At 33.7% G+C, this 50,957-nt stretch overlaps 8 protein-coding genes across 9 annotated transcripts; 5 read left to right on the top strand and 3 right to left on the bottom strand.

Annotated features, from left to right (window-relative positions):
- The first annotated feature begins 1,011 nt into the window (after positions 1–1,011).
- LOC114915208 (uncharacterized) lies at positions 1,012–3,368 on the top strand. Its single transcript, XM_029269574.2, has 6 exons — positions 1,012–1,898; positions 1,998–2,118; positions 2,232–2,407; positions 2,513–2,619; positions 2,719–2,868; positions 2,975–3,368. Exons 1-6 carry the CDS (start codon positions 1,211–1,213, stop codon positions 3,137–3,139), a joined length of 1,407 nt encoding a protein of 468 aa, XP_029125407.1. The 5' UTR covers positions 1,012–1,210; the 3' UTR covers positions 3,140–3,368.
- Positions 3,369–3,683: 315 nt separating this feature from the next.
- Positions 3,684–5,698, top strand: LOC109790024 (uncharacterized). Its single transcript, XM_020349109.3, has one exon. It carries the CDS (start codon positions 3,763–3,765, stop codon positions 5,410–5,412), a length of 1,650 nt encoding a protein of 549 aa, XP_020204698.1. The 5' UTR covers positions 3,684–3,762; the 3' UTR covers positions 5,413–5,698.
- A 4,035-nt stretch (positions 5,699–9,733) lies between these two features.
- On the top strand, positions 9,734–18,927 carry LOC109790025 (PHD finger protein ALFIN-LIKE 4). Its single transcript, XM_020349110.3, has 5 exons — positions 9,734–9,913; positions 9,998–10,030; positions 16,116–16,344; positions 17,844–17,976; positions 18,422–18,927. Exons 1-5 carry the CDS (start codon positions 9,817–9,819, stop codon positions 18,713–18,715), a joined length of 786 nt encoding a protein of 261 aa, XP_020204699.1. The 5' UTR covers positions 9,734–9,816; the 3' UTR covers positions 18,716–18,927.
- Positions 18,928–26,291: 7,364 nt separating this feature from the next.
- LOC109790020 (Mitochondrial substrate carrier family protein) lies at positions 26,292–29,176 on the bottom strand. The gene is made up of 2 exons (XM_020349105.3): positions 27,644–29,176; positions 26,292–27,530 (listed from the first exon to the last, which is right to left on the bottom strand). The coding sequence occupies exon 2, from the start codon at positions 27,520–27,522 to the stop codon at positions 26,473–26,475; it is 1,050 nt and encodes a 349-aa protein (XP_020204694.2). The 5' UTR covers positions 27,523–27,530; positions 27,644–29,176; the 3' UTR covers positions 26,292–26,472.
- Positions 29,177–29,325: 149 nt separating this feature from the next.
- LOC109790030 (17.1 kDa class II heat shock protein) lies at positions 29,326–30,066 on the top strand. Its single transcript, XM_020349119.3, has one exon. The coding sequence runs from the start codon at positions 29,414–29,416 to the stop codon at positions 29,882–29,884; it is 471 nt and encodes a 156-aa protein (XP_020204708.1). The 5' UTR covers positions 29,326–29,413; the 3' UTR covers positions 29,885–30,066.
- A 1,092-nt stretch (positions 30,067–31,158) lies between these two features.
- Positions 31,159–36,090, bottom strand: LOC109790033 (S-adenosyl-L-methionine-dependent methyltransferases superfamily protein). Of its 2 annotated transcripts, XM_020349121.3 has the most exons (12): positions 35,730–36,088; positions 35,608–35,658; positions 35,334–35,469; positions 34,778–34,863; positions 34,518–34,616; positions 34,226–34,279; positions 33,431–33,575; positions 33,105–33,166; positions 32,367–32,454; positions 32,068–32,142; positions 31,584–31,745; positions 31,159–31,489 (listed from the first exon to the last, which is right to left on the bottom strand). In XM_020349121.3, the coding sequence occupies exons 1-12, from the start codon at positions 36,006–36,008 to the stop codon at positions 31,251–31,253; spliced, it is 1,476 nt and encodes a 491-aa protein (XP_020204710.1). In that variant the 5' UTR covers positions 36,009–36,088; the 3' UTR covers positions 31,159–31,250. The 2 variants fall into 2 exon arrangements, with proteins under 2 accessions (XP_020204710.1, XP_020204711.1); XM_020349122.3 differs by lacking the exon at positions 35,608–35,658 and having other exon boundaries at positions 35,730–36,090.
- A 2,705-nt stretch (positions 36,091–38,795) lies between these two features.
- On the top strand, positions 38,796–40,177 carry LOC109790034 (WRKY transcription factor 68). The gene is made up of 3 exons (XM_020349123.3): positions 38,796–39,045; positions 39,229–39,370; positions 39,638–40,177. Exons 1-3 carry the CDS (start codon positions 38,796–38,798, stop codon positions 39,759–39,761), a joined length of 516 nt encoding a protein of 171 aa, XP_020204712.1. The 3' UTR covers positions 39,762–40,177.
- A 5,824-nt stretch (positions 40,178–46,001) lies between these two features.
- On the bottom strand, positions 46,002–48,831 carry LOC109790031 ((S)-coclaurine N-methyltransferase). Its single transcript, XM_020349120.3, has 8 exons — positions 48,459–48,831; positions 48,018–48,126; positions 47,441–47,665; positions 47,231–47,330; positions 47,042–47,152; positions 46,800–46,883; positions 46,480–46,538; positions 46,002–46,347 (listed from the first exon to the last, which is right to left on the bottom strand). Exons 1-8 carry the CDS (start codon positions 48,643–48,645, stop codon positions 46,155–46,157), a joined length of 1,068 nt encoding a protein of 355 aa, XP_020204709.1. The 5' UTR covers positions 48,646–48,831; the 3' UTR covers positions 46,002–46,154.
- Between the last annotated feature and the right edge of the window lie 2,126 nt (positions 48,832–50,957).

Below are 50,957 nucleotides of genomic sequence, written 5' to 3'. Positions count from 1 at the left end.
ATGCCCTCTTCCCTTTAGAAATAAAATCCCAAATTTATAATTGGTTTGCACGCAGTGTCATATATGAGAATGAGAATGAGAATGAGAGAAGGATTTTACTTGGTCAAATAATCAACTCTCACTCTTACTAAAAATATAAGATATTTTGCTTATATCTCAATAATTGAGTTAAAATTCATTATTACTATTTGGTTATCAATAAGTTCCTAGAACTACTTCATCTATTCAAGTATCAATAAATTCAAAGTTGAAAAAAATTCAAGGGGCAGGAGAATCATTTAGTTTATGCATTATTGAGCAGCTTAAAAATGTATCAATTTTTTTTAAAGCTTACTAAAGATGTTTGAAATGTAGCAGAATTTTAAAATTGTCTAATTACTTCCTATTATAAATCTACTAAATTCTCAGTAACTTCGTCTCCATACTGTTTCAATTCAATTGCAAAGCACAAGAAGTCGGTGTTTGTATGCAGAGGATGACAAATTACCTCAGACATATCATCATCAGCTACCCCATCAGAATATGAGGGAGATGGAAGAGAGTAAGAACTCCCTTTCATAAGGGATTACATTAACCAAAAATAAATGAGTTTTCCCACGAAATGAGATCAACTACAGGATCAAATAATGTCATAATATTCTATCATAAACATGTCTATAAATTATTGACCTATAAATCTTTTTCTATGGACTACCCTTTTCTTGACCCACTCTCCTTACTAAAGCTTCTATAGGTGCAACCTAAGTAAAACAGATTGCTGGCCTGCAAGACATCGTAGCATTTTCCAAAACATAAGTAGTACTAGACCAAAAATCATACAGTAAAAAATAGTTGATCGGAAAAATTAGAATTATTCATCAGCATAAAGCATAATTATGTATTCATCCCCCAAAAAGTGAAAGTCAACGTAGCAAAATGCCAAATGACGACGGAAGCGGTTAACGTAACTCCGTTAATTTTTTATTCTAACTTAAATTAATTCGTTCCTTGTTTTGAAGTGTCTCTTCTCTTCAATTTACATTAATTTTCCAAAAGCCCGACTGAAGTGACTTAATTTTTGCAACTGTCATTAACCGTTTCTCGCGCCTCTTACTCCCCTATATAGTTCCTATTCGGACATGTCTTTCACTATTTAGTAACAACTCAGTCATGTAGCGGCGCTGTTTCTTTGGCGCCGCTACTATCAAACACATTTTCATTAAACGCAACCATGGATAATAATAACTTTGGCTTTGTTTCCTACGATGATGAAGATCCATTCCTTTGTCCACTTATTCCAAACTTACTTGTCGAGGTGGACCCCTCACTAGTCTTACCCAAGGCACAGCCCCACCAACAAAATGATCATCCTTTTGGCCTTCAACACGGTAATAATGTTCCCTTCACCATCCAAGATCAATTCATGCAGGACAACAATAATAATGGAGAAGTTGCAAACTTTGACGTTGAGAGTAGGGGCCAACAAACCATGCATGTTGATGGCAGTAATAATATTTCCAATGAAGGAGGAGTTGGTAATTTTGAAATTGAGGGTAGGGGCCAAACCATGCATGGTGATGGCAGTAATAATATTTTCAATGAAGGAAGAGTTGGTAACTTTGAAGTTGAGGGTTATAATAATATCTTCAATGAAGGAGGAGTTGGTAACATTGAAGTGAGGGATACATCAACGATGAGGCACCAACCCATGCACCATCATTTTTCCAATGGAGGTGTTGGTAACTTAGAAATGAGGGGTGGGTTTCCATCGAGGCAACGGAATCAAACTCAGCCACCAAATGAGAATATGGCTCCACCGTTCCACCAAGGAGTGACCTCAGTTTCGTATTGGCCCCTAATACCAAGGCCATTCTTTTGCACTTGCTGTCAAGTTCTTAGACAAATAATTCACACAAATGGTAATTAAATTTTCAACCATGTCACCAAAGATAAATAAATAAAATGCATAATTTTTTCTTCCCTTTTTCACTTTCTTAAATTTTATATATGTATCGCAGGCGTTCAGTTTGAGAAGCTTGAGATTCATGGAACGATTGGGGTGATGGGGCATGCTATAATCCAGAACCGGAACATAACACAGGGTGATCATCCTTCAAGTGACCCTCATCAAATTATTGAGTACGTGTTATCTACAGCAAAGTTTCACTGTTATTTTTTAGTACTTAATTTTTGTCTGCATTTATCAACCTTCACTTCGTTTTGGGTGTGGTGTGGGGATTATATATTTTCAGTTTCCACTACAGAAGCACAGAACAAATAAAGAGTTTCATGGTAGAGTACTGTACACAGATGAGTAAATTAGGGTATATTATTGTGGAAGATGTGTTGTCTACTTATTATGAGATCCTCTGCACTGGAGTGGATTGGGCTAAAGATACTAGTGACGAAGACATTGATTTGATTCCATGTTGGTCTTCTCTTCATCTCTTTGTTACATTTTCTCTTCAACTTGAACCATTACAATTTCATTCTTCAATCGTTAATGATGAGTTTTGAATGGTTATGTTTGTAGCAAATGACATGGGGCAAGATTTTGAGCCCGAGCCTCAACCTCAGCACGAGCCCGAGCCTGAGGCCGTGAACTTGAAAAGGAAAAGGAGACGACCTGATGCAGAGCAGGTTAAATATACTTTTTTCTGTTTTGTTTTGGAAGTGTTGCATGCGTTTGCATGAATGTTTTGTTTTGAGTTTTGACTGAGTAGTTGTGTTGGGGCGCAGAGGAAAAGAATAAAAGCTATGAAATTGGAAGATTGCAGCGATTATTTCCATTTAACCATTGGAGCCGCAGCGCAAAAACTGGACGTATGCATCTCTGCCTTAAAGAGTCTATGCCGCAGGAATAATTTAGAAAATTGGCCCCATAGAAAGGTTCCAATGCTTTAATTAATTTTTTTTCTTTTGGTATTTGATTTGCTATGAATATCTCTCTCTATATATATCCTTAATTTGCTGAACATGATCATATATGGGTCAGTTGACAAGCAATATGAAGAAGGTGGCAGTATTAAGAAGAGCATTGGATTCACCGGATTCAAGGACAAGGACAATAGCTAGAGAGCAAATTAAAATACTTCAAGACGAAGTACTTGAGTTGTGTGTTGGAATTACACCAACTGGAATAGAAATGGTACAACTCTGATGGATATATAAGTGGACCTAAGATTGTTATGGAGAGGACAAGTGGTGCCTGCGGGTTATTACATTTTGATTTTGTTTAGATTTTGTTGCTTTAGTGGTGAGTTGTGAGTGTGAATGTTGTTTGTGTGATATTGATTGGAATTTCCTTTTTACTACAGTGTGTTATGTAAGGTCATATATGAGTTGAAATGAAAGAAAGTGTTTTTAATAAGAGCAACTTCACGGTACCAACACAAATATTACCCAATCTATTAATTTGGTCATCAATTAATGTTTTTTTTCCTTTCCATTAATAGAAAACACACATACGATTAAAATCTCAACAAACTTAAATTATGTCTAAACCTTATCTCTTAAAATTTCAAAACTTTAATTCTCTTAAAATCAAGTGAATAATATGTAGATTGATAATGTATTAAAACTGCTACATAAATTCAAGTTACCTTTTTAATTTATTTTTTTCACCACTCTACCAGGGGAAAAAAATGATAGTCTTGTATTAAGAAATAGAAAAAGTCAACATCAAATTTCGAACGGTCGGCGGGTTCAATCAAATATCCAAACCCAAAGGTGTTATTTTGGAGCGAAAAAGAAGAATGGCAAATTGAGGAGTGTTGGGACTTAATGGGTGAGCTATCCCGGAACGGCGCCATAGCGAAAGCTTGTTCAGGCACAGGACCTCCATTAATCCGAAACCTGTCCCTGGTAACCTCCATTACCACAATCCTCCAAAACCTAAACCCCCAAAACCCAGACTTGTCACCCCTTAAAAAGTTCTCCCCTCACCTCACCCCAAACGTGGTCATCCACGTCATCAAGAACCTAAACAGGCACCCCCACCACGCCCTTCACTTCTTCAACTGGGCCTCCGATCACTACTCCCACCCCCCCTCCTGCTACGCCGCCATCACCCACCTACTCCTCTCCCACTCCCTCTTCTCCACCGCCTACTCCCTCCTCCGCCGCTCCAACAACCTCTCCGACTCCCTCATCTGCACATTCATCAACGCCCTCGGCCACCGCGGCGACATCAGAGGCGCCATCCACTGGTTCCACAAAGCCAACACCTTTCTCAAAGGACGCTGCTTGTTCTCCTGCAACGCCGTCTTGGCTGTTCTCGTGAGGGCCAACCGTGTAAACATCGCCAAGGCCATCTACGATCAGGTCCTCGCACAAGGTTTGCTCCGACCCGATGTCTACACTCACACCACCGTCATTCGCGGCTTGTGCAAAGTGGGCTTGGTCGAGAGTGCGCGCAAGGTGTTCGACGAAATGCGCTGCCAACCCAACATGGTTACTTACAACACCTTGATCCACGGCTTTTGCAGGAAGGGTGACATGGAGGCTGCAAAGAGCGTTTTTGACAGGTTGGTGGGGAGTGAGAGTTGCAAGCCCGATGTGGTGAGTTTCACCACTTTGATTGATGGGTATTCCAAGAAAGGGGAGCTCCGTCAGGCGCTGAGGTGGTTGGAGGAGATGGTGCAACGAGGGTGTTCCCCCAACGTTGTGACCTACAATGCGTTGATTGAAGGTCTTTGCTTGAGCGGGGAAGTGGATGGGGCCAAGAAGATGATGACCAGGATGCGGTTGAATGGTGTAAGAGACAATGTGGCCACGGACACGAGCATGTTGAAGGGGTTTTGCATTGTGGGGAAGTCTGATGATGCTTTTAAGCATCTGAGGGGAATGATTAGTCGCGGGAGGAAGCCGGATGTGAAAGCGTATAGTGTTGTTGTCAATGAGTATTGCAAGATTGGAAAACCAAGTGAGGCAGTGTCCCTTCTGAGGGAAATGGTGGCGACGGGTGTTAAGCCAAGTGTGTCGAGTTTTAATGCGGTGTTTAGAGTTTTTGTGGATGAGGGGAAGGTTGATGAGGGATTTTTTCTTTTGAAGCAGATGCCTCGGATGGGATGCTCACCCAACTTCTTGTCTTATAGCATAGTTGTATGTGGTCTTTGTAAAGTGAAGGGTAGGATGCAACAAGTTGAAGAGCTTGTTTCGGACATGGTTCGGAATGGACATAACCTGGATGCCACTGTGTATAACTGCTTGCTCGAGGGATATTGTGAGGAAGGGGATGAAGAAATGGCACTAAAGACGGTTTATGACATAATGGACAAGAACTTTGTGATCAACCAAGACACTTTCTGCAGTTTTTTGAAGGGGTTGTGTGCGAAGGGAAAATTGAAAGAGGCGGAGACACTGTTTGGGGAGATGCAGAGGAGATCCCAGTTGAGTGGAAAACTTGAGTCAACCGGAGGAATATTAACGTGATATGATAATGTTCGGTCAATGGAATTCTTGCAGAGGTATTTAGCCCCTAAAAACTATGGCGCATTGTGGGAGGGGTCTGCTTAATCCAGCACTGCAGGTTTAAAGTTCATTATATAGAGTGCTTGGGTTGAAACTCTCGTTTACCATCAAGTCCGGGATGGTTGGTGTGGTCTGTTTACTGATTGGGTTTGGATAGAAGTGGAGAACAATTGATCCAACTCAATAGATCAGTAATGGAAATAGTTATGATATAACTAGCGCTATAGTATATTTTTTTTATTATTCATTTCAGCTTGTTTCTTCTTCTTTTTTACTAGTTCTTAATTTATTTATTTTTTGCAAGTTGGTTTTTTTTTATTACTGTTTTTTGATAAATAAGCATATTAAAACTTATAAATAACCGATTGAATTATAAGCTAATAAACTAATTGATAAATGGCATAAAACAATTTTTATAATGAGAAAGGGGGACTGACATGATAAGTAGAATAATTTTTAAATAAAAAAGAGGATAAAACATTATTTGAACCAAATTAACAAAGATAAGAGAGAGAGAGAAATTATGAATTTATAAGTTATAAGTTATTTCAATTAGTTTATGAAAATAAGATATGAATTTTTAAAATAAATTTTCATACTAGATAAACTTATTTTGTTCAAGCTAAGTTATATATTAATCAAAGGAGCTTATAAATTTTACAAATGTAGATAAGAGAGAGAGAGAAAAATTATGAATTTATAAATTATAAGTTACTTCAATTAGTTAATGAAAATAAGATATGAATTTTTAAAATAAATTTTCATACTAGATAAACTTATTTTGTTCAAGCTAAGTTATATATTAATCAAAGGAGCTTATAAATTTTACAAATGTTTTACCAAACACACTATGACTTTTTCACTTAGAGTTTAAAATTTTTAAAATTGCAATGCTAATTATTACAGAACATTTGATAAGAAAACTTTTTATTTTTATTTTTATAAATTATACTTTTAATCCTCCTATAATATTCAATTTGTAAATGTGGTCTTCCAATTTTTAAATCCACAATTTTGATTTTCTAATTTTTAAATCTACAATTTTAGTCTTCCAACTTCATAACACTCAGAATTTTGGAAGGAATATTTATCTATTATTGTTAAATTTGTAAATTACATAATAATTGATATTTAGTAATATTTAAGTTAAATTATATTTTTGGTCCTTTGTCTTATTTATTAAGTTTATTCTAGTCTTTTATGTTTTAAAATATTTATTTTTATCATTTATCTCTTAAATTTAGATCAATTTGATCCTTTTAAAATAATGATTATTTTTAATTTTGTAATGTGGTTTTGGGTCATTTTTTTAATTGATTCAAAACTTAAAAATTATCTTATTAGATTCATTGAAGTTTGAATAAAAAAGTGTTACAAATATAGTAAAAATTGCATAAAAATAAGTTCAAAAGGAAATTAAAAAGTTTGAAAATATATTTTCATACATTTTTCACACAATTTTTACTGTGTTTACAACTTTTTTGAACTTTAATGTCAATTGATTTTTATAATTTTTATATAATTGAATTTAATGTTATAAATTTTACGTCTTGCATCTGTAAAAAATTAACTTAAAATTGTGTTACAAAATTAAATTTATTATTATTTTAAAAATATCAAATTGATCCAAATATAAAAGATAAATAAATAGAATTAACATTTTAACATACAAAGGACTAAAAAAAATTAAAAAATAAAATATAGGACAAAAAGTATAATTTAACATAATATTAAGCTAAATTTTACTTTTAGTTCATTTTTTTTTCATGAAAGTGGTAAAGTAAGATGCAAATGAGATAAAAATAGAAATTAAAATTATAATTTAGTTTAAATATTATTAAATATTAATTATCACATTATTTACTTAATGTTAGGTTATGTCTGACATTACAATTTAAGCGATAATATGAATATTTGACAAGTGGACCAAAATTGTAAATTTTATAAAATTGAATGACCAAAATTACATAATTAATAATTAGAGAACTAAAATTGTGAGTATATATAAATCAAAAGTGCAATTTAACTAAACTTTGAACAAATGTTTTTACTGTCATGGCATTGGTATATTCGACCCATTAGATCAAAGATTAATCTCGCTTATGATATTGTGACTATTATTGACTCATAAAGTTTTTGCACTTGAAAATGATCAAACAAAGAACTTTTGACTAAATACATCCTCTCTACAATTTGTGACTATAGAGTGCACCAACCAACCATGTCAAACAAGTGTTTTAATATATTTTGTTCACACACACACACACACACACACACATATATATATATATATATATATATATATATATATATATATATATATATATGAGTTAATTACCTATATACTGTTAGTGTAAAATTATTTTACACTGACAACCAATCATATCTTTTAATAGTGTCATATCATTTGCTTATTTAATCAACTAAAAATAAAATAAAAATAATTTAAAAGATATGATTGATTGCCAGTGTAAAAAACTTTACATTGGCAGTGTATGGATGATTAACTATATATATATATATGTATTATTTTTTTATAATCGCTTTTCATGAGTAAGTTGGTATACTTACATTCTGATAGAGAGATTCACTTAATCCAAAAGTAAGTTAATACACTTATTTTTTTTTCAATAATTAAAGTTTTCGTTAACTATTTTTAAACGAGACAAATTATAGACAATTTCAGTTTGACTCATTTATTTATCAAATTCAATTTTTAACTCAAGTTCAACTAGTTAATTATTGAATCAAGTTTCAAATTATTTTCAAGTTAGCTAGATTCATCATCACACTTAAAATACAAATATTCTCATTTTTTTATATATATTTAGAATGCACAATCTATGGAAACATATATTAAGTGTCTAGTAATTTATGATAATTTTAGAAAGAAATTGAAATTTAAGATAAATTTAGATCTTAACAAAAACAAAAAAAACTATTCCCTCAATTTTTTATTACGAGCAACAAAATTATGCACATTTTTATTCTTAAATACAACACCTTTCCTTTTTTTATCTCTTTGATTTTTAGTAAATTTTAATTACTCTCGTTTCATTTAATAATACTCTTTTTAAAATATTATTTTTCAATGTATAATATTTTAATTCTACTAAATTTTTTTAAACATTTACAACAATGATAATTTTTAAAAATATTATGAAATCAATAATTTTTTTTATGGAATTAACTAATTTCCATGATATATCAAAACAAAGAGAGTAATTTTTTTAATCTTCATAAATTAATTATTCGAGTCCTAAGGATCGAAGATAGTAAAAAATTTCAAGTTATATATATATATATATATATATATATATATATATATAATTTTATTTTTCCGAGAAATATCCTTTGTCCGTATATATGAATCATTTTTTAATCTAATAATCTAAAACCCTGATATATATATGGGTAAAAAGTAGTGATAAGAAATATATGTTATAAAGTACAAAATGAACAATAAATGTAGATTTAGCCTATAAGAATTAAATTCATATTTTACAACGAGTAGAACTTGATTCGTGATATTAATGCAAGGATTTTGTTAATAAATTCTGCCTCCAATAAATAACATAAGATAAACTATAAGATTAATAAAAATAATTAATATAATTATTTTAAAAATAATTAATTAATTTTAACATAAATTTAAATTTTATTTCAAATATATTTATTTTTAAGTAATAATTATATTTAGTACTATTCATAAATAAATATATAAAAAATAAATTTACAATAAATAAAGAGTATAAAATAAATTTAATTTTAAGTAAATTTAAAAATTAATGATTACTATTTATAATTAGAAAAAAATTTATTACTTATAATTAGAATTAGATTTAATAATTTGTAAATATTTTTATAAGTATTATTTGAATATCGAGACTTATCCAAATAACTCTTATAGTTTAACTAATTTATTTATTTATTTTTGTAAAATTAGAGTTATTTGAACATTAAGACATATTATAGTGACTTTAATAATCCAACTGAGTCGAATCCTTTTTTTCCTCTCTTTATTTCCATTATTAAGATAAGATTTTAATAAAATGAAATACAAATAATAAATATTTAATTAAAATATTATTTACTCTTCCAAATTCATAATGATAACAATAATGGAAGAAATATACAAGCCAACTCAGCTAATTATTATTATTTTTTTAAGTATAAAGTGTAGCAGCTAATTTTTACTTAAAAAAAAAAAAGAAGAAAAAAGAAGAAGTAACGGACACATAGGGTTTTATAAAATGGGATTAAGATATTCAATTTGGTGGGATTGAAATCCGGTGTGTTGCGTATATACCGTAGAAAGAGAGAGAGAGTTTGCAATCTGAGTTTCCCTCCACTCCGTGTTTTAACATGGACGCAGCAGCTCCTTACAATCCCCGCACCGTCGAAGAGGTTTTCAGAGATTTCAAGGGCCGCAGAGCTGGCATGATTAAAGCCCTCACAACCGGTAAATTCAATTATCCATTTCTCTTTCTCTTTCTCTTTCTCTTTCTCTCTCTCTTTCTCTAACGTTTTTTCTTCTCTTTCGCAGATGTCCAACACTTCTATCACCAGTGTGATCCAGGTATTTCCCTTTACTTCTACTCAACACATTCTGCTTCTTCTCAATGCCTACTTCCCTATCCAATATTTTTAAATTACTTCGCCTCACTATGCCTTCTTCTATCTTTTCGCAACAGAAAATTAATGGAGTAAATTATTTACGAAAATTGAGTTTAAATAATGAGAATAAGCATTTGAACCTAAATTCAGTGCCTCGTTAATGTTGAAAAAAATAAATAATCAGTGGAAGCTTTTATGTATGGATGGAACCTTAACATTGTAGATTTCAGTTAAATTTTTTACCTTTGTTTTGGTGCTTGACCAAAACTTTTGTATGCCACTTGCCAGTTCAATTGGGATGAAACTGATCGATGATAGGTGGCTTCTTTTTATCGTTTATTATCATTTTATCATCCATATTTTTTTATGAATTGTATATCTTCTGGGTTGCCGGAATCTGAATTTTATCATCAATCTAGATTATTTCAACACCATTTGTCCCGTCTTTCTTTTTAACGTAAAGCGTTGAGTCTTGAGTGCATTACAATTATTTACAGATTTGAAAATCCAATAAGCTGCTACAGAGAGAAGTTGAAAACTACCTAACCAGCTTCTTATTAATGTAGCCCGTATGTGTGTGAATGGACTTAGATTGTGAACGTTGTTCTTAAATTTCAATCTGGGGGGTTGCAGTCTTGCAGATAGGCTAGTGAAATACAGTCTATATCATACATTGGATATCTATGTCAGTATGTTCCGAGTGTGAGCTTGAGACTTATTCAATAAACCTTTGGATACCTTGTAACGTTGATGTTATAATTGTACTAGTAGCTTCTATGTGTTGAATATGGTGTGGCAAATTTAGTCCCACATCGAATAAGTTTTTTTTGATGTGGCCAAATTAGTCCCACATTGGATAGGTTTGGGAATGTGTAGTGCCTTAGGTTCTATATATAGAAACCCTTCCCTTCACTTTGAAATCATCCCAACTACAAGTTCATTTGTAACTTCTAAGGCTTGTAGTTTTCTCTTCTCTCTCTATTGTAATATTTCTTAGTGAAATATATTTGGTAGTGTCCGAGGAAGTAGGCATAATTGGCTGAACCTCGTTAAATTCTTGGTGTTCTTTCTTTCTTGTTTTGCTTTTGGTTTAAAATTTGCTAGACGTTTCCGCAACAAATTGGTATCAAGAGCCAGGTTATTTTAAGGAAAAAACACTATGCTCTGTGCGCTGTAGGTATTCTATAGTCGGCACATCAGAAAATTTTTCCTTAATCCTGGACCTATTTTTATTATTTGACATTTAGCAAATTTTAAACACTCTTTTCGAATTGAGCTGAGATGGCAAACGAAGAAAATCCACTTAGAATTACATCATCAACTTTGAATGCTTCTTCAAGCATTTTGCAAAGAGCTGTTGGTGGGAATCCAAGGTTGATGGTAGAGATTTTCGATGGCAGCGGTCATTTCGGCATGTGGCAAAGTGAGGTTCTAGATGCTCTTTTTCAGCAAGGTCTAGACATTACAATTGAAGGAAAGAAACCAGAAAGTATGGGAGAGGAAGATTGGAAGACCCTCAATCGATTGGCATGTGGTACAATAAGGTCATGCTTATCAAGAGAGCAGAAGTATGCATTCTGCAAAGAGACCTCTGCTAGTAAGTTGATGACGGAGTTGGAGGAAAAGTTCTTGAAGAAAAGCAGTCAGAATAAACTTCACATGAAGAAAAGGCTGTTTCGGTTCACTTACATTCCTGGTGCCACAATGAATGATCACATCACTAGTTTTAATCAGCTTGTTGCTGATTTGTTAAACCTGGACGTGACTTTTGAAGATGAGGATCTTGCCCTAATGTTGTTGGGATCACTTCCTGAAGAGTTTGAGTTTCTGGAAACAACTCTACTCCATGGGAAGGTTGCTGTGTCTCTAAATGAAGTTTGTGGAGCCCTATACAGCTATGAACTGAGGAGAAAAGACAAAAAAGATAGCTCAGAGAAGGCTAATGAAGCTTTGGTTGCAAGAGGACGTCCGGTGATCCAGGCGAAAGGAAAGAAGAAGCGATCGAAGTCGAAGGCTAAAGTTGGGAAAGATGAGTGTGCCTTTTGTCGAGAAAAGGGGCATTGGAAGAAAGATTGTCCTAAACTAAAAAACAAAGGTCAATCTAAGACTGTTGCAGATTCAAATGTAGCTGAGTATGTTGATGACTCAGATTGTTCACTTGCTGTTTCTGGTTCAACCAGCTCTTCTAGTGCTTGGCTTCTTGATTCGGGATGCAGCAATCATATGTGTCCTAATCGAGAATGGTTCTATGATTTCAGAGAACTAGAAGAAGGAGTTGTTTATACAGCAAATGATGTTCCTCTTACCACACATGGGATTGGTTCTATTCGATTGAAGAATCGTGATGGAGCAATCAGAACTTTGAAGGATGTTCGTTTTGTCCCGAGTTTATCAAGAAATCTCATTTCTGTGGGAGCCTTAGAAGAGAAGGGTTTCACGGTGCACGCAGAAGGTGGAGTAATGAAGATAATCTCTGGAGCTCTGGTGGTAATGAAAGGAGTTCGGAAAAATAATAGGTTGTACTATTACCAAGGTACTACTATTATTGGAACTGCAGCAGTGGCATCCAGTGACGAGAAGGAGTTGGAGTTGGCCAAGTTATGGCATATGCGGCTGGGACACGCTGGTGAAAGATCCTTGAATTTACTCATGAAACAAGGATTGTTGAAAAATATTCAGGCTTGCAAATTGGACTTTTGTGAGCATTGTGTCAAAGGGAAGAAGACAAGGGTGAATTTTGGAACAGCTATCCATGATACTAAAGGTATTTTGGATTATGTTCATTCTGATGTGTGGGGACCTTCAAAAACAGCATCATTGGCAGGAAACCACTACTATGTCACCTTTGTTGATGATTTTTCCCGGAGAATTTGGGTGTATGCAATGAAGACTAAGGATGAGGTGCTTGGAATTTTCCTTAAATGGAAAAAGAGGATGGAAACCCAAACTGGGCGAAAGATCAAGCACTTTCGAACAGACAATGGTGGGGAGTACACGAGTGATCCATTTAAGAAGGCTTGCGAAGAAAGCGGCATTGTCAGACACTTCACAGTCAAGCACACACCACAACAAAATGGAGTGGCAGAACGCATGAATCGAACGTTGCTGGAGAAAGTTCGGTGTATGTTGTCCAATGCTGGATTGGGCAAACAGTTTTGGGCTGAAGCTGTTGTATATGCGAGTCATCTTATCAATCGCCTACCATCAAGTGCAATTGGTGGCAAAACACCACTAGAGAAATGGTTCGGAAAACCTGCTACAGATTATGATTCCTTACATGTATTTGGCTGCACTGCTTATTATCATGTTAAGGAGTCAAAATTGGATCCTCGTGCAAAGAAAGCAATTTTCATGGGGATTGCATCTGGTGTAAAAGGATATCGTCTTTGGTGCCTAGAGACCAAGAAGACAATCATTAGCAGGGATGTCACCTTTGATGAATCTACCATGTTGGGAAAGGTGACAACAGAACAAAAGAAGAATGGTACTCCAAAACAGGTGGAGTTTGAAAGGAAGATTGTTTTTCCAGCAAATGATGAAGAAAAAACTCCTATGGTAGATGAGGAGTCAGATGAAGAAGAGGTTCATATCCAAGAACCTCCACAGCAACTTGAATCAATTGCATTAAGAAAGCCAAAGAGGACAACCATAATGCCTGCTCGTTATGTTGATATGGTGTCCTATGCATCTCCAGTTGCAAGTGATGACATTCCTACCACTTATATTGAAGCAGTCAAAGGTTCAGAAGAAGATAAGTGGAGAAGTGCCATGTCTGAAGAAATGGAGTCCCTTAGAAGGAACCAGACTTGGAAGTTAGCAAATCTTCCAAAGGGAAAGAAAGCAATTGGGTGCAAATGGGTATATGCAAAGAAAGATGGATTTCCTGACAAGTCAGAAGTGCGCTACAAAGCAAGGTTAGTAGCCAAAGGTTATGCTCAGAAGGAAGGAATTGACTACAATGAGGTGTTTTCTCCAGTTGTAAAACACTCTTCCATCCGTGTTCTGTTGGCTTTGGTGGCACAATTGGATATGGAACTGGTTCAAATGGATGTAAAGACGGCATTTTTACATGGAGACTTGGAGGAGGAAATCTATATGACTCAGCCTGAAGGGTTCAAGGTTGCTGGAAAAGAAAATATGTTTTGTAAACTTGAAAAATCGTTGTACGGATTGAAGCAATCACCAAGACAATGGTACAAACGATTTGACAAGTTTATGTTGAGGCAAAAGTACACAAGGAGCAAGTACGATCACTGTGTGTATTTGCGCAAGCTGCATGATGGATCTTTTATATATCTTCTTCTTTATGTTGATGATATGTTGATTGCTTCCAAGAACAAAGAGGAAATTGAGAAGTTAAAAACTCAATTAAATGGTGAATTTGAAATGAAGGATCTTGGTGAAGCAAAGAAGATTCTTGGCATGGAGATAAGTAGAGACAGAAAATTGGGAAGACTTTGTTTAACTCAGAAAGAGTATTTGAAAAGGGTACTAAAACGTTTTGGCATATCTGATGAATCCAAACCTGTTAGTACACCACTTGCTTCTCATTTTAAACTCAGTGCAAATTTATCTCCAAGAGATGCAGCAGAGAAAGCCTACATGTCTAAAGTTCCATATGCTAGCGCTGTTGGAAGCTTAATGTATGCTATGGTGTGTACAAGGCCTGACATTTCATATGCAGTAGGGGTTGTGAGCAGGTACATGCATAATCCAGGAAAAGAGCATTGGCAAGCTGTGAAATGGATTCTACGGTACATTCTGAACACTGTAGATGTTGGTTTGGTATTTCAGCAGGAACAAGATGGTCAAAATGTGGTTGGATATTGTGATTCCAACTATGCTGGAGATCTGGATAATCGTCGATCAACTACTGGCTATGTTTTTACTTTGGCAAAAGCACCGGTATGTTGGAGGTCTACTTTACAGTCAACTGTAGCTTTGTCTACAACAGAGGCAGAGTATATGGCTTTGACAGAGGCTGTAAAGGAAGCAATTTGGCTTCAAGGGTTGCTTGGTGAATTAGGAATTCTACAAAAGCATGTGAAGGTGCATTGTGATAGTCAAAGTGCAATCATGTTGGCAAAGAATCAAACTTACCATGCAAGGACGAAGCATATTGATGTTCGTTACCACTTCATAAGAGAGATTATCGAAGAAGGTGGAGTGGCTATCCAGAAGATAAGGACCACAGAGAATCCAGCTGATATGTTGACAAAGGTAGTAGATTCAATCAAGTTCCAACACTGTTTGGACTTGATTAATATTATCAAAATTTGAAGACTGCATTGGTAGACACTATCAAAGATGAGAGATTTGAAAATATGAAATTTGCCAAGGTGGAGATTTGTTGAATATGGTGTGGCAAATTTAGTCCCACATCGAATAAGTTTTTTTTGATGTGGCCAAATTAGTCCCACATTGGATAGGTTTGGGAATGTGTAGTGCCTTAGGTTCTATATATAGAAACCCTTCCCTTCACTTTGAAATCATCCCAACTACAAGTTCATTTGTAACTTCTAAGGCTTGTAGTTTTCTCTTCTCTCTCTATTGTAATATTTCTTAGTGAAATATATTTGGTAGTGTCCGAGGAAGTAGGCATAATTGGCTGAACCTCGTTAAATTCTTGGTGTTCTTTCTTTCTTGTTTTGCTTTTGGTTTAAAATTTGCTAGACGTTTCCGCAACACTATGACCTAGTGGTTGGAAGTTCAATCGTTACCATCCTTGTTCTTTATGATTAGATTAAATATGAGTGAGGTAAAATGAGTTTATGCATTGTCCATGCTTTCAGGACCAAAAGGGCTCTTACATAATAGAACATGTAAAACCATTCTTGGTTCTCTATCTAACATTTTAAGCTCTTTGGTTATTCACAAATATCTTATGGGTAGAGATACTCACCCTTGATATTGGATTTTTTCTTTGACATACTGAACTACTGTTTTCACTCTTCTAATGTACTGTCTAGGACCTAGTTGTTATTATTATTTATTAATATTATTATTTAATAAAATTTTAGTTGATTTGTAAGAACTTTGTGATACAGAGAAGGAAAATCTTTGCCTTTATGGATTTCCTACCGAGCACTGGGAAGTCAATCTGCCAGCTGAGGAGGTGCCTCCAGAGCTTCCAGAGCCGGCATTGGGTATTAACTTTGCGAGAGATGGGATGCAAGAAAAGGACTGGCTATCCTTGGTTGCTGTGCACAGTGATGCATGGTTACTTGCTGTGGCTTTTTATTTTGGTGCTAGGTTTGGATTTGATAAGGCTGATAGGTAGCTATTTTCGTTTTCCACTTTTCCCTTTTATGTACATATCAACATGGTTTTATTCTACAAACTAGTTTTTTTTCCCGTTAAATGATGTATATGTTTTTATCTGATCTGAAGTAGCATACCTTTAGGTTCAACTGTCAGGAATATTTCTGCACACTGTTTTCATTGTAGTGTAATTTTAAACCATAGATGGTCCGAGGTTTGAATGTATCTTGTTATGGACAAAGTTCTTCTGTTGCTTTATTGGCTCTCGAAATAAATGGTTACACACAAAAGTGTTTAGACATAAAAAGCAGGAAGTGTAACTTGAGAACACTCAACTCCAAGTAACTAATGTAACTTGATTGCCTCTTGTAATGTTTGCTACCTTGACAGTTGCAACTAGTTGTAAGCATGACATTCTTTGTTTCATTTGATAAAAAGTGGTTGACTATTGAAGCAGAATTTGAAAAAGACAACTTTCCAATGGCTGTTTTGGTTGGTATTGTACTTTATTTTATTACTATTTATTAGCATAATACCTGTCAATGCACAATTGCACATGCATTTGTTGTATTTAGTCCCCTTCATTAATCTAAAGCAACTCAGTGAAATGTTTGAAATTTGAAAGGCTAAAGATGTTTTGTTCACATAATTGTATGTTATAACATGGTGTTTTTGACATTATAGAGAGAATTTTGGTCTGGGTAAGGTTGAATAACAGTAATATGCGAGTTCTAATAGTCTTTTAAAATGTTTCAATGGGTAAGGTTAAAATTTTGAAACCTTAAAGATGTTTTGTCAGAATTGTTGATGTTCCTATTCTTTTAATTGATTGCAATCTGCTGAACTTGCAATCATTATCTAAAAAATCCAGTGAATTACCCATCAGCTCTCTGGATAAATTTTTCTGGGATTTCAGTCTTAAGAGAATTATCACCTTCCATTGTCTTATTGCGTAGTTGGTATGATTAACATAGTTTAATCACTATCTAATTCTTAGGACATGAATAATGTGCAAAGATGTGAATAAAAAGGGAGGTGGGGAATTCACATTTTTCAGCTGCTTAGTATTTATGATGTTTACTTTTATAACTACAAGGTAGTAACAGGCGGATTCAAGAAATGCTAAAGGTATTTAAGGATAGGAAATTATATTCTGTGTGCTTTTGGGATTGTGAATTGCTTCACAGTTTTGCCATAAACACATACTTCCAGTTTTTCCTTTTGGAAGGAAAACATTTTTGTATTATCTTGATATTCTCTTAATGCTCTATTGCTCACTTGTTAATAATTTTTTTTTAGAGCTAGTTTTTTGTTTAAGAGAATAACACTTTCTTTATCTGCCTTGGAGTTTGTATTCTTAGTAACGCTGATTTTTCCTTTTTAATTTTGTTAATAGTGCATAGTTTGCATTCTCTGACTATAGATGGTTTACTCTCTTACTTTGGTAGTTAATTTGATATATGTTTTCATTTTGTTATCTTTCATTAATATCTGTTCTTTATTTTCATATACAGGAAGCGACTGTTTAACATGATAAATGATCTTCCAACGATATTTGAGATTGTTACAGGGATGGCCAAGAAACAAGGAAAGGAAAAGTCATCAGTTTCTAATCATAGCAGTAACAAGTCTAAATCAAACTCAAAGGTATACAAGCTGAAAAACTAACTAGCCATTAGTAGAAGATTGTTTTCTGATGGAATAGCTTTTTACAATGAAGCTACATTTTTACACCTGATTTTTTTTGAATTTGATACAAAAGTATGTGGCTAGTTTAGTCTTTGAACATCAGATGCTCTACCTATAAGAGGGTTCCTTGTTTCAGGAGAGACGGGTGTGAACGAGATCACAGACAATATTGTCTATGGTGCACCTTTAAGTTAGGATGCATCCGTTGGTCGTTAGATCTAAACAAAATAGGCAATGTGTATTTATTTATTTATACCCAACTGTAACACATTTGGGATGCTCTATTTTCAAGAGTGCACTGTACTTTTTTGACCTAAAAGTCTTCTACAATCTTGAATGAGATCCAAGCACCCAATTATTTTTTTAAAATCTTTGATAATCTCTTTTGGTTTGGCAATTGCAGAAAGGTTCTGAATCTCAAGGACAGAAAGGTTCTGAATCTCAAGGGAAGTATTCAAAAGCAATGCAATTAAAGGACGAGGATGAGAATGGTCTGGAAGAGGACGATGAAGAGGAGCATGGAGAGACACTTTGTGGGGCATGTGGAGAGAACTATGCGGCTGATGAGTTCTGGATTTGCTGTGACATTTGTGAGAAGTGGTTTCATGGAAAATGTGTGAAGATTACCCCTGCTAGGGCTGAGCATATCAAGCACTACAAGTGTCCATCTTGCAGCAACAAGAGAGCTCGACCTTAACAGTGGCTAGGATGGTGACGCGACTGTGTATCTCGGTTCCTGGGCAATTATATAACTGTTAGTTTGTTTTTAGTTCAGGTTTATTAGACTTCGTCAATTCTAGCTTCTAGGTAAAATCTGTTTCAGATTTATGTTAGGTACTGTTTATTCTGTCCAAAATTTGGATATTTATGTCATGAGCAAATTTAAATATTGTAATGTGTTTCCTTAAATTTAGTGGTGTCTATAACTATCTATAGTATCTTCAGTTAATTTAAAATTTCTCCCCTATTGTTATTCCTTTATAATTTAAGTTCTTGCATTCGCTAAGAACAGGACAAAAGAAAGTGGAAAACAGGAAGAAAAGGGATTACTTCACTTGAGTTGAGTCTTAAGACTACAGTGATAACCAGTTGAGTTTCGTAGTGAAACTGGTTAATTCTCCACAACCATGTTAGATTTGCATGTTCATTGGTTGGCTTATTATCTGAGTGCCGAGTGCGTGCGTGACTTTGCAATTAGAAGTGAATTTTACTACTTTGGTTTTCTTTTAAAATTGGAATGGTGAAAAAAAATTGGCGAAGACTATTGACGTTCAAGATTGTGCAGTAGCCAACTAGAGTTGTTTTCACCGTTTTCGGTGGTTGATAACTAGTTCGTTAATTTAATTTTGGTTTTTAGATTACTTTGATTTTCATAATTATGCTCTGCATTCATAGATTGGGCGTGTGTTACATGGAACACGAGATTGAGATTTTTGGATTCGAATATGGCTTTATTAATTTACTACCATGACGATTGACGTGTGAGGCGGTGAGAGTACATATCATTTGCGGTAGGTGAAAGTGAAACTATGAATTCCCTTAGAGATCTTTTTATTTATTTTTGCACACCCATATTTAATTAAACATATCTGTCGGAATAATATTTTCCTTCATTATCTTTGGGCACGCACAAAGTAATAAAAGAAGTGATTTGAATGCAAAAATCCAGTTAATTTCGTTGCTTGTTCTATATGTTGCTTGGCTTTGTATATAGATCATTTATGCTTTTTGTTGAAGAGAAAAAACCATTCATAGAAGTCATGTCATAATCATTCATGATTATAGACCATCTTGAACCTTTACAAAAGGATATAAAACCCTTCAAAAAGATACATTTTTAATTAAATAACAACCTTTCATATTTATATATTTACATGAATGAACATATTATTTCGTAAAAGAACACAATCTTTCGTATTTACTATTTTTTTCTCAATAAATAGAAGCATAGTTTCATGAAAGAAAATAAATTTTCATATTTGTATAATTTTCTAAATAAACTCATAATTTCATGAAATGATACAACTTTTTGATAAGGAAATACAATATTTTAAAGTGATACATTTTTTTTATGAAAGAACACAATCTTTCATACTCGTATCTTTTTTATGAGTAGACATTTTTTTTAAAAAGAAAATAAACTATCATTTTTACATCTTTTCATGAAAAATTGAATTTTTTTTTATAACTTACATTTATTAATAAATGGACACATTTTTATGAAAGAAAATAAACTTTCATACTTTCATCTCTTCATAAAAAAACACACACTTTTTGTGAAAAGACATCATTAATTTAAGATCTTTTCTAACAGGAGAAGACTTTGAAATTTACCCCCTTCCTCCCAAAATAAAAAAAAAATTACGTGGAAATATTGTTACATAAAAACAATTAAAAAAATACGTGAAAAGATTTTCATGCTAAAAAAAATAATGAGGAAAAAAGAATAGGATAAAAATATTAAATGGAATGAACTTCATTAATTCATTAATATTTATGAAACTGTTAGCCAGTTTATAAGTGTTATAGTTATAAATTTAGAAATTTTAAACTAACTTATAAACTTTAAGTTAATTTATTAATTAGTTTTTCAAATATAGTCTTAGATTTCCATAACTATGATTAATGGATTGAACTCATGTTATAGCGTTTAGATTTTTGGATTCGAATATGGATTCATTTCTACCATGATAATCGATTTAAGAATATACATACTGATGATTGTAAAAGGAATCTTAATGTTTTGTTTGGATTGAACTGAAACTGAAAGAGAAAAAATAGAAATACAACAATCAGGAAGATAAAATTAGAGTGAAAAATAATATATATATTATAAGAAAATTATTTAATGATTTAATAAATTAGAAAAAGAAAGGAAGAAAGGAGAGATACACATGATAATGTATATCTCCTTCATTATAACCAGAGAAAGATTTCTCAAATGGTCACAAAATTTGGCAAGTTCTCCTTATTTCTTTTCCAACAAAAAAAGGTGAAAGTCACAGGATGTCTCCCATTTCACTTCTTCCCAAATCACCATATTCAAACATAATGTAAAAGATTTGTAGTGAGAGAGAGAGAGAGAAGTGAAAAAATATTGGTATAGAAAATGTTAAATAGGAGGGACTTCATTAAAATTTGGATATATATTTCAACACTAGGTCTGTGGATCCATTTTCATTGATCACATAATAAGACCAAGTCCATTGAACCCGATGACTGAGTCTGATTCATTAACTGGGTACTCAAAATTGAACTCCAAGTTAGGCTTTTTACTCATGTGCCCATGGTTTCACTTGTTCAGCTCCATTCAATTATTTTTCCTGGACTGAGCAGCTCACAGAATAAATAAAGGTGTGGCTGGGATTGTCATTTGGTCTCGTGGATTAGATAATTAAATAGGACAACATATCATACAAAATATTATTTTTTTTAAAATAAAATTACAAATAATAAGTTTTACTTTATAGTTCCCTTCAAAAGATATATTAATTAGGATAAAAATAAATAATACCTATATATTTTTTACATAAAAATTGGAGAAATTATTGTGTTTAAGTAATTATTTTTCATAACATGCGTGACAAAAATCTTTAAAATAGATAATTTTTTTTCTTTCGCATCAATATCTTAAAATTTTGTCTTAAATTAATCAATTTCATCTGAGAGGCAAATAAAATTTGGTTAACGATTAAATGTGAATCAATTTAAAATAGTGTTAAATTTTTAAATATTAATATATCCGTTATTTGTTAGTTTTTTTTTATTAATTAGCGATTTAAACATTTTGCCCATTGTTTCCGTAAATATTATAATAATTTTAATTATGTTATTAAATATGCTTTTTATTATAATATAAAAATAATTAAACAACATTAGACAGAGAGTTACCATTACTTCTAAAAGCAAAACTAAAGTTACACTATTATTTATTTATTTATTTGTGTTTGGTTTTCTAGGTCTTCAAACACCTTTTAGGTATGTAATTAATCTCTTTGAAAACGTATCTATACAGTTAAATCTTCCTCATTGAACCCATTTTCCTTCTTTTGGAAGAACACAACTAAATCAACATTTTTAGGCCCAACCTTTTCGTGTAATTTTGTCTTTAATGTACGACAAAAGTATTATTATTCATAATACCATTATTGCTAAAATACATGAATTGTATTTAACTTAAAAATATTTTTAAAAGTTATTAAATTCTCATTAAAAATTGTTCCGGTATTGGAGACCGCCGCCGAAGAGCCCTTAGCGATACCGAGCTAAAAGAACTTGGTAGCAGTCTTGACCTAGAACATTTGATGACAGTAACTTGCCGCCTTAGACCTAATCATTGCTATATATAACGGTGTAGCGTTATAGACATGAATCACACTTATGATCCCATAAATCACGCCCCATTATGGACTCGTAACTCCCGGTATTTATTACCGTTCCCACGGATCGTGGGATCTTATTGATTGTCCGAGTGAGCCAGTTAATCTCCCCATATTTGGGTCCCTCTTGTGTGATCGGCATTTTACCAACCTGCCTCTGGTCGGCCAATCTGGTCGGCCAATGGGAGACCACCACGGTACATAGCCCTCCATGCTCGAGTACTAAGGTGCGAAGAGCATGTTAGATCGGTATTTTACTGACGTGCCTTGGATTGGCCAATATGGTCGACCAATGGGAGACCACCACGGTACATAGCCCTCCATGCTCGAGCACTAAGGTGCGAAGAGCATGTTAGATCGGTATTTTACTGACGTGCCTTGGATCAGCCAATATGGTCGGCCAATGGGAGACCACCACGGTACATTTCCCTCCATGCTCGAGCATTAAGGTGCGAAGAGCATGTTAGATCGGTATTTTATTGACGTGCCTTGGATCGGCCAATATGGTCGGCCAATGGGAGACCACCACGGTACATAGCCCTCCATGCTCGAGCACTAAGGTGCAAAGAGCATGTCAGATAGGCGCTTTGCTGACCTTTTCCGACCTTAAAGTGCTATTCACACTAAGGTTTTGGGTCGTCTAAATTCTGACCTTAAAGTGCTCTTCACACCAAGGTTTGGATCATCAAAATGCCGACCTTAAGTGCTCGTTGCACCAAGGTATTGATCTTCTAAATTTCGACCTTAAAATGCTCTTCACACTAAGGTTCAGATCGACAAAATGTCGACCTTAAAGTGCTCTTCACACCATGGTCTTGATCGTAAAAAGTCCGACCTTAAGGCGCTCTTCACGCCAAGGTATAGGTCGTAAAAATTCCGACCTTAAAGCGCTCTTCACGCCAAAGTATAAAAATATATAAAAATAAATAAATAAATATGTCTAGATCACATATAAACATGGCAATGACAAGTAAACTCAAATCAAAGATTTTTATATTTTATTTTATTAGTACGAGTTATAATGGTAATAATTTAAGATTTTGTGCATATTACTTCAACTTTCTATTATTATTTATTAGGTTGACCACAGTTGACATATATATATATATATATATATATATATATATATATTAATTTTTTTATTATAATTATTAAAATACCAATTATTTGTTTTTATAAATAATTTAAATTTTAATGAAAATAAAAATATAAAGCTATACATTTAATTAAAAATATCATTTGATTATTTGAACTTAATTTTTTATGTCCTTTATTAATTTTATATATTATTGAATTAAAATATAATTAATACCTTAATATATGATTTATCTAAAATGTATAAATAAATTATTTTTTAAAAAAACATGCATCGAGTTCTCTGAATGTTTTCCTAGACCAAGAAAAATCATAACTACTAGAGTTGATCAAGAGTTGATCAAGTGGTGGGAGTTGTGTGTACAATTCTTAAGTTTGAATTATGTTGTTATAATTGTAATTTTTACCAATAAAAAAAACTAAAAAAATCTAACAAGAATGCAATTAATTCTGTACTTCAACTCTTTTAAATTCCTCTTGCCTTTTTTGGGGACCAAAACAAAAAAAGTTAAACCCTCACGCAAATAGCACTATTATCATGCCTAATTACAGGTTGATATAGATGAAGCAATAATACCACAACAAGTCTAACTTTTTTTTAATTTTAACACCATATACCTTATTTTTATTTATTTATAAAAAATGATAATAAAGTTTAAACCTAAAATTATGTATGTATTATCTCAATGTTCTTGTCACTATATCAAATTAGGTGTTTTTCTTATAATAACATGTGACACTTCAAAATTTTTAAAATAATAAAATCATAAGTTGTTTTTATCATTATAATTATTGTACATATAAATATGTAAGAATTGCACTTTTCTTCATTACATTAATAATACTTTTTTATTGAATTTTATTTTAATATCTTTTTATTCATTTGATTTACAATGATGACACAAAGATTTAAATCTAAAATCTTATACATGTTATTCAAACCCTCTATCACTAAACTGTCTTTAGTGGTTTGTATTTTATTTTAATATAATTCTTATAACTTTCAATAGTATTTTTTTTTTTTTTTTACATTAATCACACAAGATTGATTGTAGCAGTTTATTTACACTATTATTCCCAACAAATGAATATTGTTGAATTTGTGACTTTAAAAAAAATTTTAGTAAAAAATCTAAAATCAGTAATTAAGAGTTCCCTTTTCAAAGGTAAAAAGCCTGAAAATTTGGTAAATTTGTGATGGCATGCGAAATGTAACCTCCATTGGTGTTGGAAGATTTAACCATGTTTGTCTGGATACCCAACTAGCACTTATCCTTGTTAAGTAACAAAAATGATTATCATATCTATCCGTTATGGTGTGTTTGGATGAGGAATTTATATAGGGTAATTCATTTATTTGAAGAATTTTAAATTCTTTGAGGTGAAATGCTTTGTTTGGATGATAAATTTACAAAGAATTTGAAATCCAAGCATTTGTGAAATTCCTTAAAATAGTAGAATTTCAAATTCTCCCAAAAATGGGAGAATTTGAAATTCCTTATATTTTTTTTCTTCTTATTTCACCTATATATTTTATCTTATCTCTTCATTCTTTTAATTATTGGATATATAAAAATATTTTTAAAATTATTAAATTTTATCTTATATTAATTTTTAAAATTATTAAATATTATCTAATATTAATTTTTAAAATTATTAAATATTTAAAAATAAATTAATATTTATTTTATAAAATTTAATTTAAAAATCTCAACATATAAATATATTTTTAAAATCAATTTTACTATGATGGAATCAAATTATCATATTTAACCTAACAATTTAAAATTTAAGAAATTCATCCAAACAAAATATTTTAAGAATAATAAAAATTGAAATCAAAGTAATTCAAATACCAAGAATTTAAAATTTCTTGAATTTGTAAAATTTCTCATCCAAACACACCATTATAGGATTTGTCACCGACTGTTCTGTGCGGTTAAATTTCATGCGCTACTCTGCCTTTTTCCAAACTAAAGTTTCCCAATTTTGGTGGAACAGATCAAGTGGCTAGACAAGGAGAATAACGCATTGGCCCACTGATTTCGCTGCTCAGTGGTTCATCGAAATGCAAATTCATCGTAAGGTTCAACACATGACAATCCACAGAAATTAAATAAATGGTACCATGATTTCTCTTTTTTACTATTTTGTTTGGTCCATGACAGATCCAAAAATGGTTTCCTCTTCAGCCCATGGTTTCAGGAAAACACGAGATTCAGGAGGCGCAGTTCTCTGAGTGTTGATGCTGCCACCGTCCCTTCACATAAGCCTCTTTGACTATGTCCAGGTTCCTATCCTCTTTCGTATCAAAATCTTGTTGGGATTTAAAACTCTTGACATATAGCCGCCATCCTATGATAATCGGATTAACCATGTCCATACAAAATAACATATATTTTTACTCTTTAAAATTTTAAGGTAAACTATCACATCCCCCAAAAGCTGCCCAATCAACTAATTCTTAGCCTCTCCAATCGCAATGGTAATAATTCTTTTTTTTCTTTATTGGATTTACATGATGTGAAATTATAATCATTACTCCAAACACGATCTTGCACCATAGTAATGTAAATGTAACGCAAAGCAGACAATAAAATCGTAAACACAACTTGAAGGACAATTTTAATTTTGGTAACTACTAAACAAGACCCCGCTATTCATGTCTCTAGTCTCCACTGCGACCTTTGCAACCCGCAAGAGCCAAAACCCCATTCACGATTCCGCCCATCCTCAAGTTCAAGTAAGTAAACTAAAGAGCAATATACTTTAAAGTATAAAAAACAAGCCCTACAAAAATAAGTAAAAATCACAAGTATTATTGTATTTGGTAAAAAGATCTAGAGAAAGAAAAAGAGTAATATATACAAGGCAGTATCATTTATGGCTATGACCGATGATGATGAGGTAGACAAAGAAAATTCCAAGTTCCAAACAAAGAACAAGTGATGATGAATATGATCATCCTAATTCCTACACACTATCTTGAAGTCAAATCCTCTTGACTCTTGGTAGACATGCGTTTCAAGAACTCATAAGTAGTAATCATGGTTGTGGCAGACATAGACATGGAGGCCCATCTCGGCCCCAAGCCTCTGTAACACGCAACCAACCCACCTTCCTTTACCAAACTCCTAACCGTTTGCACAAAAGTTAAAGGCCTCTTTCTCCCATTCTCTTCGGTATCCAACACCTGCAACCTCGTCTTAATGGTATCAAGGGGCATTGTGACAATCGCAGACACCCCACTAGCCAAAACTGCACTGAACCCTTGAACCGCCACCATTGCCCTAGAATCAGGCCTAAAACCACTCCCTAAATCATCATGACCAGTCTTACCCATATAAGAACCAAAAGCACCCCAAATGAGTCTATGCACCATGGAATAAGAAGTCCACCAAACCGCATTAGAAGGGGCATAAGTCAATATAGAAATCCCAAAGCCTCTATAGAACCCTCTTGCCCCATCCGCATACATGATCTTCCGAAACGCATCAAAACCGTTCCTGTAACTCTCAGAATTGAGATTGGCAAGCACGGTTTGGCTCCCACCGCTCCCCTGAACCATGAGTCTCTGACTCACGACATCAATCGGGGTCCAGACGAGCTGCGCCGCCATGGCGGAGGTGACGCCGGCGGCGGCACTGGCGGCAGCGAGGGCGGTGGTGTGGGAGAAGCCTAATTGGACGAAGGCGGTGGCGACGTTGCTCTTGGTGACTTCGAGGGAAGCCATGTAGAGCGCACGTGCGGGGATGGTTCCCATGAGGGAGGTGCCGAAGCCTTTGTAGAAGCCTCGGAGGCCCTCGTGGCGGAGAATGGCGGAGGCCATGTGCAGGCACGTGTAGCGTGCCGAGGAAACTTGCTGGCGCGTCTTCAGCACCACCATGGGGTAGAGTGCGAATGAGACGCCGGAGAATAAGGCGGCGCCCAGGAAGAAGAACTTGGACTTATCTAACATGTGCCAGTCGATCTCCGCCGGCAGCTGGATTTCGGAGGCGGAGTCCTCCTCGGCCGCCGCGCCCAAACTCATCTTGGCCACTTTGACGGTTGGACAGCGACAATAGGAAAAAGAGCGTGAGGATTTGGGATCAGTGCGAGTGTTAGTGTTAGTGAGTGAAACATTTGGTGGGAGAGAGAAGGATAGGTCTTACCGAAAGTGTCATGGTGGTGGAGAAAACCTAATGGCGGCAACAGCGTCTGAATTTAGAGAGAGAGAGAGAAGAATGGATTATAGTGTGAGGGTTTGGCCTTTGGCGGATCAAGGAAATGGACACGTGTACGTTCATGTCTAGGTTTATGAGGATAAAATAAAAGAAAGACAATAGCAGCAATATTTACATTTTAAAACATGATTTGGGAGTGAGTGACAGTCACATTCAGCTTCGCCCATTAGCCGTGCCCGTGGGTGAAATCTTAATGGACTAATCTTTACCAGTTACCACTCACTCAAACATGTTTTAAACCCACAAACGCATTATAATATTAATAGGGGACCATGCCCATCGCCACAATCATTGCTGCATCGCTGTTTCACTTTTCTTTCCTTAACATTTACTAAACAAATTACACTAATCTATATACAAAATATAAATAATTATTTTGTATATGGAAAACGATAATGCTAGTAAATGAAGCCTTTTATGGTATTGGTAACTGAAAAAGTCACACTATTCTTCTGCATCAAGAATATAGTACAAACACCAAAATTATTACAACAAGAGGAAAAATATTAAATGTTAAGAAAAATGTATTGCAGAACTACCACCAAATTCGTGCCTAAATATTAGTATGATACTTTTTCTTTCACATTTTTCATGAATCACAAGTGATCGGTTACTCAGTTTTAACTATTTCCTTTGTGAATTGGGTGTTTTCATTCTTCGTGCAATATATATCACACTTTGCATATCAATTGTTTTATAAAATATCTTTCATAATTAATCTTCCAATTTATTAAATAAAGCATTAAATATGCTTTAAGTGAATAATTATATATCTTCGTACGACATCTTCCTACAAATCCTGTTACTTATTTTATATGATAAAAAGTATTAAAAATGTAGTTTATATTTTAAAGACATCAAATACAATTTTTTTTTCTCACTTAATACTATCTATATCTTGGATGAAGATATAACATTATTTTTCTTTAAGTTTCCGAAATACTAAATGTGTGTGTTTCATTCAATATATTTTTCAAAAATTATTAAAATGATTTGTAAGAAAAATTATTGAATGTATTGTGAATTCAACTATATAATGAGAACACGTTTTATTGGGTATTGTAGACAGATAAGCAATTTTTTAATTAGTTGATTAGCTTTAAAAAAATATTAATTAATTTTATTTGTTTAAAATAAGTCACAGTAAGGCAAGATAAGTGATCATAATTGTGTAAATTAAGTGAACATTGCAGAAACCAGTTTTTTTTCTTCCGTAACGTTAATTAACATTACAAAAATATATTTTTTATTTTATTTTGTGGGATTAGTGTAAAATAGAAATAATTGAAATGGGACCGTCCGAGACGACTTTTAATAAAATAGAGAATAAAATGAGAAGATGGGGATAGTTTTGGCATTTGAAAAAGTTGGGAGGCCTTAGACAGAAATGCCCATAGAGCCGTACTATCTTTGTGGGCTTTCTTATTTAATTGGGGCCGGATCCAGAGGCCCAATAAGAAGATGGCAATTTAAGTTTGTAAAATGAAAAAAATGGGTGAGTTCTGGAGGCTACTAGAAGTATTGGAATTAGGAAACGAACCTCCTGGAACTTCCGGAGAATTCTTGGTGTTCCTCTCTGGAAGCTCCCATTCTACTTCGATTACCTTTATAAATAATGAAAATGCATTCACTCATGCGTCAGCACAGAATCGAAGCTATTGATAAGAAACCACATTACAGAGAGAAGAGAAGAAGGAAATGGATATCAGGTTGATGGATTTGGATTCTCCATTGTTCAACACATTGCACCGAATTATGGATTTGACGGAGGACGCTGAGAAGAACTTGAATGCGCCAACGAGGACATACGTGCGCGACGCAAAGGCAATGGCTGCAACACCTGCTGACGTGAAGGAGTACCCTAACTCATACGTGTTCGTGATCGACATGCCTGGGTTGAAATCTGGGGACATTAAGGTGCAGGTGGAGGAGGACAACGTGCTTCTCATAAGCGGTGAGAGGAAGAGAGAGGAGGAGAAAGAAGGGAGCAAGTATCTGAGGATGGAGAGGAGGGTTGGAAAGTTCATGCGTAAGTTCACGCTTCCTGAGAATGCCAACACGGATGCCATATCTGCGGTCTGCCAAGACGGTGTTCTCACTGTCACTGTCAACAAGTTGCCTCCTCCTGAGCCCAAGAAGCCAAAGACTATTGAGGTTAAGATCGCTTGAGTTTCTTCAATGAGAACCAGTTATATGTCCCTGTTTTCGAGTTTCTGTGTGCTGCCAATGTTTTTGTAAGTTTTCGTTTATGCTTATTTTGCCTATCACACTGTAATGCAATCATGGCTGATGTGATGCATGCTTCTATATGAATTTCAATTTCAATAAATCATCAAATTCTAAGTGTTAAACTTTCTCCTATTTATTTATCGGATTTTTACTTTGTGAAAATTTTAATATTAAAGCATTACTTATATTATTATTAATATAATCAATGAACTTCAGGAAAAATTGTTATGATGAAATTAAGGCTTGTCCAATTCTTTCGACTGATTTATAATTTTTCACTTTACCAGTAAAAACGTGATATTATAAGTTCAGACAATTACATCATTCTTGAAAATATTTTAACTAGTAAAAAATGTGCACGACAATAAAGTTGAGTAAAAAAATTTAAATCAATTTATTAAAAAATTTGATTTATTTTTGAGAAAATTTTTGAATGAATTTATTTTTAAAATTATAAAATTGATTTAGTTATTCGAATTAAATCTATTTTTACTGAGAAAAAAATAATCGATTGATTCATATTTGTGGATTGATTCATTTTTAGAAGAAAAAAGTTTGAATGAATTTATTTTATAAAATAAAGCAAAAAAAATTAAATAAAATTATTTTTCAAAATTGATTCGGTTAATATTTTTATGAAGTGAACTAATTTTTTTAAAAAGTTTCATATTTAATTATAAATAAGATAATTATAGTATATTATAATGTAGATCAATTTAGTTTAATTTAATTTTTTTTATAAAAAAAGTGGTTGTAAATAAATATTAAATAGATAACTGTACTACACAGAATAAAATGATTCAGTTTAAAAAGTTGATCTATATTTTAATAAAAAATTGAATCAATCTAAAAACAAATACACTTTTATAAAATAGATTTATTCGATTCGATAAGTTTTTTAAAAATCTGATATGATCAGCCGTACACGAAATGCCCTGGTCGTGCTTGCTTTCAATCCCATTCGCCACTTCTAGACATGAACCACGGTGCATCTTAACTACGGTGGACAGACAAACTCAATATATCGATATAGATTTTAACATAGGCACGAAAGAATATGAACGAATGACACGAAAATAATTCTAAAATGTACAAATGGCGATTATAAAATCAATTTGATCTGTTTTTGTTAATGGGTTTAACACCGACTTCAATAGAAGTATAATTTATATCTTAATTCTTAGCCAACTCGAATTTAAAAATGCAAAAAATAATGAATAAAAATCAATTTAATGCATTTTCTAAATGGGTTTTACATGGACATCGATAGAGGCAGTACAATTTTTTTAACTTAACCACCTCTTCTCTACCTACAATTTCGACCGCTACGATAATTCAGTTGATCATATAGCCACATTCTGAACGGGTTGGTGCTAACGAACGGTATAGTTTTCTTCTTTCTTCGTGCGTTTTTAATTTTGGAAGGGCTGTGGGAAATTCTAGTTTCTTTTTTGTTCGACCACAAGTAAGCATCTTTCCTAGCAAACAAAGCAATGAAGAAACCCTCGCCATGCGTAGCAGGATCTGTCCGAACCAAGCATTCAGCTGAAAGGTATGAAAACAAACAACGTTAAAAATCGCCAACTAGTGTAAAAGAAGATAGACCAGGAACTGCTGCTGCCTAAAAAAGTGTACTTACAGCCTTCAAACACTGGAAGACCACGGCATTCCCACTCGGGGAAGGGCTTTGCCAGTTGAAATCCATATGATTCGGCTATAGGCACAACAGATTTGATGACATCTTCATTCTCAATCTGGTTGATTGAACATGTACTGTATACAATTCTTTCAACAGCTGGAACTGCCAAGTGAAACAACTCTTTCCTTGAATTACTAGGAACATAATATTTGTAATTAAATAATGTTAAAATAATGTAATTAAGTGTGCTCAAAGCTAGGCTTGTGCTTTAAGGAACATTTGTAATTATCAGAGATTAAATAATGTTAAAATCTAGGTTCGTATTTTTTATATGTATATTAAGGAATCAAACTGTTTAGAAAAAAAAAACGGAGTTCTTAGCTGTCCCAACAAAGAATTTGAGGACTGTCTATCGAGTTTCTAAACAATCTAGAAGCAGAAAAATAAGTAAAATGAACTGGCAAGGAGAAACGAACTAACTCACAAAGTAAAGCATGCTGAAGAGCCTTTCTCTGGAAAGTTGCAAGCTTGTTCAATCTTCCCATATCCGTATCCATACCTATGGAATCAAAACTTTACAATTAAAAACAAAACCATCGTATTAAAAGAATTGCTTCAAGCTAGGTCATGATGAGCTCATGATACATGTTATTAAGAAGCTATTATACGCTAACCAATTTTTTTCAATACGACTGGTAAATTTAAACTCATCGGCGAGCATTTCCTATGCACAGAATATGACAGCTAGAAATATACGATCTATAACGTATAACTAAATTTAACCTTCTGCTTTAGATGGGAGTAGATGGTCCAGTCTTGAAGCAGCAGTACCAGAACCAGAGCAGGAAGGATCCAAGAGAATAGCTTTTACCTGCTATGATAGATCTAATGGTAGTTAGACAAACACACAGATGAACCAAGTAAAACTGCAATCTGTAAGACAAAGTAACAAATAACCACTAATAACTCGTAATCATTAATTGAAAAAGCCAAGATGCTATTACAGAACTTTAAAGAATAAATACAGCTTTGGTTCTCACTGCAAGAGGATCAGCCCTTCAATAGAAGGGTTAACTCCTTCAATCAGAAAAATACAGCTTGAGTTCTTCCAACAGGAGGATTAGTCCTTGAGTAAAAGGGTTAAATCCTCGAATCAGAGAAAACAATCTCTCTCATTCTCTCTGATGTATATAATTTTTGACAGAAACCAAATTCCACCAAAAGCATTCAGCAGATTAAACACCATCATACAAATTACAAAGGGCCAACAAAGAATGCCAGAATCCTCCGGCCAATATATTGACCTTATTGCAATGTAAAAATGCTTTATAACGAGGCACAGAGCAAGAAAATTGATAAGTAATTATAGAAGTTTAGAAGAAATCAGTTGATGTATTAATTAAATGGTCAAGTCTGATAACTACAGGCCAAAGCAATCAGCCAAACTATTAGTTAGCAGCCACACCAGAATAAGCCCGTGAAACATAAAATTATAACCGCAGAATAGGAAATATACTTCACCTTAGAATATGAAGGATCCTCGGGATTTATGCTCAAGAAATCCCCATTGAGGACTTGAATGTCTGAGTTTGCGGTTAAGTTTTACAGTTAGCAACACAAACTGAAAATTAACTAAAGAATAGCCTCAGAATTTAACGCTCCTCAGCCATGCAGAAATTAATATGCATAAAAGACATCCGGATTCTCAAGGACAAAATAGCTTGTGGTATTCCGGACAACTATTATAGCCTTGTGAAGTTAAATAAAAAATCCAAGGCACTGATTATTGCGACATTGAAAAAGCTAACAGGAAGCATGTAGATATTACAAAATATCATAAAGGATACTAGAAGCACCAGATAGCTTTATAGTGTCTTTCAAACGCCTAATCCTTTCCTTTTGCAGCTCACATGCTATAATCTTACCCTTACTCTTCATAAGGGCAGCAAGGTGAACAGTTTTGTTTCCCGGTGCTGCACATGCATCAAGAACCTTGAAATATATTTGAAGTGTGCAAACAGTGAGGATTGGAATGAGTAACACAAATTCATAGATCTAACATTATATATTTTTTAATTCAACTATGATATTTTATAGTTATAATTTAATGGTTTAATTACCATTTTGGTCACAGTTAAAAATGTTCCATTTTAGTTCATATATATCATTTTTGTTTCCCTTTAGTCCTTGTTGTTTATTTTTGTAGGGATTAAAAGGGAAAATTTAAGTAACAACAAGGATTAAAAGGAACTACAAATCATATGCACAAGGACTAAAAAGTAATATTTTAATTATAGAGACTAAAAAGTAAAGTTCATGAAACTATAAGGACCAAAAAAGTAATTAAACCTAATTTAAATTTATAAATTGAATGTTCATATAACAGTTAAAAAGCAGGCAGCAAGCATATGCACATACATATATATTGGTTTGTTCAGAAGTATTTTTTTTATAATAAAAAAAGAAAGAAAGAAAAATGAAAGAGTAACAAAACCCAAACCTAGAAAGGGGTTGAGGTTCAGAAATAAATTGATAACACGACGCTTACAACGGTAATGAAGTAAAGTAGAGAGTAGCTATGATTGAATCAAATCTATATCTTAAGCGAAATATCTTTATATAATAAGGCAGAAATAACTCACCTCCCATCCTGGTTCAGGGCTAAGGGCTGGTGCTGCCATAGAACTTGCCTTACCCTTAACATAAATTTGTCCCATTATTAGCAAAAAGATTACCAAGAATAAACAAGCAGCATTCAGAATAGCCATATGTCACTATATTTCTCAAATAGCAAAAGATATTCACTTTTTCAACCAGAGATTATAATATGAATCCATAACTACTTATGTCTTCGAAAAGAAAAGAAAAAATACATATATATATATATATATGTGTGTGTATATATATATAAAGGAAAGGAGGGGTAATTCCTACTTGCATAAAGATACTTCCATTCTTGACAAGAGGATGATCATGCAAATCAGTGCCTGGAGGGAGTATCAGCAAGTCAGGCAGTAAATTATCCTTTTGAACCTATTTGACATGAAATAAATAATCCTTATCAACCAAAATGTAGAGCAATAGTTTAAATGGAGGAAGTTCAGACTATTACTCTTTTATGAATTCATTTAGATACTTTCCAGAAGGAAAAGAGAAAAGGGAACAATATAGGTTCTTGATGATCAGAAAAATACCGAGTATTGTTTCTTAAGTTCAAGAAAGGCAGAATCAACATCCAGTTTAAGTGTATTGACACGAACATATCGAGGTACAGAAACATCTGTATAAGAAAAGTTTGAACAACTTCATGTCATTATCACAATAGAGCATATCAACAACTCTCGTGAACAATGATAAATAGCTTCAAAAGGAGCATCCATAAAGAAATGTAACAAATTTCAAAATAATCATTTTTGAAGCAGCAAATTCTTTAAAACCTCTACTCTGAAATACAAAGCTTTAGTCTTTACTACATTGACACTTTCTTTTTTACTTATTAGATTTTCTTAATTATTTATCCAATTCTAAATTAGGACAAAAAAATTGAAATATCAAATTCTTGAGTAATCTACCTACCCATTCCAAATGAGGAGTCTCCTAAAATGGAACGGTTAACAAAAGGAGTATCCTGAAAATTCATAACAGATTTGCTTGTCTATGCATCATTCAGTTCTATCGTTTAGGTCCAAAAGAACTTCGAAATGAGAACATTGCCGTAATGAAATATATCAAAAAGGGAATGCAACTGACCAGGACCATGATGCAGATCAATCAACTGTTTAACTGTCTTGACATTTCTCTGCAACAAAAGCTGTTTGAGAGTTGAACGCAGGGCATCTTGGTGGCGCATAAGGAACTTCTCTGCATCACCAACAAGTGAAACCGCCTGAAAATATAGCGACTCAACGTTACCAGATAATAGCCACAGAATGTCCGAACAAGCTTAAAAGCGTGGAGTAACATAATTGAAATTACGGAAGTGGGAGAAGAGCTAACACGGTAGAACAACAGAAAACAAGGTCACCTGGCCGAAAAGGATATCATAGACAATGATATAAATCAATTCTGGCTGCCTCTGCAAAATCAAGGGTGTTACGAAATACGTGAAGCGAGGATGAATGAGAGTTATAAAGTTAATGGGATTACCTTCCACTTGGTGTTGAGAATGGAAGCAGCTTGGAGGACATCCTTGATGATGGGAAGATGTTTGAGGGTTTGACAGAGGAGAGCGAAGGTGGCCTTCTTGTTTCGAATGGAAGGTTGATAGACGAGGGATTTGATGGAGGCAAGGGCGCGGCGCTTGGCGTCTCCCTCCAGAACCACTCTCAACACCTTCGCTGTCTCTCGCCGTGCGAAGTACGCTGACCTCTCCGCGCCCCTCAATTTTCCCCCATTATCTTCGCCACTCTTCTTCGCCTTCTTCATTTACTGGCTTTAGTTAAGGGGTCTTGTTTTCTGTCTTTGCACTTTGCACTTTGCACTTTGCACTTGTACGCTCGCCTTCTTCATTTAGTCTTTTTTTTTTTTTTTTTTTTTTTCCCTCTGAAACGACAACTATATTAGTGTCGTCTTTGCAGTCGATTTCCGTTCAGCAATCACAAGTCCGGTCCAATGGGCCTGGCCCGTAGTTATGGGCCCAGTACATATTAAAATTTGGTTGATGATATATACACCTCCATTTTTTTATACATACACCCCTTTTTTTTTAAAAAATATTAAATTCTTAAATTATCCTTAATATTATTTAGAATAAAAAAAAATTATTCTAGAAAGTGTTTTTTAAAAGTTAATGATATATACACCTCCTTTTTCCTATAAGTACATCTCCTTTTCAAAAAAAATAATTAAAATTTTAAAATATTCTTAATTTTTTGCTTTTTTTTTAATTTTACATTCACAACATTTAATTTAGTACTTTTTTTTACAGATCTTTTTTTTTTCTTTCAATTTTTACATGCACCACATTATCTTTCCTTCACCCCACCTATTTTGGTAGCATGTAAAAATTGAAGAAAAAAAAAGTGTGAAAAAAAATAAAAAAGTAGAAAATTGAAAGTTAAAGGTATAAAATTAAAAAAAATATATATAATATTTTATAAATTTTTTAAAAAAAATAAAGAAGATGTACTTATAAAAAAATAGGAGGTGTATATATCATGAGTCTTCCGAAAAGAACTTTCCGTCAAAATAATTACGGAAAGTACTTTCCGGAATACTAAAATTACTATTCCGAAAATAACTTTTCGTCGAAATAATTATGAACAATACTTTCCGTAACACTAGAATTACTATTGTAGAAAATTCTTTCCGGAATATTAACCGTGTATGTATTTGTTACCATAATTCCGGAAAGAATTTTCCGCAATAGTAATTTTAGTGTTACGGAAAGTACTTTCCAGAATTATTCCGACGGAAAGTTATTTCCGGAATAGTAATTTTAGTATTCCGGAAAGTATTTTCCGAAATTATTCTGGCAAAAAGTTCTTTTTGGAATAGTAATGTTAGTATTCCGAAAAGTACTTTCTATAATTATGTACAAATATACCTAAAAAAAAAAACTTTCCAGAATAATTTTTTTTTATTCTAAATAATATTAAAGATAATTTAAGAATTTAATATTTTTTTTTTTAAAAAAGAGGGTGTATGTATAAAAAAATGGAAGTATATATCATCAGCCTTAAAATTTTCACTTTGATTAGCAACACTTACTACTTACTAGTATGAAAGTGTTTTCATCAAATACACGTGACAATGATTTCTATCAAAAACGGATTTTATACTTAATTATTTTAAAAGTGATATCAATTAAATCACGGATGTTAGGGTTATTACTCCTGAAGCGTAAAACTCTTCACACACGTATCGTTCCTCCTTTCCCTTTCCCAATACACGAATATAATATTTTTTTTAAAATTTTACCTTCGACTTGCATGGAAGGAAAAGAAAAGAAAAGGATAAAAACATAATTTTCCCCAAACGTGAATAGCTTTTGACTCATTTTAGTATCATCATTTGATTGGAAAAATATTTCTTTTTAAAATAATAGTTTAATTATAAAAAGAGATAGAAATATACGAAAATGAATAAAACGCCTAAATGTTAGATAAATTTTTAGAAAAAAAAACTTGTTATTTTTTTACTTGTTAAAAAATAACAAAAACAAATAGTGAGACCCATTTAAATTCTTTATATTTACAACCCATTTACTAATCAAAGGATAAACCTCTTCCTAAACAGCATGAGAAAGGATTAATTTTGTTCAATTCCTCTCTTCCGTCTTTAAGGAATGGAATAGTATAGTTGGAATAGTTATAAATTATTAAGCAAATAATATACAGTTTTCTTAATATATTTTTCACTAATTAGTTGCTTTCTTTATTTATTACAAATTATTTATTAAAAAAAAGTTTTTATTTCTCAAACATCTATTTGAGATAACAAAAAACTTTTGGTCGAAGGAACTTCAATTGCATGAGACCTCAAAGCACCATTGACGAGTAATTCCCAGCTGTAAAGGGGTTGGTCTAACCACGACACTCTTTAGCCAATTAACATTTAACAAGTTGCAGATGAATCTGTGTGAAAAATAAAAAATGGCGCCTAGAAACTTAAAATATATATTTTTTCATGTCCTTAAATTATCAAATATCTAATAAAAGTCATATTTTAAGAACTTTATATATATATATATATATATAAGACTGGTACTTTCTCTTTCTTGACTATAACATCTCTTGAAAGTCTTCCCTGAGTCATCTCTGGCATGCCCCACTCTCAACTTGTGCTAACTGCTAAATACTACTTTTCATTGTCATTGGATACTTAGCAATTTTATTAGAGATCATGTTAACGTTGATTATATAATTTTCGACATACTTTTTTTAATAAACTATTTTCATCGGGATATCAATCCTATTTAATAGAGAGCGAGTCTAATAGATTTCCTATAAAATTCATTCAATATTAAAAACCAAATAGAATATTGTGAGATTGTTATGCAATTACAAATTCTCTGTTAAGTTTATGGACTTAAATAATATTATTTAAAAAAATTACACAAATAATTTTTTATTAATTAACGGTTTAAACTCTAATAAAAGAATTTGTGGTTATGTATTACTCATAGAAACTTCCTGATGTAGTTCATAGGAAGGTCACAATGAAGGTGCCTCAATTAACAAAGGCTATGAAGTTTATATTATATGCACCAGGATGATAATCCTTTGTTTTTGTACGAATGATGCCAAAATGACAGATAAAAATCTAAGGCCACCAGATTCATCTGACAGTGGTTTCACCAACCAATGGCCTTTGGAAGTCTCTGAGTACTTCTATTTTGATGATGATGATGATCCAACAGATTCATTTGTTTTCGGGCATGTCCTCAGCCAGGATAATCAAGCCAATGAAGTTGGTGACTTTAAAGGAACTAGGGCCAGCCACTTCGAGGGGTTTTCTAGCAGTAAGCCAAGTTCCTCAAATGAAATTTATTTTATTTTGTAATTATATACCAGAGCAACTGATATATATATATATATATATATATACATATATACAAGCTTTCTCATAATTTTGCATTCTTTAGCTTATTTGTCTTTTGCTTTTCTGATACCTTAATGTCATATTAATTGGTTGTGTGTCATAGGAGAGGTTGGTAATGAACATGAGAAAAAGGAAGTCAATGATAGAGTTGCATTCAAAACAAAGTCAGAGGTAGAAATACTGGACGACGGGTTCAAGTGGAGGAAGTACGGAAAGAAGATGGTGAAAAACAGCCCCAATCCGAGGTGTATATATGTCTATGCTATATTAGAAAAATTATTGAATAATTTGGGACTGTGATGTTCCTAACTAATCTTTACAAGTGATATATAATCAAATTTTATTAATTGTCGTATAAATTGGAAAGTTTTGTGACTTATAGTTTCAGATTGTACAATAATTTATTCTTTTAAAAAAAATACAACTTTTTATTTTGTCTCTTGTTTTTAAGAAAAAAAAAAAGTAATCGCATATTTCAAACATTTAACTTGAGAACATGCATCTGATTACAGGAACTATTATAAGTGTTCAGTGGACGGATGCCCAGTAAAAAAAAGAGTTGAAAGAGATAAGGATGATCCAAGTTATGTATTAACAACCTACGAAGGCATTCACACTCACCTGAGTTATTGCTGATTCGAAAATTCAGAAGTTTTGTAGTTTCGTGGGCCATAGCCACCACTAGTTCTTTTCATCACTGCATGTTCTCTTGCCTAGTGTTATGATGAGGTATGGTATGTCGACAACATCAATCAGAGTTGGTAAATTTTCATGGACATCTGAATTTTGAGGGCTATGAAGATTATAAAGAGGAAACTAGCTTCTCCTCTCTCCAATATGGACTGTGGAAGGAACCATGTTTCTTAACAATAAAACATAAAACTAGCATAGACTCTATTGACACACTAGAAATGATTTGATGAAGGGGAATAAAGGTTGACACAATTGTGAAGATGACATAACGAAAAAGGACAATCATATTTTCTCCTGTTGTACACTATTACCTATTTTCTCATTATGAATCTATGGTTTGTGATATGTCACTTTTAACACCAAGGTTTAATTTATGTTGTATAAGCCTTTTATTCTCGTTTTTATTTAGTGGGTATATTTTGAATTAGCTTGTGGTACTTTCACTGTGAATTCCAAGACTCCCTGAAAAACAAGAGCCACTGATTCCCCAAATATCCTAAAGTCTCTGTTGTTACAAAATTTCTGCATCTCTCGCAACCTTCTACAAGGGAGGTGACAACGCTTAACTGTAGTTTTTTTTTCACAAATTATTTGGAGATTTCATAAGCAAGATTATATAGCATTAATGGCATGTTATTATCTGTTACTTTCACCTTTGCTGATTCACATAAAAATGAAATTCCATAAATTGAATCTGCTCATGTATTTCGTCACACATCCAATGTCAAGGGAGAAATGTTAAACGTAAGGACTAAAATTACTAATTTTATCTTTGGTGATTGAGTCTAGAAGAAGGAACTAATGACGGATCAAAGTTTGAATTTATACTTAAAAAAAGGTGTTATAATTGCTTAAGTATATGTTTCTATTCAGTGTGTGTTTGGTTGTGTGTTGGTGACGCACGTTTAACAATAAAATTATATCATTAATGGAGAAATTACATTTTGTAACTTCATTTTAGAGTGAAAAATCACGACACCCTACCAAACATGTTCATGTTCTAAATTGTTTGTAACAATTTTCAAAGAGACAAAGTAATGGACCATGGGCCTCTATATTTATATAGTTATATTTGCAACGTTTTTTTTATAAAAAAAAAAAAAAATTCAAGCGATGAACCCATGTTTTCAATGGGTTGGGAACCAACAAAAACGAGATACTTTGTTTTCTGCTGGAGAATACATGCGAAGCGTGATTATGCATTTTAACACATACAAAGGAGAGGAAATGAAGGTTTTTAGTCACGAAAGCAAAACTTGTCCATTCATTGCTCTTTGTAAAATCAATTCCAGCAATGACATTGGAAGACTCTAGGCCAACACTTCCCAGAGCTTCGGTTACCTTCCTGTGCATAGTGCAAACCAATATTTACATTACACATTTTAATTTTATAATCTGAGAAAGAATTTGCACATAGCTTTACGCTTGACGTTTTATAATCAAGTGACATGAAATCTTTTTCGTCGATTATAAAATTCAAATGTGTTAAGTAAACATTAATTAAAATTTAAAACTATAGACACGTGATATTGATTAGAAAGAAATTCTTAGATTGTCCTAAATTTTCACATGTCTATAGTTGAAACCATATGAGACCACCAAACAACTTGTAATTTTGACACAAACATGAAACATTAACCATCAACGATTGCCATCCTCCATATTCTTGAAATTTCGAACTCCATAGGCACCACCAAAACTCACCAAGCCAGCATCAAGTCATCCATACAGTCCAAACACCAAAAGTATTTGTTACTAATATTGTTCGTGTTAACTTTTTTCACCACCGATGCACTCCATCGTTCGAACAGCGAGAAAAAATTAATATGAAGGAAGGAAGGAAACCATGTGTTCGAAACGTGCACAAATCTGGTCATCTGCCTTGAGCATGACCATTTTCGTTACAAAGTAATAGAAGGACCAAAATACATGTTTTAAAGTTTATGAACTAGGGTGCACATGCATGAAACCATGTTCTGGGTGTTAGGAAAAATTACGCTGATCTTTCCCGTAACTTCAGATTTGAGAATGGAGCAAAAATAATTGTGGACTAATAGCACACACAAAATTGATAACGGAGTTCGGCCAACTCTGCCTACGTCTCCGGGCTGCTGCAGATATTTTACTGAAAAGGGAAATATAAATAGTGTTTACAAAACACTCACAATCTCTCAAAATACTCACAACCACTCACAACCCACGACCCAACTATACCCAGAAAAATTAAGAGCTTCTCTCTCTCTCAATTTTCTTATGTGTTTATGCTTTCGTTGGATTCAAAAAATGAATGGAGGGGCTTGCTATTTATAAGGAACGATTGCAGTGTGAACGCTCCAAATTCGGTGCCTCCAATTTGGAATTCGGTGGTCTGCCTGCCAAATTTGATTTTGCATTCTGCCAAGCCTCCAATTTTGACTTTTCAAAGTTTGATTTCTGCCAAAATTGATTTCTGCTTTCAGCTGCCAATTTGGACTTTTCAACAATCTCCCACTTGAAGACTGATTTCAATCTGTCTTCACACTTTAATCAATGCAGCAGCCTTCCTTGGTCTGTTACTCTAGCAGGCCAACTGAAGTTGAGCACAACTTCAGTTTGTCAATGGTCACCACCTTTGTCAACATGTCTGCTGGGTTCTTGCTTCCTAAGATCTTCTTCAATGTTAACACCTCATCCTCTAGCAGAGATCTGATAAAGTGATAACGGATATCGATGTGTTTTGTCCTAGAATGAAATGCTGAATTCTTTGCCAGATGTATTGCACTCTGACTATCACTATGCAAAACACTCTTCTCTTGGATGAATCCCAGCTCTGTTAACAAACCCTGAAGCCATATCAATTCTTTACTGGCTTCTGTCACTGCTACGTACTCAGCTTCTGTAGTGGATAAAGCGACAATTTTCTGTACCTGCGACATCCAACTGACAGCTGTAGTACCAACAGTAAAAATGTAACCGGTGGTACTTCTTCGGTGATCGACTTCACCTCCATAGTCTGCATCTACATATCCTTGCACCTTTATTTTGCCTTTACCAAAGTGCAAACATCTTTCTGTGGTGCCTCGTAGATACCTCAAAATCCATTTAACTGCTTCCCAATGAGCTTTTCCTGGATTCGACATAAACCTGCTAACAACTCCCACTGCATGGCCAATATCTGGCCTTGTACAGACCATTGCGTACATCAAACTTCCAATGGCTGAAGCATATGGAACTTTAGCCATAAAATATCTTTCTTCCTCCGTCTGAGGAGACTGATCCTTGGATAGGCGAAAATGACTAGCCAAAGGTGTACTAACTGGCTTGGCGTCGCCCATGTTAAATCTTTGCAAAACACGGTTGATGTACTCTGCTTGAGATAACTGCAAAATCCCTCTTTGCTTATCTCTCGTGATTTGCATTCCAAGAATCTTCTTTGCAGGACCTAAGTCCTTCATGTCAAATTCTCTTGACAATCGCTGCTTCAAGCTTCTTATCTCATCCATATCTAAACCAGCTACTAACATATCATCAACATAAAGTAGCAGAATGATATAACTGGACTTATATCTCTTGAAGTAGCAACAGTGGTCAGCATTGCACTTATGGAAGCCTTCTTTGTGCATGAAGCCATCAAACTTCTTGTACCACTGTCTTGGAGCTTGTTTCAGACCATACAAGCTCTTCTTCAACCTGCACACCATATTCTCTTTTCCTTTCTCTGAGAAGCCTTCTGGTTGGTGCATGTATATCTCCTCATCTAGATCTCCATGAAGAAATGCAGTCTTCACATCTAACTGCTCTAGGTAGAGCTCTTCACTAGCAACAATGCTCAACACTGTTCTGATTGTATTGAGCTTCACAACTGGAGAATAAATCTCTGTATAGTCAACTCCTTCCTTTTGCTGGAATCCTTTGACTACTAATCGAGCTTTGTATCTTTTGGAGCCATCATGCTCCTCTTTTACTCGATACACCCATTTGTTGTGAAGTGCTTTCTTATCTCTGGGTAACTCAGCTAGTTCCCACGTCTGATTTGAGATCAAAGACTTCATTTCGTCCTTCATGGCATGCTCCCACTTGCTGGCATCTGTGGCCTGACATGCTTCATCATAATCTTCAGGCTCACCTCCATCAGTCAGCAACATATAGTTCATATATCTCCTGTTGACATGTGTGAAAGCTGACTCTTTTCTGCTTTCCAAGTATACAGTCTTCACACATGTCAATTTCCACTGACTGAAGACCTGATAATTTTTCTTTAGAGTGCATGATCTTCATCCCTTTCTCACTCATATGGCCAAGTCTTTGGTGCCATAAATTGGGATTGTCATTTGCTGCAACTGCAATTAAATGACACGCTCCTGCTGTTTTGTAAAGAGTACCACTCTTTTTACCACGAGCAATCGTCATTGCACCCTTGGAAATCTTCCAATCATCACCATGGAAGATCGTTGTGTAGCCTTCACTGGCCAACTGGCCTACTGAGATTAAGTTCTTCGTCAGGTCGGGAATATGTCTGACATTCTTCAATTCCCATACAGACCCTTTTAGCTTAATCTTCACTACACCTTTACCAACAATCTCACAAGATTGTTCATTACCAAGGTAGACTTTACCAAGGTTTCCGGGAACATAATTCTCGAAGAATTCTCTCTGCGAAGTAGCGTGGAAAGATGCTCCAGAGTCTAACACCCAAGACTCCTCCTTGCTCTCCAAAGAGCATATTAATGCATCATCTCTTCCTGAGGTAGAAGCAATATTTGCCTCTGCTTTCGCCTCCTGATTCTTCGGTGCATTTTTGCACTGATTTTTGTAGTGCCCGGTCTGCCCACAGTTCCAACACTTGATAGTTTTTGAGTTGTTAGAACTACGATGATTTCTGGATTTGGACCTGTTATCCCTTGATTTTCCACGTCCATTTCCTCTGGTTGGAGCCCTCCCTCTTGACTCTGTATGTAATACTGAAGAGGTTGAGGATTCACCCGACTCTCTCCGTCGGATCTCTTCACTGAGAACCAGATCACGAACATCATCTGATTTCAACTTATTGCTTCCCGATGAGCTACTCACAGCTGTGACAGTAGCATTCCAGCTTTCTGGTAGAGAAGACAAAAGTATCAATGCTCGTACTTCATCGTCAAATTCAATTCCAACTGAACTCAACTGGGTTGTGACTGTACTGAGTTCATTTAAGTGTTGCGCTACTGATGCGCCTTCCGCCATCCGCAAGTTAAACAACCGCCTCATCAAGTGAACTTTGTTTGAGGCTGACGGCTTTTCATACATACTGGAAAGAGCCGTCATAAGACCCACTGTGGTCTTTTCCTTTGCAATGTTGAAAGCAACATTACGAGATAATGTCAAGCGGATAACTCCAAGGGCTTGTCTATCAAGAAGGAACCATTCATCATCCTTCATGCCCTCTGGTTTCTTTCCTTCGAGAGGTTGATGTAGCTTTTTCTGGTACAGATAATCTTCGATCTGCATCTTCCAAAAGCTAAAGTCCGCACCATCGAACTTTTCAATTTTCACCTTTCCTTCATCTGCCGCCATTGCTCCCACTCAAATCTGACTTCTCGGATCGCTTCTGCCAACAAATTGGTAACGCTGACCAATTTACACTATTCACTATTCACGTGAATAGTAAAATACTATTCATATGAATAGTAACCTCGCCAGAGTTTAGCAGAAACAACCGGCTCAGATACCAGTTGTTAGGAAAAATTACGCTGATCTTTCCCGTAACTTCAGATTTGAGAATGGAGCAAAAATAATTGTGGACTAATAGCACACACAAAATTGATAACGGAGTTCGGCCAACTCTGCCTACGTCTCCGGGCTGCTGCAGATATTTTACTGAAAAGGGAAATATAAATAGTGTTTACAAAACACTCACAATCTCTCAAAATACTCACAACCACTCACAACCCACGACCCAACTATACCCAGAAAAATTAAGAGCTTCTCTCTCTCACAATTTTCTTATGTGTTTATGCTTTCGTTGGATTCAAAAAATGAATGGAGGGGCTTGCTATTTATAAGGAACGATTGCAGCGTGAACGCTCCAAATTCGGTGCCTCCAATTTGGAATTCGGTGGTCTGCCTGCCAAATTTGATTTTGCATTCTGCCAAGCCTCCAATTTTGACTTTTCAAAGTTTGATTTCTGCCAAAATTGATTTCTGCTTTCAGCTGCCAATTTGGACTTTTCAACAATGGGCGAATTGGTCTTTCCCTAAATTTAAGATAAATCACGCAAAGTAGCGACACCATGACCTTAGGTGCCGAATTAAAATAAGTTGATAAAAATACGAAACATTATTGAAGTGTGCAACCTCATATTACAATTTGGGCTTACTTTATTTCTTTCTGAAAAGAAAATGTGCAACCATCCACTCTTCACCGTTATTGTATCCAAAAAGTTCTGCAACAGCTATGAAGAACGTTCTCCAATATGCAATCCACTTGATAGCCGAATTCTTGCCATATGTTGATTCCATAATTGGCTTGATCAAAGTCATTCTATGGTCCATTCTTTTGAGCCATTCTTCACTGCAACATAAATTCATTTTTTTTCTCCAGTATTACAATTCAAACTTGCTTTCTAAACAAATCAACTATCGATGGAAATTGGAAAGTGCCAAGATTGCTGTAAAATCATTTAACACTTTAGTTTATTCTAACCTTGTCTTTGAGTAGTGTTTCCCATTCACTAACCAATGGTTGATGACTGTAACATCATCCTGCACACATCACTAAAGAAGTCAGTTACAACTTACAAGTAAGCTAATACTGGACGTGACATAAAGTTGTTACTTGTTACACAAAAATATAGCAGGTATTTCTGTTACAATTTTTTTTTTTTTTTTTAAGGAAAAAGTATGCATTTTTTCCTTTAGAATTTTCCTTCACCTTTATGTTTAAACTCAGCAAAAAAAAATGATAGGATTACTCAATTCCATCAGGTAATAACAAAGTGGGTACAAATTGCACAGCAAACTTACTTGGAAATAAAGAAGTAGATTTGCTGAAGGCATAGTTCCTCCAGTAAAGAAGTATCTTGTAATCCAATCATCATCATTTATGTCCTTCACGAAGAATTAACCAGTAAGTAAATAATGAATGGTATCTACGAAAAGTTGAAAACTCACCACTCTTGTAAAGGTGCCGACTAATATCATAAACAAAACGATCAACAAACCAAGATGGCTAAGTTTTAATTTTAATGGCGTTATATTAGGTTCACCTCAAAGTGGTAGGCAAATGCTTTGTGGCAGAAGTGATGAACAAATAAAAGGCTATCCTCTTTCATCCATTTGGATATCTTTTTGAGAAGCTCTTTATAGTTCTTCATATGCTGCATCAAGGTCAAAACTGACTCTAAAATTCAAGAAAACGTGGCTTCAACACAAACTACTTATTCACAAATTCTAACCTCAAACATTTCAATGGAAAATATTCTGTCATAAGAAGCTTCCATTTCAAAAGTGCTAATGTCAGCAACAATAATACCCAAATTTTGCAGCTGAAGATCCCTGTCAAAAGAGCAATAGAAGAGAGTGATTTTAATCATCAGGCAATAAGATTTTTGAACCTTATGACATGCATAATGTTTAAGAAAACAATGACATATCAAACAGCATACCGGCACTTCTCCTCAATGTAAGCCTTTTGAGTTGTGGAATTGCAGATTCCAGTTACCCTGCAGTTAGTGTACTTCTTGGCAATGTATAAAGCCAGAGATCCCCAACCGCATCCCACGTCAAGTACTGTGTGCCCATCTTTGAGGTTTGATCTCTCACAGTATAGTTTCAACATTGCTTCTTCAGCATCATCCAGCGTCATTGAGGCAGAAGAAAAATAGCAGCAGCTGCAAGTTTAGTTCATGCATATAGGAATGTTATATTAGCCACAAGATTGTGTGTGTAACTGCATATTTTACCATTATCTGTCATGCACACAAACTTGACAGTAATTTATTTTGTCAACAAATTACATCCTTCGTATATATTCATTTTGCAACAGAAAAAAAATTGTTTACAATGAATCTTTACACTTCTGTTTCTCATCATCCCATACCTTAAACAGAACTCTACCAATTTACAGAAGAAGAGAAAATGGATTTTAATTGAGGAAGATGATGTTTCATAATCAACACAAAGCTATAGGTAAACGTAATTTGTCAAGGTCAACAAAGAATTTAGTGGGTATTATGAAATTACCTGTATTTGAGATTATTTCCGAGCACCATCCTAAAGAAAGCAGTTGGTAATTCATAATGTTGAGATTTTGGCTTCTCGGTATTGATTGCTATGGGCATATCTTGTAAAGCTGAAAGAGAGGCAGAAAAAAATTAAATGACTAAATAAACATACACCAGCGCAGAAGGAGGGGAAAGGTCAATATTGGTCAGATTCAAATAACGTATAAACACACATGTTACCAGCCCCTTCAACTTAACGTTGGAAGACTTAACATCAAACCAGGATAAGTTAATAACTGATTCAGCTAAGACATGATACTATAATCTTGTCGTTAGAACCAAAAGCGATACATAATATTATTTTGTGCAATGGTTATAATAAATGGTTGAAAAAAGAAAAGAGATTAAAGAGACGATGAGTGCAGGAACAAGCAAGGTTGGTTATAAGAAAGAGGAGTACAATGTGCAAATTGGAGGAGATCGGAGAGGTGGAGTTCAGAGAATGATTTGTGAGCAGAGCGAAGGCGAGTAGCCAACAAGAAGCGCGTGAGTGTTCTGGTGACAATGTCAGGGAGCAACTTGCGTTCGAGTGCAGCCAACATGAGCTTCACCGTAGTTTCATACGCAGCCTGCTTTAATCCTTCCATTAATTGCGATGATAGGAGTAAGTAGCAATACAATTGCAATGACAGTGTTAATGTCTCTCTGGAAATTTATCTTTGATGCATGTGCTCGACTCTTCTATTTTTGGGCAACTTTCAGTTCCATTTGGATCTCTTGTGCAAAACTTAGTTCTACGGGAGAACCTTGAAATTAAAGAACCATAACAGGAGCCACAAAAAAAGTACTGTACTACTTTAGATATTTTCATCCTATGTCTGCTCCATTATTATTATTTTTAATACATAATGAAAAAGGTATTCTAAGCATTATATTAGGGTTAGATATTTTCATGACATGGATGCTTCATTATTGTTAGGTTTTTCAATACATCATAAAAAAAAGTATTACGAAAAATAATAGACTAGATATTAAATAGAAGAGTTATGAACTAATTTTTTAAAGTATGGTCTGTTTAATAAAATGACAAATTTAAATTTTTAAAAAAACTTATTTGTATAAAAAAAGTCGAACTTAAATTTATAAATAAAATTTATTAGACTTGATAATGAGCCTATTTATTTATATAATATAATAAAAAGTTAATATATATATTAATAAAGATACAAATAAAAAATAAATTTATAAAATAAAAATAATTTATTAATATTTAAAATATTTTTTATATAATTTTTTCATTATAAGTTTATAAATTTACTGTGCATGATATATGGTTATGCATGAATTGCCCTTTCAACAAAAAAAATGATTCAATTTTTCTCTTATATTTTCTTTAAAATTTAAATTTTAATAATATTGAATAAATTGTATTTTAAAAATAATTTTGTTGATTTTTAAAAATTAAGTTTATTGACCTAATTAACATTAATAATTTAAATAAGCTAATAGGCTAGGTCAGACTTATAAAAACAAGTCTATGATAAATAGTAGGCCAGATTTAAGCTTTAATTTTGCAAAATAGGCTCAACTTATGTATTTAAAGTCTGTCTTGACCTGACATGTTCTCATCCCTAATTATATGCATAAATTCTCTATTATTGAATGGAAAAAAAATAAAGTAGCTCTAACTTGAATTGGATCCATTCACTCTTACATATAATTATTTAACCATTTGGAACAATATTTAAATGTTGGGATGCATGTTTGGGTCTTGTAGTATTTTGCTCTCTATTTGAGCCATCCAACTGTGTAACAATATTGACCCATTTAGAATTGACCTTGCCCTCAAGGTCATTGGTAACAAAAGGCTTGCCACACAATTATCGTGGAGGGTGTGGATGAGTTTGTATTTCTCACAAATAGCTAAGGGGGGTGTATTGGTTTAGGATTTCGTAGGATTTTAAAAGACTTTTTTTGAGTAAAAAAGTCCATTGGTATTCAATCAGGATTTTATGTCACTTAAAAACAATCTAGTGGTATTCAATCTGGATTTTCAAGATTTTTTAAAGAGTCCATTAAAATCCACTGGTATTCATTTGAGATTTTTTACAACTTAAAAACAATCTATTGGTATTCAAAAATATAAGGATTTTAAAGGATTGTTGTGTGAGAGGGATTTTAAAGGACTTTCTAGTGTTATCTATAAATACCAGATTCATAAACAATCCCATCCAAACCCAACGGATTTTGAAGGATTGTTTGAAGTGATTTTTCAAGTGTTTTAATAATTTTCAAGTGAGTTTTTCATCTTTTTTTTTTCTATGTTCCTGTCTTCTCCATTTTTTCTCTACTAATAATACTACATTATTGTTCATTGCTCATATATAATATTGTAGTACTGTTCTCATCTCATTCTCCTATTTTGTGAAACTCTGATATGTAAATGATAGTGTCATTGACTTGCTCTATTTTTCTGTTCGTTCTCTTTAATTGACTTGCTTTATTTTATTCTATGTAGTTGAATTTGTTCCTTTATATAACAAAAAAAATGCTTGAAATTTCAACTTTTAAGTGGTAATTTTTTTATAACACACGTCAAGAAAAGAAAAAGGTGAAAGATGAAATTGATATCATAATCTCTAAATATATATATATATATATATATATATATATATATAAAAGATGAATTTGTTAGGGTTTCTGTGAGTAGAATGAGATGAAAATGGATCTTAGTTGGGGGAAGAACCCTCTTAGCATAAAAACTGCGAACTCTCTCATTCCCTTGAATTTGTTACTCTTATCCCTCCTTTTATGACTCAACAATTATTTTATTTTTTTTACTATGAATTTTTCTTTTTATTTTTATATTGTGAAATTAAGATTTTTTTAATATTTTTAAAAAAGAAAATTAACATAAGACATTGCAATATCTAATTTTTTAGGGTTTAGGATTTATGCC

This window comes from Cajanus cajan, chromosome 6 (genome assembly GCF_000230855.2).
Source record: "Cajanus cajan strain Asha chromosome 6, NIPB_CcT2T_4, whole genome shotgun sequence".
NCBI classification, from domain to species: Eukaryota; Viridiplantae; Streptophyta; class Magnoliopsida; order Fabales; family Fabaceae; genus Cajanus; species Cajanus cajan.
This window is presented reverse-complemented; position numbering and strand designations above follow the sequence as displayed.

Coding starts and splice junctions, on each gene's coding strand:
- LOC114915208 (XM_029269574.2), top strand. CDS start 1,211: ATGGATAATAATAACTTTGGCTTTGTTTCCTACGATGATGAAGATCCA. Junction 2,620..2,718: donor GACGACCTGATGCAGAGCAG/GTTAAATATACT, acceptor GTTGGGGCGCAG/AGGAAAAGAATAAAAGCTAT. Junction 2,869..2,974: donor AAAATTGGCCCCATAGAAAG/GTTCCAATGCTT, acceptor TATATGGGTCAG/TTGACAAGCAATATGAAGAA.
- LOC109790024 (XM_020349109.3), top strand. CDS start 3,763: ATGGGTGAGCTATCCCGGAACGGCGCCATAGCGAAAGCTTGTTCAGGC.
- LOC109790025 (XM_020349110.3), top strand. CDS start 9,817: ATGGACGCAGCAGCTCCTTACAATCCCCGCACCGTCGAAGAGGTTTTC. Junction 9,914..9,997: donor GATTAAAGCCCTCACAACCG/GTAAATTCAATT, acceptor TCTCTTTCGCAG/ATGTCCAACACTTCTATCAC. Junction 10,031..16,115: donor CTATCACCAGTGTGATCCAG/GTATTTCCCTTT, acceptor TTTGTGATACAG/AGAAGGAAAATCTTTGCCTT.
- LOC109790020 (XM_020349105.3), bottom strand. CDS start 27,522: ATGAGTTTGGGCGCGGCGGCCGAGGAGGACTCCGCCTCCGAAATCCAG.
- LOC109790030 (XM_020349119.3), top strand. CDS start 29,414: ATGGATATCAGGTTGATGGATTTGGATTCTCCATTGTTCAACACATTG.
- LOC109790033 (XM_020349121.3), bottom strand. CDS start 36,008: ATGAAGAAGGCGAAGAAGAGTGGCGAAGATAATGGGGGAAAATTGAGG. Junction 35,659..35,729: donor TTCTCAACACCAAGTGGAAG/GTAATCCCATTA, acceptor TTGATTTTGCAG/AGGCAGCCAGAATTGATTTA. Junction 32,143..32,366: donor ACTCCCATCTAAAGCAGAAG/GTTAAATTTAGT, acceptor TTGATTCCATAG/GTATGGATACGGATATGGGA.
- LOC109790034 (XM_020349123.3), top strand. CDS start 38,796: ATGATAATCCTTTGTTTTTGTACGAATGATGCCAAAATGACAGATAAA. Junction 39,046..39,228: donor CTTCGAGGGGTTTTCTAGCA/GTAAGCCAAGTT, acceptor TGTGTGTCATAG/GAGAGGTTGGTAATGAACAT. Junction 39,371..39,637: donor AAAAACAGCCCCAATCCGAG/GTGTATATATGT, acceptor ATCTGATTACAG/GAACTATTATAAGTGTTCAG.
- LOC109790031 (XM_020349120.3), bottom strand. CDS start 48,645: ATGGAAGGATTAAAGCAGGCTGCGTATGAAACTACGGTGAAGCTCATG. Junction 46,539..46,799: donor ATCTACTTCTTTATTTCCAA/GTAAGTTTGCTG, acceptor TGATGTGTGCAG/GATGATGTTACAGTCATCAA. Junction 46,348..46,479: donor AAACACTACTCAAAGACAAG/GTTAGAATAAAC, acceptor TTTATGTTGCAG/TGAAGAATGGCTCAAAAGAA.